Source organism: Manis javanica, chromosome 18 (genome assembly GCF_040802235.1).
Source record: "Manis javanica isolate MJ-LG chromosome 18, MJ_LKY, whole genome shotgun sequence".
Taxonomy (NCBI): domain Eukaryota; kingdom Metazoa; phylum Chordata; class Mammalia; order Pholidota; family Manidae; genus Manis; species Manis javanica.
The window spans coordinates 15,748,362-15,819,434 of record NC_133173.1 but is presented as its reverse complement, the minus strand read 5'-3'; the positions used below and the strand labels follow the sequence as shown (position 1 = coordinate 15,819,434).

At 44.4% G+C, this 71,073-nt stretch overlaps 2 protein-coding genes across 2 annotated transcripts; both read left to right on the top strand.

Moving 5' to 3' along the window:
* Positions 1 to 34,794: 34,794 nt before the first annotated feature.
* SNRPA1 (small nuclear ribonucleoprotein polypeptide A') lies at positions 34,795 to 47,317 on the top strand. The gene is made up of 9 exons (XM_073227254.1): positions 34,795 to 34,959; positions 36,553 to 36,700; positions 37,654 to 37,732; positions 41,670 to 41,716; positions 42,003 to 42,105; positions 42,696 to 42,775; positions 43,183 to 43,258; positions 43,920 to 44,013; positions 47,041 to 47,317. Exons 1-9 carry the CDS (start codon positions 34,878 to 34,880, stop codon positions 47,097 to 47,099), a joined length of 768 nt encoding a protein of 255 aa, XP_073083355.1. The 5' UTR covers positions 34,795 to 34,877; the 3' UTR covers positions 47,100 to 47,317.
* Positions 47,318 to 52,146: 4,829 nt separating this feature from the next.
* SELENOS (selenoprotein S) lies at positions 52,147 to 60,388 on the top strand. The gene is made up of 6 exons (XM_017640073.3): positions 52,147 to 52,304; positions 52,984 to 53,118; positions 55,095 to 55,201; positions 57,697 to 57,786; positions 57,888 to 57,966; positions 59,725 to 60,388. Exons 1-6 carry the CDS (start codon positions 52,229 to 52,231, stop codon positions 59,802 to 59,804), a joined length of 567 nt encoding a protein of 188 aa, XP_017495562.2. The 5' UTR covers positions 52,147 to 52,228; the 3' UTR covers positions 59,805 to 60,388.
* The last annotated feature ends 10,685 nt before the right edge of the window (positions 60,389 to 71,073 follow it).

Below are 71,073 nucleotides of genomic sequence, written 5' to 3'. Positions count from 1 at the left end.
GGCGCCTCCCAGCCAGAATGCAATAAAAAGCCTCCCGCCTAAAAGTTTGGGGCCTTTGTCCCCCTTGCCTCTGGCCCGCTCCTCCCTTGGAGTGCATTCAAATAAAACTTACGCTCTGCTTCGCTATTGTGTCTCTGCCTTTCATTTCTTCGTTGCAGGAAGGAGGGGAACCGAGAACAAACTCAGCCAGTAACAATCCCAAAGATGTGGTTACTATCTGTCAATCTACAAAGATATTACAACATTATTGAGTGATATTGCCTATGCTGTATTTACATCCCCGTGACTAGTTTATATTGTAGGTGGGATTTTGTGCCTCTTTATTCCCTTCACGTGTTCCACCCATCCTCCACCCAGTCTCCCATGGCAACCACCAGTCTCTTCTCTGCATCTATGCGTCTCAACCGTTCTGACACTACCAATCTGGAGACAGCATCAGATCCCACAGGACTGCCCTCACTTCAGGAGCCTATCCTAAATCTAGATTGTCAACTGTCCTTCTGACTCACTGGCTACAAATTGGAGTTCCAATCATCCCCTCCTTGGGTTTGATTAATTTGCTAGAACAGCTCACAGAACTCCTAGAAACATTTTACTTACTAGATGTTCAGTTTATTTAAAAAGGATATAACTCAGGAACAGCCATATGGGAGAGTTGCTGAGGAAGGGATGTCTTTAACAGTCACCCACTGTTCATGTACTTAGTAAACAGCTGCCAAGTGCTAGTTCTCACAAGAGTGCACAGTGGGAGGTCACTTTGCCCTGAAGGGCAAATCATTACCTGTGTATGAGTTGTATGTTATTAACTTTCCTATCATGGAAAGCAAAGAATTGCATAAAAACACTCAGAGCTGCTTGAAAATGCTGCTACACTTCCCACATTCTGGAACAGTGATTTTCCTGTGGGTTAAATTTCTGGACCTTCAGCAGGAGAAATTTCCTCGGGCGCGGGGGAAGGTCTGTCTCTTAGGAGCTGAACAGTTGCTTTGTTGCGCCACCTAATGGCTGAAGGTTCAACCTGCTTGTCTTAAGGTCCAGTGGAGCTAGAGGAGGGAAGGTGGGGCACTGGGAAGAGTGGAGCCAGAGAGAGGGGGAGGGACAGGAAAGTCGGTTTCCCGCTTTAGGGGCTTTAAAACCATATACACTGAATGCTAATACAATCCTAGGACCACTCCTTGTTCTTCCCCTGACCCGCCTTGGTGATAGCCATTTTATTATGCTCTGTGACATTGCTGGTGGAAATGCCAAGTAGAAATGCCCAGTGGAGATAACTGGCAGTATGTAGCAAAATCACATGTGCTTCTGACCTTTGACCTGTCGCTCTAGGGAATCGTGCCAAAAATACGTTGGCAAATAATACAAATGAGGGCTACACACTGCAGAATTACTTGTTACAGCAAAAGATGCATAATGACTGAAGTGTTTGTCACAGGGAGCTGATGCATACACTCTCATACATCCATGCAAAGAATTCCAGCTGGAGTGGTCCAGTCTGTGCAGCAGTAATAATGACACTTAGATCCCAGGCTGGGGCACGGCTGTTCGCTGGAAAGCAGGGGAACGAGAGGATGGTGAGCCCTAGGCTGGTTGCTAAGGAGTCTTCTATTCATACTTCATTCCTCACAGCCAGCTGTGTGTGCTGACTCTGCTTGCCCACCATTGTGTTCCCAGTGTCTATACCTGGCATGTGTTCCTTTTGTGTGTCCAACATGTATGCCTGTTATGTGTGCCTGGTGTGCTGTCTGACTATGTGTACCAGCATCACATGCCTGGTGGTGTTCGCTCAGCTCTGTATGCCTAGCAATGTGTGCTTGGTTCCGTGAGCCTGGAGTTGTATGCCCAGCACTGTGTGTCTGCCTTTGCAAGCCAGCACCATGCACTTAGCATTGTGCATCTGGGGTTGTATGTCTAATGTGTGTGCCTGGCGTGTATGCACAGCATTTTTTTTTCCTGACGTGATACCAGTACTGTCTGTTCAGTGTTGTGTGCTCTGCACTGTGTGCCCAGCATTATTCTCAGTATCTGTGCAGGGTATCTTGTGTAGTTTTGTGTGGCTAGTTTCACGGGCCTGTTGTGTGTGCCCACTGTGTTTCCAGTGTAACATGTCTCACAGTATGTGACTTGCATTGTGTCTGGAGTGTGTACCCAGCATTGTGTGCTGGAGTTTGTGTCCAGCATCACGTGCCTGGTTCTGTGTTCCCAGAACTTTGTTTCTGCAGTGTGTGGCATGTGTGTGTGGCTGGTGTGGACCTGGCATGTAACTCAGCCTTGTGAACTCAGTGTTATAGTCCCAGAGATTGGGCCAGGTCTGATGTGCTTCCCCGTGTCTGTGTGAGACTGTGTGTGTGTGTCTGGTGGTGTTTACCTAGGGTTTTGTGTATACTGATGTGTGTCAGACAGTGTGGGCCCACTATCGTGGGCACAGTGTTGTGCGCCTGGCATTTGACAACCACCAGTACACTGGCATTTGTGCCTGACAGAGTGTGCTTGGAGTTATGCTTCCTGCACAGGGGCCCATAGAAGTGCACCTGGTGTGTGTTCCCTGTATGTAGGCCTGGCACGTGTACCTGCTGTTGTGGGCAACAGCACTGTGTGCCTTGTGTTGTTGGTGTGTGCCTGGCATTCTCCCAGAGTGTGTGCCAGGCTTGTGTGCCCCCAATGTGTGCCTGGTACTGTGCATTGTTTTGGAGAGAGGGTGCTTAGTATTGTGTTTTGGCATGTGTGTCTGGTGTGTGTTGCTAGCATTGTGTGCAGTGTCTGGGCCTGGTGTGAGTGTGAGGCATGCCCCAGAACGTGTGTCAGCGTGTTGCTGGTGGGTGGGCCCAGCTTGTTTGGCTGCTGTGTGCCTGACTCTGCCCAGAGTGTGTGCCTGTGTTGGTTCCTACCGCTGTTTGTTCACCAGTGCATGCTTGGCATGTGTGTCCACACTTGTGTACCTGGAGTGTGGACCTACAGGTGTGTGGCAGTGTTCTGTGCACAGTGTGTATGCCTGACACGTGTCCCCAGCCTTTTGTTCTTGTTGTTGGCACCCTGTGATGTGCCCTGTGTTTGCCCATGTGTGCTCTCAGCCCGTGTGCTGGTGTCTGTGCCTGATGTGTGCCCAGTGGCCCCACTGTGTGGGTTTGTCCCAGGCACACCTGAACTGCTGGAGCTGCCCCTGGCTGCAGGCGTCAGCGTGCAGGAACCATGCCATCACCCATTGCTCAGGGCAGAGCAGGGCCACGTCCTGGCCTTGTTCCCATGAGGGCTCCAGGCAGCACCCCCACTGCAAGACCCCATGAGTTCACACTGCGGCTAACCAGCTTCTGCTGGGAGCTCCCCCAGCTCAGCCTCTTGGCAGGATCAGCCTCCTACCTCAAAGATGCTCCCTTTATTTGGGGAGTCCCAGCAGAGAAAGGCTTGGAGGGACTCCTCACTATTGGAGAAGCCCCCCAGTAGGTGCACCCCCAGGCCTTGTCTCCCGGGCCCAGCAAAGCTGCAGATAGCGCCCCTTTCCTGGGGAGGCCAACACCTGGTCCAAACACTGCCGTTCAGGCCAAGTGTGGAGAAGACCCCTCACCCCAGTTGTACGCTGTTCCCAAGGCAGCAAGACTTACACCTCACACCATAACTCTCCCTCCCAAACCACCCATTTATCTCTGCTGTTCCTTTCACATGGGGCACAGATAGAGTCCCCGAGCCTCCCTGGGGCTGGACCCCTACTCCCCTCTCAGCCCTGCTTTGTCTCACCCCTGCCCCCTCACGGGCTGCATCTTTCCATGCAGACCTCGGCTCGGACGGGCATTCTAGCTCCTGAGGGTGATGCGTGTCTTGGTAAAAGCCCCCAGTGAAGGGTACCTGCCCTGCCTAAGCCCACGGGCCCTGCGGGGCGCCACCACACACCCAGCCTGGGGTTTCCCTTCCCCCCAGAACAGTGCCGCTCACGCTGAGCCCAGTGTGGCATCTCCCGCTGCAGCCACAAGGTGGCAGAGCTCCCTCTGTCAGGGAAACCGGGGCTCTGTCACCCTCAGCAACAGCTGGCCAAGGGACAGTTCTCAGACCCCTTCTGTCTGGAGTGTAGGTGCACATACAAAAGTGACTCAATAACTGTGACCTCCAGACAAACAGGAGAGTTGATTTCATTAAAAGCAGGGAGAGCTAAAAAAAAAAAAAATGTGTAAAAAAGCACAAAACCAATTGTGTAATAAATATTTAGAAAATCGCTTTCTTGAGCTTTCAGTCTATCAAGAGAGCAAAGAAATTAAGTAGGGCTATTGGATGTTTTAATTTCAATGTAATGTTTTAGTATTAGGACTTCCCTTGCTTTCCTGCTGGCAGCTGGGGGTTGCTGCCTTCTGCCCTCCAGGGATCCACTCCCAATGAGGGGCTCCACGAGCTGCGGCTGACAGGACGCGCACCAGAGATCTGCTCCTGAATTCCCAGGACAGCCCCAGGCTGGAAAGGAAGCCTGGCACAGGTGCTGTCTTCCGGGAACTCAGACCCGCGGAGTACCCCTGCCCCATCCTGACCCCACAGCCCTTGCTGCCATCCCTGGAGGCTGTGCTGGTGCTGCCCTGTCTCCTTTCTGCCTTTGGAAGACTCCTTCAATTCCTGATACACTGATGTTATTCTTCCCTTCAGTGCCGTCATATATGTCTTTCCTTCTCATCTCTGAGAATACAGAGCCGAGAGGGAGTCAGACAGATGGCAGGACCATCGCCAACCTGTAAGGCCCACTTCAGTGCCCTCTCTTCCTGGGAGCTGCCTCTGCTCACCCAGGAGAGTCCAGCCACCCTTGGATCCCAGAGCCCAGGGAGTGAGCATCTCAGTGCAGAGCTTGAGGGGTGGCTTTGAAGAGCCCATGAGAGTGCCCCCCAGAGGGCCAGGACAGGGGCTCGCATGTCAGTGGACAACTAGCTTGGGCTTATGTGTCAAAGGAAACCTCATATCTGACGTATGACCACGTCTGCCTTATAGGCTTATCTTTAAAGACTCAAGTCCCCAAAGCCACTGCAGCCTCAGGGGGAATTCACTGTCTCACTGACCACCGGGAATGTGCATTTCAAAAACAGTCCTGTTAATTCTTATATTTGCACTTAAAAGTTGTGTCATGTTTGAACTTGCAAGTCAGGCTCTGAAACTGTGTATTCTAAGACAGGTTGAGTGGAAGGTGGTTGAACTGAGGGGGGGTGGACTAAGACAAGACAGCCGGCACTTGAGGAGGTCACTGCAGCCTGCTTCCAGTCCCTACGAGTATCTGAACTGAGACTCAGCATGTGTGAGCACAGAGACTTCATGCTATGTTGTGTCCTGAGGGTGACGTGTGTGAGGACAGAGACCTTCATGCTGCGACTTGTCTGTGGTACTAGTGAGTGTTGGGTCGGCCTTTGGAGAACTCCTTGTTAGTCTGAGGGCTCTCTTGGGTGGAGTTTTCTCTTTCATGTCCTGCTGTCCTTCTCTGGGCTATTCCTTCATCTTTACTTGTATTAACTAACAATTAGCTAGTTTATAATCCAGCATGTTCTCATGAATGCAAGTGAGGTGAACAACAACAATTGGTCTTTCTAGTTCCTACTATATGCCAGGCAGTGCTGTGGCCTTGGCGTTTGACAAATTATTTTAGAGCATGTGTGGTACTGGTGTCTGTGTTGTCTTCTGGGGAGACCAGCACGCAAACCTGCCATGATTCCCACGAGTCTAGGTAGTGTGGGTGGCAGAGGAGTCGGTGGGTTGGGTGCAAAGCAGTGTCTTGCTTCTCCTGGACAGTTCACAGAGGGGGTGCGCTTCATATGAATCTTGGATGCGGTCAGGGACTAACACATGGACAGGGAAGGCTTTTCTCTCCAGGAAACAGCAGGAGCACGTGCCAGGTATGCAGATGGGACCAGCCATAGGGTTTGCAGTTAGGATTCTTAGTCATGCTTGGGATGAGTGTAGGTAAGATTAGAACAGCCAGACAGGAGCCAGATCCTGAAGGTCCTGGAAGGAGTTGGGATCATGCCAGGTTTTTGGGAAGAATGATTGCTTTGTTTTGTTTTTTTGTCTCATGCACACCAACCTGTGTGCACATGGGGAAAGACTGTAGGATTGCCACCGTGGAAATGGAGACCCAGTGTTGACCACATGCCTTCTTACTGAAGACATCTTTTTCCCACGGGTGAGAGTCAATAAGACCTTTTCTCCAAATAAAAATAATTTGAATAATAACTTTTTCACAGGTTGTCCTAAAGGCTACTTAGGATGCAGTATGTCAGCCTAAGGTTCATCACAGTCACATCATCTTAGAAACACTGATTTGTGAACAGAATACAGTGTTAAGCCACTTTCAGAATTTCATAGTTTGACATTACCAAATGCATTTGGCAAACGTTTATTAGCACCATGACTGGGCCATATCACATAGGAGGGGGCAGCGGAGAGTCATGCTAGTGGGTATCAAGAATACAAACCAGTAGGGCAAAAAATTTGAAATCCTGTATATGTTTTGTTTGGGTTGGTCCCTTGCAAGCTGTGCTGTGTGGGTCATGATCGAGAGGAGAATAAAGATGGTCCAGAGTCAGGCCCGGCCTCCCTGAGTGTGGTAGAGGTAGCAGAAATGCCTTGGGCCTCCACAGGGCTGGGTGTCTGAGGTGACCACTATGGGCTGTTCCCTGCGGTTCCTATCAAGCCCAATTCCTGGTTAGCGAATGATCACCTCAGAGAAAGGCTGCATGCTCGGCGACGCCCTGAAGCTGGTTCATAATTAGGGAAGAAATTCTGACAAAAATCCCAAGTACAAATACATGCAGGGGATCTTGGCTGGCTCTGCCTTTTAGTGATCAGCAGAAGAGCCCCAGGAAAGTCATTAAGAAATTACAAGCTGAGGATTAGCTGAGAAAAAGCAGGAAATTGAATGAAATCAGTCTGAGGTCACAGTGAGGCATTTTCCTGCCTGTCTGCTCAGAAAAGTCTTTGAAAGGTGGGAAATCAGCAGATAGGAGATGAAACTGGACCCTGTGAGCCTCACCTGCAAACAGCCCATGAAAGGGGGGCAGCTTTCCAAGTGTGCAGTCTGCCCGGAAACCTTTCCTCTCCTCTGCATGTGTGCAGCTGGCTTGGAATCCAGGCACACGGATCCAGACAACTCGGAGTTCAGAAGAGATTGGCAAGAGTTCTTTTGGTCTGCCTGGCCTCTTGGGTGAAGTCAGGGGTGTAAGTTTGAAGACCTTGTGATCCTCTGTAACCCTCTGTTATTATCTTCACTGTCCTTCACTATCTTTAGCAGATCATGAAAAAAACAACCATAATACTGCCATGTGTCCCCATCCTGGTGCCCCATCCTGGTGCCCTGGTCCCCATCCTGGTGCCCTGCCCAGATGGAGGCCAGTCCCTGCACTGGCTTGCATGTGACCCACCCTACAGTGTGCAAACATGACTATTCCAGTCCAGGGGACTATACCCACATCTGCCATCAGAGGAAGTTCTCTGCCAGTACAGCAATGGGAACTGAAATTCTAGGTGAGCCTGGGGTTATAGAAAAGCAGGCAGATGACTTTGAGGTGGCATTTCCTAGGCCTTTGGTGAAAAGCCACGGAAATTTCTCTGTCCATCACTGGAAGCTGCGTCTCTAATGGCTGGACTGCTCCTGACCCCAGCTTGCTCTGCTTTATGTTCTATGCTTTGTTCTCTGTGCTCACAGCTTTTCTCTTTGACCAGAAGCACATATCACAGCTGTGTCAAAGCTACAGGCACAGTGCTGTCTGTGCCAAACCGGGAGAGTGACTGCCCTCTTCTCTCTGCAGTGAGCTGCTCTGCGGCCAGTGCAACAGTTCTGAAGGGCTTTGGTTGGCTACGTCTCGTGCCTCCACCCTCAATCCCTTCTCACTGAGCGCTCTGCCAACTGTGTTGCCAAAGGGTCAAGGACAGCCTGTGCAGATGCCAGCAAGTCCTCTGCCCGGGCCTGGCAAATCGCCCTAGGGAACAATCCCTCCCTGGGGAAGGTGTGTAAAGCAAAGATATTTTGTGCCAAACTTACTTAATAGCTGAGGAACTCTGCAGAGCTGCCTGGCGAAAGGCTATGTGTGCTCATGTGTGAGTATGTGGCTGCGTGTGCCATGTGTCTGGGGCTGAAGAGGCAGGATGGAAGCTTGAGACAGTGTTCCTTTGTTTTTTTCATGATCTGCTAAAGATAGTAAAGGACAGTGAAGATAATAACAGAGGATTACAGAGGATCACAAGGTCTTTAAACTTACACCTCTGACTTCACTCAAGAGGCCAGGCAGACCAAACATCTAGCTGAGGTGCAGCTGCCGTGAGCTGAGGAGGTGACAGGACTCAGTTTTAGCCTCTTGAATTCCACAGCACCAAAGGTGCCGCTGTGAGTCCTGGGGATGCAGATTCCGACAGGGCCATGAGCTGGCTTAGGGCAGTGCTTCCTCTGTGCCCGCTCCTGGATGAAATCTGCACGGTTTGCAGAGCAGGTTAGTGGGGTTGTCTGACACGCATATTCTTTGCAGCCTGCCCGTGTAAGCTGAACTGATTCCAGTTTTGTTAAGGAATCCTGAGATAACTTGATGGTCTATTGAACTGAGTCCTTTTCCGAAGTAAAGAACAGTAAAGAGGATTACAATTTGATATTTTTGGCCATTTTCTCTTGGCTGGTGAAGGGATTGGAGGCAGTGAACAGTAATCCCTTCATAGGCTAGAAAATGGCTTGTTTCTGGCTCATATGAAGTTTCATGGCTTTTGAGTACGATTAAGGAAGGTATAAATGAAGCATTGGTACATATTCAGTGCAACAACACCCCTTTGCAATTCTATTACACAGCAGGAACCTAGCTGTGTGCTTGGGATATAAAGAGGCAGGAGGCTTGGGCATCAAGACACCAGCAATCTCTTAGCATCACTACAAGGAAAGGGTGTGTCTGGTGTTGTGAGAACAGCGTGGAGAGCAATCACTACTTCCAGGAGGTGGGCAGATTTGAGGAGAGCTGTAGGGAAGCGGCAGCCTTTAATCCGTGTCTGAGGGGAACCAGCTGGGGCCTAGGACAGAAGGGCCAGCCAGCCATCAGTGTCAGGGCTTGTTTGGAGCACCAGAGGCCCGGTGCTCACCACTGGAAGACAGGTTGCCTGGTGGAAGTGGCTGGACATGAAGGTGGACAGGCAGGTGGGCCCCTAAGGGGTGCAGAGCTGTGAAGTAGGTAGAAAGAAAGGCTGTGGTCCAAGCTTAAGAAAGAACTTTGGCAGGAGGAGGGGGAGCAGGGCTGTTGTCATTGCAGGGGTGCCGGGATCTTGGGTAGATGATGCAAGACTGAGCCCGAGCCTGTGAAGAGAGGAGGGGCAGGAGTGATGGAAGATTCTGGGGAGGCAGTGAGGGAAGGATGCACCTCAGGTCCCCAGCTGGGAGGCTGCGAGAAGGATGGTGTCTCTTAGTGAAGCAGGGCACTTGACAGTGGCAGTAGGTTGGGGAAGAAAAGGATTATCGACATTCATTTTTTTCACTTTGTATTTTAGGAGAATTAGACTTACAAAAAAGTTGCCAAAGTAGTACACAGAATTCCCATAAACCCTTCAGTCAGCTTCCCCTAACTGATAATTATACAGTTATCAAAACCAGGAAATAGGCACTGACACAATCCTATTAACTAAACTACAGAGTTCATTCACAATTTACCAGTCAGTGTGCCTGGTTTTTAGTTCTAACAGGAAAATTTTGGGTCTCAGAGAAATAACTTCATGCCACCGAGCCAGGCCCCCAGCTCCACGAGGACAGAAGCTCCTTTATTTGGGACCTTGCCCTGTGTGCCTCTTCATCTGGCTGTGAGAAAGAACTTCCCTCACTGCCTCCTGAAGGACACCAACTCCAGGAAGCCACCAGGCAGCCTCAGGGTGCATGTGCCCGCCTTGCAGGGGCTGCGTTGACCAGGCCTGGGGCTGAGTGTGGTGGGGAGTTGGAAAGCTGTTCATGAAGTCCTCAGGAGTAAGCACTACCTCATTAAAAGGGACTGGCCACACAAAATGCCTGCTTGCAAATGGCCCAACCTTAGGTTATCTGGCCTGGGTGGGGCGGGACATGTTTGTGGGTTTTGTTTCTCATGATAGCTACGTAGCATCTCCTCTGCATCTGTTGTTCACAGACTGAACTCACAGAGGTGAAGTGACTTGCCTTGGGCCACATCCTGGCAGGTGTGCCCCATCCCCGTCCCCAGGGAGGGAGGCTGGCTCTCTGTAGGAGGAGGAGTCACTTCCGCAGCGGGCCAAACACAGCCATGGTGCAGTTGTTTGAAACTGATTTCATTTCCAGGGGTGACATTTTTCTGACCTTGTCCCCATATTCTTTGGCACCGCACAGTAGCCCCCGGGTGCATGTCCCCCTCCCTCCGTCCCAGGCCACCGCTCACTTTATACCTTGGAACTCTTCAAAGGGCTGGCAAGAATTACACTTTTTTAGAAGACACACCTATCATGTGAGGGAGGGTGGACAGAGCTTTGAGAAAACAAATGTGGCCAGCAGCGAAGCACCCTTGAGTTTGGGGAGACTGTCGTACATTGCACTGGATCAGTGATGATTTCGCTGGAGAGGGCCCTGAGCTGGAAGGCTTGGGGTGTGCTGAGGCCCCAGGGAGCAGGCAACAGGGAGGAATTCGGATCAGAGGATGAAAAGGGAAAGCTTGCAAAGAAGGCCGTTTTAATAACAACAGGCAGGGGTGAGGAAAACCAAGACCGTTCTCCACACCCTCAAGTTGCCCAGCCAGCTGGGAGCTCCTGGGGCACTAGCAGTCCTGAGAAAGGAGTTTGCATCCTCTCCCAGCCTCCTCTGATGCTTTCCTTCCTTGAACCCAGGACCTCATCCTTCCTCTGGTTGTCTAAGGCCTTTCCTGACACCCTGGGTTTGGTGGCTGGCCCATGTACAGAACAGCACCCCTAAGGGGGTGCAGCACTGAGTACCCACCTCCAGTCTTGGGGTTCAGTTCCCACCACCCAAAGCTTCCTGCCCCCAACACTACATATTGGCCACACTAGCGATGAGCGAGTGCATCCTAGGCTCCCTGTTGGGCAAGTAGGAACCAAAGTGCCCAGAGCAGAGAACATCTCATTGCCAAAAAACGGGTTTGGGAACTGCAAGGTGATTCTTGTTTGCCAGGGGACATGTGGTGCCATCTGGAGACATTTTTCGTTGTGATAATTGGAAGGATGTACTGACATCTAGTTAATAAAGCAGGGATGCTGCCAAACATCCTGAAATGCATAGAACAGCCTCTCAACAAAGAATTATCCAGCCCAAGAATGTCAACAGTGCTGAGGTTGAGAAACCCAAGCCAAAATAATTTAAAAGATAGTCTGTTCTTGACTTCACAGACACACCCGAAAATGAAAAACCTGCCCATAGTTTATGTCCCTGTTCATGTGCTGGACAGAGGAAACCCGGATAACTTTCCTTTATTAAAATAAAGAAAAAGCCCACCATATACACCCCCTGCTTTTGTTTAAATCCAGGAAGGGGGGGCGGGGCCAAGTAAAACAGCTCTCTGGCCTAAGGGCTCCACCTGGTGGTCCCCTCTGAAATTAAGTGGTTTGGATTGTTTGAACTTCCTTATTTTGAAACAATCACAAAGCCAAATTACAGAAAAGTTATGAGTACAAAGAAATGTTTTCCTGAATAATTTGAGAGCATGATACTGATATGATACTCCTTCACCCCCCCCCCCAAATACTTTAAAGGGTATTTCCTAAAAACAAGAACAACCTTCTATATAACCATCAGGATCAGGAAATGAACATTGATATATCACTACCGTCTAATCCTCTGACTGGATTCAAGCTTTCCAATTGTCCCAATAACGCCCTTACCAAAAATCCCCGTTTTAGATCACACTTTGCACCGAGTTGTCATGTCTCTGTAGTCTTCTTCAGTGTAGAACAATTCCTCAGTCTTCCCTTGATTTCCATCAACTTGAATCTTTGAAGACTATGGGCCAGTTACTTATAGGCTGTCCCTCACTGTGGGTTTGTCTGTGTTCCTCATACTGTGATTCAGGCCATGTACCTTTGACAGGAATCTCACAGAAGTAAGGCTATGCTGTGTTTGCTTTCTAAGTGGTACATGATTTTGATTTGTTCCATAATTGGTGATATTAACTTTGGTCACTTGATTAGGGTTTTTCCCCCCTTGGCTATGAAGTGATGCCTGCTAAAAGATGTTCATTAGCCACACAATCCAGAAGGTTCCAGCCAGTGCAACAGGCAAATAATAAAGAACTAGTATAAGAATTGGAAAGGAAGAAATAAAACTATCATTATTCCCAAATAGCATGGTTATGTATGGAGAAAACTGAAAAGAACGGTTACAGATGAACTATTGAAATTAATAAGTGAACTTAGCAATATGGTTGGATACAAGTATCAGTTATATTTTGACTGCAAATAAATTGTATTTCAATATACCAGAAACTAATGAGGATGTGAGGCAGGAAAATAAATATGAGTGGAGTGGAGAGAGAATAAGGCCAGTAAAGCCCACTACAAGGGGCTCAGAGTCAACCAGTTAAAACTAGAGAGCCAGAAAAGACTCACAGAGTTGGTGAGCTAATGAGTTAAAGCTCAAAAGGCCAGGAGCAACTTGGCTTGGAATGTTTTCAATGCTCCCTAGATAAAGAAAAGTATCTGAGCACAGCCTATGTCTTCATCGTGTCAATTACATCACGCCTTTGTAAGACTTACTTTAGCCTGCTAAAAGGCCCAGCTGTAAACTGCATAATAAGGACAGGAAGATTCCATCTTAAAGCTAAAATTGCATTTTAAAACCCAAGAAGTTAAGAAGTAAGATTCTTAACATACTCTTTAACACACAGACAATATAACTCAGCCCACCTTAGAGGCAGGGCAGGTGGTCCTGATTGATATGCTCCCAGGCCAATAAGCTGCTACCCTGGGAGGGAATCAGAGCAGTAAATTTCTTGCAGTAAGCTATTTGCGGTATTACCTGGAGGACTGATAAGAAATTTAATGTCTCAGCAAAGATAAACATTTTGAGACCACTTAACAAGTCCACACCCCTAGCCCTTTGTCACTTTCCTGAAAAATCTTTAAATGGGGGAACTGAAAGGAAAGGAGCACACACAACAGCAATTCACCGGAGAGTTCCGCTTTATTAGGGAAAGGTGCTGGGTTATATAGGAAGGGGCATAGGGTGATTCTGGTGTTACTTCTACGGGGCTGGTGGTTGTCGGCTAGGTGCTGGGATTGGGAGGGGGGCGAGAGGTGATTGGGCTTCAGGTGGCGCCGGCGGGAACCGAGGACCCCGAAAAGAAGCCGGAAGTTTGCCATCTTACTGGTGGGGACCCTTCATTCCCCCCTTTCTCCTCTATGGGTTTGTGGACGTTGCTTTCTCTCTGGCTGCTTCCTGCTGAACAGGGGCGGAGAAGGGAGTGAGGGTTTGAGGATTGGGAGGAAAGGGTTGATAGGACTCCCCACAGTAAGGACGAGTAGATGTGGACTTCTTCAGGTTGGAAATCAATGAAGGTTCCCTGTAACCATAGGTTGAGGACCTGTTGATTCCAATGGTGCCAAGAGGATATGGGTGTCAGGAGCCAGGCGTCTGCGGCCATTGTTTCCAGGAACAGTTTCCAGCGGAGAGAGGGGTCCATCTCAGCATGTGGTGAGGAGGTCACATGAGGGTGAGGGGTCTTCTGTGGCCAGAAGCTGGTAGTTCCTGAGTAAAAGCTGGTTGAAAGCTTGATTAGAGATTTTTCTTACTTGGGATTTGATGAACTTTATTATACAGGGTAAGAAGAGACAGACGAGAAGAATGACTATTATGGGGCCTGCAATGGGCCAGAGCCAGGTGAGGAGGGGGTTTGTTAGTATTGAAGAGAATGGGTTGGAATTGGAAGCAGAGTGGAGGCTGGAGGCAAGGTCAGTGAGTTTGGTGATGTCAGTTTCTACAATGCCGGATTCGTTGATGTAATAGCAGCACTCTTCTCGGAGGAAGACGCAGGTGCCGCCCTTCTCGGCTGTAAGCAGATCTAGGGCCCGCCGGTTTTGAAGGGTGACTTTAGCTACCGAAGTGACCTGTCTTTGGAGAGAGGCTAGGGAATCGGCAGTGGATGTCAGGGCTCCCTCAAGTTTGGCGTCGAGATCTCTAACTGCCCATAGAGAGTGACCCAAGGCTCCTCCCGAAAACCCCACCCCAATGGCTGAGGTGATTAAAGAGATACTGACCATGATGGGAAGGAAAGCAGCCCTTTTTGTGCGTGAGGGCAAGGGAGGTTGGAGCTCAAGGAATTCTGCCATACTGTAAAGTGTAAGCTGTGGGATTAGGGTGACGAGAATGCAGGGTGTATCGGAGTTGAGAGGTAGTGAGTTGAAAAGGCTGCCATTACACCAAAAGAAGTGTCCCAGTTGTGTAAAAGTCTTAGAGCTAGAGGTAGGGGTGTAGATAGAGAGGCAGTGAAGTGCGCTGGAGGGGGGTGGAGTTGGGCCTACACAGTGGTGGATGGTGAGATTATCTGGGTATTCTGGTTCCCATAGGGGTATGTCTGCCAGGGGACGGAGAGATTGTCCTTCTGCATGGAAGGAGTAGTTGGAAATATTAAGGGGCATGGCGGCCAGCAGTGGCCGCTGTAGTGATGCGCACAAGAAACAATTGGCGGTGTTGAGGGTGTGGTTGAGAAAGATGGTGGTGTCTTGAATGAGCTGTAACCAAGAGTAGGAGGAATAAGAAGATGAAGAGGCGCCGTCAGGAGTTTGGATAATGACTTTCTCAGAATGTCTGCTATCTGATGCAACTTGAGAGATCTGGGAGCGAGAGGGAACATACTCTCGAGAGATATGAAGGGTACCATGGGGGGTCGAGGACCCCTTGTAGTAAACTGAGGCTGTTACTCCAGCAGCCCATCGAGAGTCCCAGGGATCTGGGATTGATAAGGAGAATGAGCCGTTGGGATATTTCATGAAACGGTTGGAGGAGTAATACTGTGGGTACTGGAAGTCACCCATGTAGTGAATGGTGCAAGACCAGTAGGGGCATCCCCCGTAGGTGTCTTGCCATCGCCTGCAATAGGCTTGTCTTTGGTCATAGAGGAAGCAGAGGTAGGGAGAATAAAGGTAGCTGTAAATGAATACTTCGGTGGAGGGAGGAAAGTGGAGGTACAAAGGCTCAGAGCAGCCTTTCAGAGGGCAGTCTGATGTGGCAATGAGGGCAGTAACTTTTGTTTGATGCTGTGTGTAAGTCTGCTTGACTTTGAATCGCCATACAAAGGAGGGTGGGGTGGCAGGGAAGACAATAGGAATGAGGGAAAAAAGCGAGAGAGCAGTAAAGGAGGAAAAAGTCATGATTCGGGTATGGAGGGCAAAGAGGGTGCATGGGAGATGCGGAGCTTCAAGGGATCAGAGGGATGAGGCGTGGTAGAGTAGACAGCATCTTGGGCTGTATCCGAAGGACTCTGGATTGTGACTGATGGGTCTTGGGTGTCCAGAGAAGGTGGGTCTTGGGTATTTGGTTTCATCCTGGAGATATGAATCCAAGGGGTGACAGAGTTATCAGGCAGTGAGAGCTTGGTGGCCGAGGGGGTGCAGAGAATAACTGGGTGTGGACCTTCCCATTTTGGGGTGAGAGAGGGCTGATCCTCTGGTGGCTTATAAAACACCAGTTGGCCGGGCTGTAAGACAGGAGGATTTTGGGAGGCGGATGGATCAGGAAGGAGCCAATCCTGATATTTCCACAATTCAGTGCGGAGGAGAGAGAGTAGTGGAAGGGCTATATTGGGAGGAATTGGTCCTTTGTGGGAAGGTAGCCCCGGGGGTAGAATCGGGCTGCCGTACATGATCTCAAAGGGCGACAAGAAGGAAGGTTTCTTTGGGAGGGCTCGAATGCAGAGTAGAGCTAAGGGAAGTAAGCGAACCCAGTCAAGGTGTAGTTCTAGAGATAGTTTGGTCAGGATGTCTTTTAGAGTCCTATTGGCTCTTTCTACTTTTCCTGAAGCTTGTGGTCGATAAGGACAATGTAAATGCCAGGGGAGCGAGAGCGACTTGGAGAGGTTCTGGATAATTTGGGCAGTGAACTCAGGGCCATTATCTGATTGGAGGGAAGTGGGCATCCCGAACTTAGGAAAGATCTGGGTGAGGAGGATAGAGGCAACTACGGATGCTCGTTTGTTAGTGGTGGGGAAAGCTTCGACCCATCCTGAAAATGTATCTACTAGCACGAGTAGGTATCTGGTACGTCGTACAGGGGGCATGTTAGTGAAGTCTATTTGCCAATCTGCAGCGGGGACATTACCCCTTGCTTGATGAGCCGGGAAGGATCGGGCTTTGAGGGGGGTATTAGGGTTAGTGCATTGGCAGATGGTGCACTTGCAGGTGATTTGGTTAAGTAGGGTTTTGTCTTCAGGAGAGAGAGGAAAAAAAGATTGTAAAAAATGGATCAAGGATTGGGGGCTGGGATGGAACAGGTCATGTAAGAGGCGGAAGAGAGACTCTTTGTCCTGAGAGAAGAGGGCATCTTGTGATAAGGCTAAAACTGCAAGGGTAGACGGATTGTTGTCTGGTGCGTTTTCTGATAGGGCAACTGACCGGGCTACTCTGTCGGCCTTGTTGTTACCTCTTGCAATGGGGGAGTCATCTTTTTGATGTGATTTGCAGTGGACTATGCCTAGTCGGTGTGGGAGTTGTGAAGCCTCTAGAAGTTTAGTAATTAAGGCTGAATTAGTTATGGAATTCCCTTTTGTGGTGAGGAGGCCTTGTTCTTTCCATACTGCTGCGTGGGACAAGAGAATGTGGAATACGTACTTGGAGTCAGTGTACAATGTGAGAGACATGTCCCGGGCCAGAGTGCAAGCTCTGGTGGCTGCAATGAGTTCAGCCTGCTGATTGGTTGTACCAGGGGGTAGGGCTCGTGCTTCAATGACATCTTCGAGGGAAACTACTGCATATCCTGAGTAGTGGATGCCCTCATGTTTAAAGGAGGACCCATCAGTAAACCAGATGAGGTCGGAGTGTGAGAGGGCTCCTTCGGAGATCGTGGAGTGGCACAGAAGGAAGTTGTGAAGGGCTTCCAGGCAATCATGCGAGGGAGTATGAGGAGAGTAGGGTAGAGGAAGAAGAGTGACCGGATTCAGGGGCGGGCAGGGGAGGAAAGAAATGTTTGGATTTTGGAGGAAAGAGGACAGTAAGGTCAGGAGTCTGGAGGGAGGGAGAGTCTGTAAACTTTTGTAGGTTAAGAGATCTTTTAGGTGATGTGGGGACAAAATGGTAAGGGGCGCTCCGAATGTTAGTTTATGAGCTTCTTTCTGCAAGAGCTGTCCAGCAGCTAATGCCCGTAGGCAGGGGGCCCATCCCCGAACTGTGGGGTCTAATTGCTTGGAGAGATAAGCTACTGGGGCAAAGGATGGGCCATAATATTGGCCTAGGACTCCTAGAGCTTGACTGGATCTCTCATGAATGTATAATGAGAAGGGTTTTGACAAATCAGGGAGATGGAGAGCTGGAGCTTCTACAAGGGCTTGACGGAGCTTAATGAAGGAGTGTCGGGGTGAGGATGATAATGGTTCTTCAGGGGGGCCCTTGCTGAGGTCGTATAGGGGTCTTGCCAACAGGGAGAAGTTAGGGATCCACGGTCTAAAATACCCAGCCAAGCCTAGAAAGGAAAGGATTTCTGTCTTGGTTTTGGGAACGGGCAGGTCAGAGAGGAGTCGTTTTCTGTCTAAGGTAATGGACTTTCTTTGTTGAGACAGAAGGAATCCAAGGTAAGTGACAGAAGGGGAAGAGATTTGAGCTTTGATGGGGGATACTCGGTAACCTCTGGAAGCTAGAAGGTTAAGTAGAGACGCAGTGTCAAGTTGAGACTGTTCCCACGAGGGACTGCAGAGCAGAAGATCATCTACATATTGTAATAAAGTGGACTCGGGGTGATCGTGGTGAAACTGTTTGAGGTCTTGAGCTAGGACTTGTCCAAAAATATGGGGACTATCTCGGAAGCCTTGTGGTAAAACTGTCCAGGTAAGTTGTACCGAATGTCTGGTGTATGGGTCCGTCCAGGTGAAGGCAAAAAAATCTTGGGAGGAGGGGTCTAGAGGGATAGAAAAAAATGCGTCCTTGAGATCTAGGACTGAGAAGTGGGATGCGGAAGCAGGGATCTGCGATAAAAGGGTGTATGGATTTGGAACTAAGGGATGGATAGGGACAACGGCTATGTTGATGAGGTGAAGGTCTTGGACAAGGCAGAAAGATCCGTTGTTTTTTTTAACAGCTAATATGGGGGTATTAAATGGGGAGTGAGTGGGTCTGAGGTAGTTTTTGTTTAAGAGATCTTGAATGATGGGTTGGAGGCCTATGAAGGCTGAAGTGGTTAGGGGGTATTGGGCCTGACAGATATACTGAGAGGGGTCATGTAATTTGATAGAGACAGGGGGACATAGGGCCATGGAGGGGCTTGTAATGTCCCAAACTTTGGGATTTACAGGGTGTATAAGGGCAGAACCGGAGCTTTCATTGGGTAGAGGGGGGTTGTCGGCTATGAGGGCCATCAGAAAGGGAGTACTGGGGGCTGTGGGATTGGATATAGTTATGGAAATGTGGAGGAGGGAAAGGATGTCCCGTCCTAGTAAAGGGATGGGACACTGGGGCATAACTAGGAAGGAGTGGGAGAAAGGTATGGGACTGTCTAGGATTGTGCATTAAAGGGGGGGGGGTTTAATGGGAAAATCTGTTTACCTCCTACCCCGACTATAGGAGTAATGGCTGGCGTGGTAGGGCCCCGGTATTCTGGCAAGACTGAGAAGGTGGCTCCTGTATCTAGGAGGAAGGAGATGGGGCGACCATCTACTGTTAAAGTAACCCTGGGCTCCTGTTTGGTGATGGAAATGGTCGGGCGAGAAGCCCCCGGGCCCCATCAATCTTATTCTGCCAGCCCCACTACGGCGGGCTTAGGATGGGGTTGTTCGTCCAGCCTCCCCTTCGGGTGGTTGGGCAATCAGACCCCCAGTGGCCCTTTTTGTGGCATCTGGGGCATGGGGTGGTAGGAGATCTGGGGGAGGGGCACGCCCTTGACCAATGTCCCTCTTTTCCGCACTTGAAACAAGCTCCTGGGGGGGGCTTGTCTGTAGAGGGGCACCCAGGTTGTGGTTTTATCAGCTGGGCCAACATCTGGAAATTGGCCTGATCAGCTTTTTGTTTACGGCGTTCTTTCTCCTCCTCCCGGTTATGGAAGACTTTAAAGGCCACTGTTAGGATCTCAGTCTGTGGGGTAGCGGGGCCCTGTTCTAACTTTTTGAGTTTAGCTTTAATGTCTGGGTAGCTTTGAGCTAGGAAGTATGTCATAAGGACCTGTCTTCCTTCAGGTGTTTCTGGGTCCAGGCTGGTATACTGTAATAGGGCTTGAGTGAGTCTATCTAAGAACTCGGAGGGGGTTTCGTCTCTCTTTTGAATTATGTCTTGGAGCTTTTGAAAATTGACTACTTTACGAGCTGCCTTTTTTAGACCTGCTATTAAGCAGGAGGCAAAAATATCTCGAGAGTGGAGACCCACAGCGGTGTTATAATCCCAGTGTGGGTCTTGTTCGGGGACAGCAGTGGGACCAGGGGGACAGGTGGGGTCAGTCCTGTGGGTTTCGGTAGCATGCGTTTGGGCGAAGTCCCAAGCTCGTCTACGCTCCTCATGGAGGAGAGTATTGGCCAGGAGCATGAAAATGTCATGATGCGTGAGGCTGTAAGACTGGAGGGTCCATTGAAACTCCCTGATGTATGTCGTGGGATCAGTGGAAAAGGAACCTAGGCGTTTCTCTAGTTGGGCTAAATCTCCTAAGGAGAAAGGAATGTGAACGCGCACGATGCCTTCAGATCCTGCTACTTCCCGGAGCGGGGCGATAATTTTGGGAGGCCCTCGGGACCGAATCTGAGGGGGCAAAGACGGACGAGGCTCTTGGAACTTAGTTAGAGGGGGGCTGAAAGGCTCAGGCTCGATTTGCGGGAGGGGGGAAGGTGAGGGGGACGGAGGAGGAGGTGGTGAGGGGCAGGAGGAGATGGTGGAGGAGGGCGTAGGGAGAGGATGGGAGGCTTCTGCGGGGGTGGAGGTGGCGGCGGGGATAGAGGAAGGGGGAGGGGGTGTTGTGGGAGAAGAAGGGGAAGGGAGAGGATGGGAAGCTTCTGCCGCGGGGAAAGAGGCAGCGGTGGCGGCGGTAGAGGAAGGGGGAGGGGCTGTTGTAGGAGAAGAAGGGGAAGGGAGAGGACGGGAGGCTTCTGCCGTGGGGAAAGAGGCGGCAGTGGCGGCGGCGGGTGGAGGGGTTGTAGGAGGGGGAGGGGCCGAGGGGGGAAGTCTGTATGGTGGAGGCTCGTTGGCCGGGTCAAAGGTAATTGAAGAAGGACTGGGAGTGTGTGGAGGGGAGGGAGACGGCTTGCAGGCTAGGAGAACTTGGGGCGGGGAGCAGGTGGTGCAGAGGCTGGGATTTTGAGCTAGGAGGTGAAAAGCCTCGATATAGGGAATCTCCTTCCATTTTTTCAGGCGCTGGCAGTAGTTAAAGAGATTGCGAGTGATGTTAGGATCAAGAGTTCCCTCTGCGGGCCATTGGTTGTTATTGTCTAGGGGGTATGTCGGCCAATCTTGGGAGCAATATTTACGGAGAAGTTTTGGTTTTACATCAGGCGTCAGGGAGAGGGTAGCCAGATGCTTAAGCAGGCATTCAAGAGGTGAACTTTCAGGGAGGGATGAGGAGGCTCCCATGGCTAAAGGACAGAGAAGGAGACAAAGAGGGGAAGACAAACGGAGATCCTCGGACTAGAGGCAGACCACAAGGAGACAAAGGGCGTCCCCGATGATCCTTGGTGGTCTGCGGAAACTCGTATACGAGTCGGAATTTCTTGGGAAGTGTGGGTCATCACCCAGACTTCCCTAAGAAGGCAGAGTGCCGGAGTCTCGAGGTACCTAGCGCTAGGCATTTTCGGCAGACCGAACAGGTTTCAGCGGACAGAACAGAAGGAGGAGGGGGCGGGAAAGGGAGCGTTCTCATCCGCAAAGGAGTCACCTCGTTTATGGCTGTTGGAGGGGAGGGGGGGCTGAGAGTCTGCTGCAGCTGTGAAGGCCTGAGGCGGGGGTTTATGGCTTTTGGAGGAGGGGCCTGAGGGTCTGCTGCAGCCGTGAAGGCCTGAGGCGGGGAGAGTTCCCTCCTCGTCCCCGAGTGTCAGGGCCTTGCCGGACGATCAAGGTCAATGGCACTGCGATAGCTCGGAGAAGAGTGGCCCACCCCGGGGAGATTTTGCTTAAAAAGTTTCAGCTGAGGCGGGGGTTTATGGCTTTTGGAGGAGGGGCCTGAGGGTCCGCCGCAGCCGTGAAGGCCTGAGGCGGGGAGCATTCCCTCCTCGTCCCCAAGCGTCAGGGCCTTGCCGGACGATCACGGTCAAAGGCACTGCGATAGCTCGGGGAAGAGTGGCCCACCCCGGGGGGGAAAACTTACCTAAAGGCCAGAGAGGAGTGGTGAGTGTGATGAGCCAGCGCTGGAAAAAGAGGACGAGGGCAAGCTGCTGCTGGTGTTGGGGGAAGACGGGGCCCAGTTGGGGTGTCCCGTCTCCCTGGTTTCGGCACCAATGAAAGGAAAGGAGCGACACATAACAGCAATTCACCGGAGAGTTTCGCTTTATTAGGGAAAGGTGCTGGGTTATATAGGAAGGGGCATAGGGTGTTACTTCTACGGGGCTGGTGGCTGGTGGCTAGGTGCTGGGATTGGGAGGGGGGCGAGAGGTGATTGGGCATCAGGTGGTGCTGGCGGGAACCGAGGACCCCCGAAAAGAAGCCGGAAGTTTGCCATCTTACTGGTGGGGACCCTTCATTATAACTCAGCCCACCTTAGAGGCAGGGCAGGTGGTCCTGATTGATATGCTCCCAGGCCAATAAGCTGCTACCCTGGGAGGGAATCAGAGCAGTAAATTTCTTGCAGTAAGCTATTTGTGGTATTACCTGGAGGACTGATAAGAAATTTAATGTCTCAGCAAAGATAAACATCTTGAGACCACTTAACAAGTCCACACCCCTGGCCCTTTGTCACTTTCCTGAAAAATCTTTAAATGGGGGAACCCCCAACCTTTCAGTGTACACTTCTCTCTGAGGTCACCCACGCTCTAAAGTGCGTAGACATTTTCTCAGTCTTTCAGTGCACCTCTCTCTCTGAGGTCGCTCACACTCCGCTTTCTTTGAGTGTGCACTTTGTCTCTTTAAATAAACCTTAAACCTTTCAGGGCGCCTCTCCTCCCTGAGGTCGCCTGCACTTGTTCCCTTCTTATATTACTTTAAATAAAACTTCTACTCTGCTGCACTACTGTGTCTCTGCCCTTCAATTCTTTGTTGCGGCGGGGACAAGAATGGAGGAAAATCAACAAAGCACCCCTTAAAATGAGAAAATGGGGTCTCTTTTAGCAAAGGGTACTATTTACAAGAGCATCAAAAATTATCAAATACCTGGAGTAAATATAGTAAAAGATGTATAAGACCTCCACACAAAAACTATAAAACACTAAAATAAATTGAAGATCCACATCAACGTAAGGTTACTCCGTATTCATCGGCTGGGATACTCAGTATTGTAAAGCTGTTGCAGGAACCGTGGGAACCACGAACAGGGAGTCGGGACACGGAGATGTTTGGCGAGAAGCAGTATTTTAGTACCGGCACCGGCTCAGCGGATTCCTACCCAAAGGCTGAGCCCGTAGCGCAGCGGGCCATGCCCTTCACACATTCACTACAGGGTAAAGGGCAGTCAGCCCCCAGGCATGCTGCAGTGGGAGCTGTTAGTGTCCTATAGGGTCCACCAAGAAACACTGTCCCTTTTCTTCGCTTGGCTTCCTACCACAAATTCCCTCCATGTTTACCTACAGATCCAATACAGTATAAGTCAAATAATGGGTTCTTTTTAGACACAAGGTGCACTTAAAATTTATATTAAAATACAAAGGGCAAGACCATCTTGAAAAGAAATGGGAGCCCTTTCTTGAGGCAAATACCAAGTTTTTCAATAAATGGCAGTATTTTATTATGTAAGACTAGCCAACTAAATCCATGAACAGAATAGATACTCCAGGGGCAGAACTCCACATATTTGGACACTTGATTATTGAAAAGGTGGCAGTGCGGAGCAGTGCAGAAAGGATGGCCTTTTGAATGAATGGTACGGGGTAAACTGAATATCCATATGGGGGAAAATATATCTTGATCCCTACCTCTGACTGTACAAAGAAGTCCTCCAGGAAGATTGCAAATCTAAACATGGACGGACGGTGAAACAAAACTTTTACAAGAAAACATCCATGATTCAGGAGTAGGCAAAGATTTCTTAAAGAGGACTTAAATAAATATTAACCACATAAGGAAAAGTTAATACATCAGACTATATGAAAAGTGAGAGCTTCTGTTCATCAAAAAGCACGATGGAGAGAGTGGAAAGGCGAGCAACAAAGAGAGAAAATGCTATTCAACAGCAGGATGGATAAATTGTGGGATATTCACACAATGAAATTTTATATAGCAATGAGAAAAATGAACTACAGCTACAGTTAAACATAATGTGAAGCAAGATATACATAAGGTACAATTCATTTGCATAAATATAAAACTAGGCAAAACCAATGTGTGCAAGATGTTACCGGGGCAAGTGTGTGACGGGAAGAGGACAAAAGGGGGCCTCTGGAACATGGCACTGTCCTGTTCCTGACTGGTCTGGATGCCACTTGCTTGGGCGTGGTTAGTCTGCATTCTGCAGTATGTGTATGGTAAAACCACAAAGCTTCTAATGGATACTGAAAAACAAAATTCAATCGAGTAAATTTAAAGATCTAATTGGTTTTATTAAGCAATTCATGAATCTGACAGCATTCCATCTAGATTTCATCTAGCAGACAATGTGGACTGTAGCCGTCGGTGGGGCTTGCCTTTGACCTTTGAAGAAGTCAGCAGAGCCTGGGAGGAGTGCCTTGTGTGCTCTACAAGGGACTTACACCGAGTCCCACAGCAACATGGGACAAAGTAAAGGGGCCAATACCCCTTGTCAAGTGGCAGATAGACTATATAGAGCCTCTGCCCGTATCAGAAGGGTATCGATATGCCATGACTTGTGTGTACACAGCTATTGGACTGTTGGTTGCTTTTCCTACATGTCATACAGATCAGTAAACCACCAAGAGAGGCCTGGAGCATCTCTTTGCAGCCTATGGCCGGCTGCAGGTGATTGAGAGTGATCAAGGGGCCCTCTTTACTGGACATGCATTATAAGAATAGGTACAGCAACTAGGAATAAAGTGGAAGTGTTGTGTACAATATAACCCTACCACGGCAGGCCCGATAGAGAGGTACTGCATATTAAGAGGTATCTGAAAAATTCTTAAATCGAAGTGAGGTACATGCCAAATGCATAGAAAATTGTAGTACCTGAAGATGGTTCTGTGAAATAAGCAGAACTGGTAACTGAAGGTGTGTGTGGACTGCAGTTCCAAATAGGATAGGTGAATTCTTATTTTCTTGCTCCCTGAAGGTCCCACCTGAACATAAAACATTAAAATAGAACAAACAATTGAACTAGGTCATATTTAATTCTGCATGCTCATGTAAGTCAACAAAATATTCTATGTATCATTTAAGTTGTCACTTACTTTTTTTTTTTTGAGAGGGCATCTCTCATATTCATTGATCAAATGGATATTAACAACAATAAAATTCTGTATAGGGGAGTCAATGCTCAATGCACAATCATTAATCCACCCCCAGCCTAATTCTCATCAGTCTCTAATCTTCTGAAGCATAACGAACAAGTTCTTACATGGTGAACAAATTCTTACATAGTGAATAAGTTCTTACATGGTGAACAGTACAAGGGCAGTCATCACAGAAACTTTCGGTTTTGATCACTCATTATGAACTAAAAACAATCAGGTCAAATATGAATATTCGTTTGATTTTTATACTTGATTTATATGTGAACCCCACATTTCTCCCTTTATTATTATTATTTTTTTAAATAAAATGCTGAAGTGGTAGGTAGATGCAAGATAAAGGTAGAAAACATAGATTAGTGTTGTAAGAGAGCAAATGTAGATGATCAGGTGTGTGCCTGTAGACTATGTGTTAATCCAAGCTAGACAAGGGCAATAAAACATCCACGGATGCAGAAGATTTCTCTCAAAACAGGGGGGTGAGGTTCTAAGCCTCACCTCTGTTGATCCCCAATTTCTCATCTGATGGCCCCCCTACGACTGTGCCTGTCTTAGGTTGTTCCTCCCTTGAGGAATCTTACCCACTCTGGCTAACCAGTCATCTTCCGGAGCCATACAGGGAGATGTAAAGTTGGTAAGGGAGAGAGAAGCCATATTGTTTGAAAAGGTTAGCTTTTTACTTCTTTGCAGATTTATGCCCTGTGGCTTCTATGCCCAGCATTTGTCTTGAGATATCTCTACCACTTGGAGGAATTATGATACTCGGTGAATTCGATATGAGGCACAAATTCTATTTAAGGGTTGTAATTAGGAAGGAAGAAGAAAAGATATAGAGGTAGCAGAGAGAAGAAAACATGAGAAGATTGATTATTTCTTTGACATATCTTCTTGTAGAGTAACTTAAGCATGTATAGGTTTTAAACTACTAATTAAATTGCACATACACATTAACATAATAGGAATACAGTTACATAACCAAAGCAGATCTATAATTACCAGCCATCTCCAGTGAAGCCAAGAAAACCAGTTAGACACCCTAGGCATTTGTGAAAATTTGTCTATGATATAATGAATATTGTCCAACTGTACTTGAACAGTCTGGGAGAAATCAGACAAATTAAAACAACCCATTCCTGGGAACTGTTAACATCCCATTTGTTCTTTTAACAGTAGATAGTCTGTAGTTGTAAGATTGTGGAGCGCTACAACTTGCACTTCTCCTAATTCTTAGCTGAGTTCCAACAGTATAGATCCAGTCAAATTTGTTGTTTTACTGTATGCACAGGCCAGCTTAGATATCTCCTTCTTCATTCCAATGGCAAGTCCAGGAACCGGTGAGATGAATGCAGCCACAACTGCAGCATCGCCTGGATCTTTGTTGAGGTTTTTTGATGATCATCTTCTGGTATGACTCTTCCAGAGAGTGCTGATGTTGGAAATTATTCTTCATATCGTATCTTAGTTCATTTTCTGGGTAGCCAAATTAGGCTTCGATCCTCTGTATAAACACAAACAGACCCTTTGCCCACATTTTGATATGCCCTTTATACCATTGTGTAGAACTCATTGGAGGTCACCACACAGGAACTGCTCTTTTTTTTTTTTTTTACAGAGAAAGGAATATTATCAGAAAAGTGTACCTCCATAGCCGATCATCTGACACCCTTTAAGTGATCAAAATTTAAAGCATGCATTAATCATTGATTTACAGTTAATTTTATCCTATCAGGGAGTAATCCCCCTTCTCTTTCTTTCTTTTTTTTTTCATTATCTTTAATCTACACTTACATGAAGAATATTATGTTTACTAGGCTCTCCCCCATACCAGGTCCCCCCTATAAACCCCTTTACAGTCACTGTCCATCAGCATAGCAAAATGTTGTAGAATCACTACTTGTCTTCTCTGTGTTGTACAGCCCTCCCCTTTCTCCCAACCCCCATGCATGCTAAGCTTAATACCCCTCTTCTTCTCCTCCCCCTTATCCCTGCCTACCCACCCATCCTCCCCAGTCCCTTTCCCTTTGGTACCTGTTAGTCCATTCTTGGGTTCTGTGATTCCGCTGCTGTTTTGTTCCTTCAGTTTTTCCTTTGTTCTTATACTCCACAGATGACTGAAATCATTTGGTATTTCTCTTTCTCCACTTGGCTTATTTCACTGAGCATAATACCCTCCAGGTCCATCCATGTTGCTGCAAATGGTAGGATTTTTCCTCTTCTTATGGCTGAGTAGTATTCCATTGTGTATATGTACCACATCTTCTTTATCCATTCATCTACCGATGTACATTTAGGTTGCTTCCAATTCTTGGCTATTGTAAATCGTGCTGCGATAAACATAGGGGTGCATCTGTCTTTCTCAAACTTGATTGCTGGGTTCTTAGGGTAAATTCCTAGGAGTGGAATTCCTGGATCAAATGGTAAGTCTGTTTTGGGCATTTTGATGAACCTCCATACTGCTTTCCACAATGGTTGAACTAATTTACATTCCCACCAGCAGTGTAAGAGGGTTCCCCTTTCTCCACAGCCTCGCCAACATTTGTTGTTGTTTGTCTTTTGGATGGCAGCCATCCTTACTGGTGTGAGGTGATACCTCACTGTAGTTTTAATTTGCATTTCTCTGATAGTTAGAGATGTGGAGCATCTTTTCATGTGTCTGTTGGCCATCTGTATTTCTTCTTTGAAGAACTGTCTGTTCAGTTCCTCTGCCCATTTTTTATTTGGATTATTTGATTTTTGTTTGTTGAGGCGTGTGAGCTCTTTATGTATTTTGGATGTCAAGCCTTTATCGGATCTGTCATTTAGAAATATATTCTCCCATACTGTAGGGTTCCTTTTTGTTCTATTGATGGTGTCTTTTGCTGTACAGAAGCTTTTCAGCTTAATATAGTTCCACTTGTTCATTTTTGCTGTTGTTTTCCTTGCCCGGGGAGATATGTTCAAGAAGAGGTCACTCATGTTTATGTCTAAGAGGTCTTTGCCTATGTTTTTTTCCACTAGTTTAATGGTTTCATGACTTATATTCAGGTCTTTGATCCATTTTGAATTTACTTTTGTATATGGAGTTAGACAATGGTCCAGTTTCATTCTCCTACATGTAGCTGTCCAGTTTTGCCTGCACCATCTGTTGAAGAGACTGTCATTTCCCCATTGTATGTCCATGGCTCCTTTATCAAATATTAATTGACCATATATGTTTGGGTTAATGTCCGGAGTCTCTACTCTGTTCCACTGGTCTGTGGCTCTGTTCTTGTGCCAGTACCAAATTGTCTTGATTACTATGGCTTTATAGTAGAGCTTGAAGTTGGGGAGTGAGATCCCCCCTCCTTTATTCTTCTTTCTCAGGATTGCTTTGGCTATTTGGGGTCTTTGGTGTTTCCATATGAATTTTTGAATTATTTGTTCCAGTTCATTGAAGAACGTTGCTGGTAATTTGATAGGGATTGCATCAAATCTGTATATTGCTTTGGGCAGGATGGCCATTTTGATGATATTGATTCTTCCTAGCCACGAGCATGCGTTGTTTCCATTTGTTAGTGTCCCCTTTAATTTCTCTTAAGGGTGACTTGTAGTTTTCAGAGTATAGGTCATTCACTTCTTTGGTTAGATTTATTCCTAGGTATTTTATTCTTTTTGATGCAATTGTGAATGGAATTGTTTTCCTGATTTCTCTTTCTATTGGTTCATTGTTAGTGTATAGGAAAGCTACAGATTTCTGTGTGTTAATTTTGTATCCTGCAACTTTGCTGCGTTCTGATATCAGTTCTAGTAGTTTTGGAGTGGAGTCTTTAGGGTTTTTTATGTACAATATCATGTCATCTGCAAATAGTGACAGTTTAACTTCTTCTTTACCAATCTGGATTCCTTGTATTTCTTTGTTTTGTCTGATTGCCATGGCTAGGACCTCCAGTACTATGTTAAATAGCAGTGGGGAGAGTGGGCATCCCTGTCTAGTTCCCTATCTCAGAGGAAATGCTTTCAGCTTCTCGCTGTTCAGTATAATGCTGGCTGTGGGTTTATCATATATGGCCTTTATTATGTTAAGGTACTTGCCCTCTATTCCCATTTTGCTGAGAGTTTTATCATGAATGGATGTTGAATTTTGTCAAATGCTTTTTCAGCATCTATGGAGATGATAATGTGGTTTTTGTCTTACATTTTGTTGATGTGGTGGATGATGTTGATGGATTTTCGAATGTTGTACCATCCTTGCATCCCTGGGATGAATCCCACTTGGTCATGGTGTATGTTCCTTTTGATATACTTTTGAATTCGGTTTGCTAATATTTTATTAAGTATTTTTGCATATACATTCATCAGGGATATTGGTCTGTAATTTTCTTTTTTGGTGGGGTCTTTGCCTGGTTTTGGCATTAGGGTGATGTTGGCTTCATAGAATGAGTTTGGGAGTATTCCCTCCTCTTCTATTTTTTGGAAAACTTTAATGAGAATGGGTATTATATCTTCTCTGTGTGTCTGATAGAATTCCGAGGTAAATCCGTCTGGCCCGGGTGCTTTGTTCTTGGGTAGTTTTTTGATTACCATTTCAATTTCTTTGCTGGTAATTGGTTTGTTTAACTTTTGTGTTTCTTCTTTGGTCAGTCTTGGAAGGTTGTATTTTTCTAGGAAGTTGTCCATTTCTTCTAGGTTTTCCAGCTTGTTGGCATATAGGTTTTCATAGTAGTCTTTAATAATTCTTTGTATTTCTGTGGAGTCTGTTGTGATTTTTCCGTTCTCATTTCTGATTCTGTTGATTTGTCTTGATTCTCTTTTTCTCTTAATAAGTTTGGCTAGGGGCTTATCTATTTTGTTTATTTTCTCAAAGAACCAGCTCTTGGTTTCATTGATTTTTGCTATTGTTTTTTTCTTCTCAATTTTGTTTATTTCTTCTCTTATCTTTATTATGTCCCTCTTTCTGCTGACTTTAGGCCTCATTTGTTCTTCTTTTTCCAATTTCAATAATTGTGATGTTAGACTATTCATTTGGGATTGTTCTTCCTTCTTCAAGTGTGCCTGGATCGCTATATACTTTCCTCTTAGGACTGCTTTCATTGCGTCCCACAGAAGTTGGGGCTTTGTGTTGTTGTTGTCATTTGTTTCTATATATTCCTTGATCTCTATTTTAATTTGTTCGTTCATCCATTGATTATTTAGGAGCATGTTGTTAAGCCTCAATGTGTTTGTGAGCCTTTTTGTTTTCTTTGTAGAATTTATTTCTAGTTTTATACCTTTGTGGTCTGAAAAATTGGTTAGTAGAATTTCAATATTTTGGATTTTGCTGAGGCTCTTTTTGTGGGCTAGTATGTGGTCTATTCTGGAGAATGTTCCATGTACACTTGAGAAGAATGTATATCCTGTTGCTTTTGGATGTAGAGTTCTATAGATGTCTATTAGGTCCATAGGCTCTACTGTGTTGTTCAGTGCTTCTGTGTCCTTACTTATTTTCTGCCTGGTGGATCTATTCTTTGGGGTGAGTGGTGTGTTGAAGTCTCCTAAAATGAATGCATTGCCGTCTATTTCCCCCTTTAGTTCTGTTAGTATTTGTTTCACATATGCTGGTGCTCCTGTGTTGGGTGCATATATATTTAGAATGGTTATATCCTCTTGTTGGACTGAGCCCTTTATCATTATGTAGTGTCCTTCTTTATCTCTTGTTACTTTCTTTGTTTTGAAGTCTATTTTGTCTGATATTAGTACTGCAACCCCTGCTTTCTTCTCACTGTTGTTTGCCTAAAATATGTTTTTCCATCCCTTGACTTTTAGTCTGTACATGTCTTTGGGTTTGAGGTGAGTTTCTTGTAAGCAGCATATAGATGGGTCTTGCTTTTTTATCCATTTTATTACTCTGTGTCTTTTGATTGGTGCATTCAGTCCATTTACATTTAGGGTGACTATTGAAAGATATGTACTTATTGCCATTGCAGGCTTTAAATTCATGGTTGCCAAAGGTTCAAGGTTAGCCTCTTTAGTATCTTACTGCCTAACTTAGCTCACTTACTGAGCTGTTGTATACACTGTCTGGAAATTCTTTTCTTCTCTCCCTTCTTATTCCTCCTCCTCCATTCTTCATATGTTGGGTGTTTTGTTCTGTGTTCTTTCTAGGAGTGCTCCCATCTAGAGCAGTCTCTGTAAGATGTCTTGTAGAGGTGGTATGTGGGAAGCAAATTCCCTCAGCTTTTGCTTGTTTATGAATTGTTTAATCCTGCCATCATATTTAAATGATAGTCGTGCTGGATACAGTATCCTTGGTTCAATACCCTTCTGTTTCATTGCATTAAATATATCATGCCATTCTCTTCTGGCCTGTAGGGTTTCTGTCTGATGTTAGCCTGATGGGTTTTCCTTTATAGGTGACCTTTTTCTCTCTAGCTGCCTTTAAATCTCTTTCCTTGTCCTTGATCTTTGCCATTTTAATTATTATGTGTCTTGGTGTTGTCCTCCTTGTATCCTTTCTGTTGGGGGTTCCTTGTATTTCCATGGTCTGTTCGATTATTTCCTCCCCCAGTTTGGGGAAGTTTTCAGCAATTATTTCTTCCAAGATACTTTCTGTCCCTTTTCCTCTCTCTTCTTCTTCTGGTACCCCTATAATATGGATATTGTTCCTTTTGGATTGATCACACAGTTCTCTTAATATTGTTTCATTCCTGGAGATCCTTTTATCTCTCTCTATGTCAGCTTCTATGCATTCCTGTTCTCTGGTTTCAATTCCATCAATCGCCTCTTGCATCTTATCCATTCTGCTTATAAATCCTTCCAGAGTTTGTTTCATGTCTGTAATCTCCTTTCTGGCATCTGTGATCTCCCTCTAGACTTCATCTCATTTCTCTTGCGTATTTCTCTGCAGCTCTGTCAGCATGTTTATGATTTTTATTTTGAATTCTTTGTCAGGAAGACTGGTTAGGTCTTTGTCCTTCTCTGGTGTCTGTGATCTTCGTTTGCCTGTAATTTTGTCTTTTCATGGTGATAGGAATAGTTTGCAGAGCTGGGACTAGTGACAGCTGGAAAAACTTCCCTTCTTGTTGGTTTGTGACCTTCCTTTCCTGGGAGAATAGCGACCTCTAGTGGCTTGTGCTGGGTAGCTGCGCGTAGACAGGGCTTCTGCTTCCTGCTCGGCTGCTATGGAGTTTATCTCCGCTGTTGCTGTGGGCCTGGCCTGGCACGGGCTGCTGCTCCAAAGTGGTGAAGTTGCGTTGGAGGGGGAGTGGCGGGGAGGCTATTTATCTCCGTAAGGGGCCTCTGTGCTCCCTGCAGCCCAGGGGATTAGGGTGCCCAGAGATCCCCGGATTCCCTACCTCTGGACTAAGTGTCGGGCCCTGCCCCTTTAAGACTTCCAAAAAGCACTCACCACAACAAAACAACAACAACAACAACAACAAAAAAAAAAGATGGCCACTCGCTTTTCTTTTGTTCTCCGGCGCCAGTCTCCGATACCCGCTTGCTGGTCTTGCTAACCTGTTTCCCTAGTATTGGGGTCCCTGTCCCTTTAAGATTTCCAAAAAGCACTTACCACAACAAAACAACAACAACAACAACAACAAAAAGATGGCCGCTCACTTTTCTTTTGTCCTCCCGGTGCCGCCTCTGGTACCCACTCACCATTCTTGCTGCCCTGTTTCCCTAGTATCCAGGGCCCTGCACATGCACTGTGTCCGCGCTCTGGTCTGGATGGCTGGGGCTGGGTGTTCAGCAGTCCTGGGCTCCTTCTCCCTCCCGCTCTGACTCCTCTCCTTGTGCCGGGAGCTGAGGGGAGGGGTGCTTGGGACCCGCCGGGCAGGGGTTTGTATTTTACCCCCTTCACGAGGCGCTGGGTTCTTGCAGGTGTGGATGTGGTCTGGATGTTGTCCTGTGTCCTCTGGTCTTTATTCTAGGAAGCGTCTTTGTTATATTTTCGTAGGTATATGTGGTTTTGGGAGATTTCTGCTGCTCTACTCACGCCACCATCTTGGCTCCGCCCCTCATCCATTTACTTTTTATCTTGATTTTTAATTTCTAAAAGTCTTCCTAAACACAAAATAGAGATTGGATGACATTATATGAAAGGCTGCAGAGATGAAATGATCTCATTTCATCCACTGTGAAAATTAAGGTCCAAACAAGTCCTTCGTAGCTGAAAGTGTCCAAACCAGCTGTCTTCACTTTGTAGTCAAGAGCTTCTGGAAAAATCAGTGCTGCGGGACTCCTAATCACCCCAATATTCCCAATCTGTTTCAATAAATAGCATTACGTTTTATGGGAATTCCTCAGAGTAACAGAGAAAACCATGCTGACTGAATATGCACCTGCCCATAACCCAGATAGGATGGTCTCAAGCCACCTTGAAGGTGTTAGAGCCCACTTTTTCCATTAATATTAATGGAGGACAAACAAGATTCCCCTTGCTTTGTATCAATCACTTGTTCTCTCCATTAATATGGATAACCCATAAGTGAGTCTGTAGTGTGTGCGTCACCAGAAGCTGAATAGATATTTTTGGGTCTTATTAATGTCATGGGCTTCTGGGAAAGAACTGCTAAAAAAACTCTTGAGTTTAGTTTTACATTTACAATTAAATTATGATGTAAACTTGAATAAGTTAAGCTTCTCATGAAGGAAGGATGCTGATACTTGCTATCCCTACCTTGAGGCATTCTTGCAAAGCATCAAATAGAAGTGTATATGCTCCATATATTTTCAATGGAAGTGTATACACTTAAAAAGAACTTTATAGAATGCATGATAAAAATCTTGATGATTTGTGTCCTTAATCTAACTCCCAGCTCTGCCATTAAAACTACTTGAACAAAAACTCATATATTAAGATAGATATCTGAGAACTCCAAATAATGTCTCTTTCATACCCTGTACCAACCATGTGCCTTCCTCTTCTTATCAGTCCTCAATTCAGAACCCCTGAAGTTTTGTTTGCTAGTTCATGCACATATTTGTTTACTCAGTCAAAAATTGCATGGATTCCTTACCAAATTTCAAACACTGTTCTTCAGTATGTTTTATAGGTATGTTCAGGGAATACAGAGCAAACAACACAGATGAAAATACCCTCCATTTGGAGGGTGGGAGAGGCAAAACTAAGTGAAAGAATCTGGACCTGAGTACTGCCTTTCGAATAAGCCCACCTTCCATCTCAGAGAGACCTAGGTTTCATATTACTTAGGTTACAAGCATCCTCCAGAGAACACGTCAGCAAGCCACAAGCCCACCTTTCCCCTGACCCCCTCCCTCAAAGAGTCCGCCAAAGCCTTGGCCATAAAAAGCCTCTTGACCTGTTAGAGACCCTCTTTCCTTTGTTCTGCTTGTCAGGACAGGGGGGTCCCTCTCAGGTTCAGCAATAAACCTCCTTGGACTGTTGAGTTCGCATCCCCTCTCTTCTTTCAATAGTATTTTTAACCAATTCTTATAACTTCAATACTTCATCCTCTTGTTTCTGTTTATATCTTCTTTGTCTTAGCTTTTGAGCATTTAATTGTTTTCCTGATACGTTGTTTTTATTGAATACTGAGCTCAATTTATTACAGAAAACTATAGAGCTACCTTTACATTCTGGATGTTATCATTTTCTGCAGAAGACTGACTTTTGCTACGGCAAACAGGTGTTAACAGGGATTGATGACCTTAGTCCACTGTCAGTTTGAGCTCTTTCAAAGCTGGTCCTCAAAGTGGGTTTTTGTCAAGGCTGATCTGTATCTGATTGTCCGTCCTCTGAGGGTGTGCCCTTTGCTTACCATTTCAAAGTCTGGGTTCACCCTGCTCCAAAGTATCCTTTTACTCGTTGGGCTTTAAACTTAATTGTGTAACAGTCCCAGCCTGCGAGACTACCTAAAGGCTCCCTTAGCCTGTGCTTGTCTCAGTCGCTACTTCTCACTGGAGCTCTTACCGCTGGGCGTGGCTTTTCAGTCCTATGCTCTAAGTCTGAATCAGCAAATGTCCCAAGGAGAAAAAGTGTGCAAATGTCAAGCATGTATCTCAGTTTCCCTTCTCGCCAGCTGAGTCAAGTCTGTGCTTTTTACTAACACTCTGATGCCTTCAAAACACAAAATCTTAAATGCGCGCCTGGATTTAAGAAATTGAGGACAAGATGGGGGCGTGGCTCCTCGATTGCTTCGGCCTGGATGTCGCGCCGAGTGCGCACGCGCCCCCTGCGATTGGCGCTGCCTGGCAGCGGGGCGCGGGGCACGCTGGGACGTCCGGCTGGCGGGAGACTGCGGGCCGGCCGCGGGCACGGGAGCGAGAGGGGGCAGGATGGTGAAGCTGACGGCGGAGCTGATCGAGCAGGCGGCGCAGTACACCAACGCCGTGCGGGACCGCGAGCTGGACCTCCGCGGTGAGTCGGGGGAAGGAGCGGGGCGGCCCCGGGCCTCAGCGCGTCCGGCCGCGTGCGCTGAGGGCCGGAGCTTGGCCGCCGCTCTGGGCCCCGAGGCGGCTGCCGGGACCGCCCCGGCCCGCGTCTTGCCGTTGCTGCCAGAAGACTGTCCCTTAGGCCCTTCTGAGGCTTCGGTTACCGCTTATGCTCACACACACGGACGCCTTGCTTACTTCCTGGCCCATTAGGCCTTGCTTGGCGTGTTTCGCGGTGTAAACGGTTTGGGAGCCGGGAAAATATACTTACTAATGGCTCTAAGCCTCTTGCTGAGCGAATGGTGGTTGCTCAGTAAATACGTTAAAAGTGATTGTGTAAGGTATGGATAGGATACGTGTTAATTATCTCTAGTTTGTGAGGGAAGAAACGAAGTCCGGGAACAAAAGGGATTGCTTCTCCAGTATTTCCTTCTTGTTAGCTGCAATTGTCTGATATTTCCCTTTTTATCAAAACGTTTTAAAAAGCTAACTGTTGGAGGCTTGCACTAGCGCGTGCCCTGTGTGTGTTAGTGGTGGGGGCTCTATGAACTGTTCAGATGCACGCAGCTGTTCCGGCCGTAATACGGCGAGGTAAGGAATTGGGGCTGCAGTTACCTCCTCAGCATTTCAGACGTTGGGAAGGATGTGAAGAGCAACTTCCCCGGGGGTAAAATAATAGCTGTCAGGGCCTGAGATTCGCTCTCGCGGGAGCAGCAGCAGCAGCGCTGCTGTAAGGCTCTGCTTTCCGCTTGGTTCTTTGCTCAGTGCAAAGCCCGGTGCTTTTATTTTGTTGAAATGAAAATTTCTTAGATAAAGGTTAAAGAGTAACTGACCACTTTCGCTCTTTGACACAGGTTGATCTTTGCCATCTCTCTAAATCTCAAGTGCGTCAATTGTTGAGAATACTTTGATAGCCCTTACAGCCATGAATTGTGTACTTAACCTTAGCTAGGTTCATTTCTTTAATTCTCCGAGCACTTAGCACAATGATCATGACAATTTTAGACAAATCAGTGAGTATTTGAGTGAACTGTTCACAGGGTGATTTACTTATGACCTTCAACCCTGGATTGGAACTGGGGGAGGCAAAAATAAAGGGGAACTGTCATGAAATGACGAGGATATCCTGATTACGTTCTATGAATCTGGCCTGTAGAATGCAGAAGAGTCTTGAGAACTCTCATCCGCAATATATGAACAAGACTTAGACACCAACAATAAGCAGCTCACAGTGTAATTCCTGTTATGCCACCTAACCAGCTCTGGGGCCTTCCGTAGAACAGTGTTAGGCACCTTGTAAATACTCTTAAAGATGTTAGCTGTCAATTTACAGTTAGTAAGTATCCTCATCATTGCCCTTATCCTTGTTGTGACCACCACTGTCAGGTCCATGGCCAGACGGTAAGCTTCAGGTTCTTCTCATTTGCTGTGCCAGCACCTTGAGACTGCCCAGGTGCTAGGTAAATACTTTCTGAATAAATGAAAGCTTTGAGTCAAATTACCAAGAAATACTGCTCATGTTTTAAGGTACCTTTTAATTATATTAAAACTGTTGTCCCCTCCTCCCTCCATTTTACAGGATATAAAATTCCTGTCATTGAAAATCTGGGTGCCACCTTAGACCAGTTTGATTCAATTGATTTTTCTGACAATGAAATCAGGAAACTGGATGGTTTTCCTTTGTTGAGAAGACTGAAAACATTATTAGTGAACAACAATAGAATATGGTAAGTGTCAGCTCATGGGAATTAATTTTTTTTCCCTAGAGTGTTGCAGTAGTCCCTGAAGACATAGTACATGCTGCCAGTTAAACCTATGTATTTCTTTTTAAAATGAGAAATGAGCTGGAGATCCAGAGATTAATTTGGTATTGGTTTAGTCTTATTTGCATGAAATCTTGTATATTTATGTATTCATTATAAGTTTCTACTGTAAATTGAAAACATGCTTGTTGGTATACATATTGGCTTCTAAAACAATAATAATTATCAGAGGGAGCATATTAAAAAATGTTAAGTTCAACAGTTCAGTTTTTGACTGTACATCTCTTTCTACCTCAGGCACTTTGCCGTTTGTTTTTCTTTAACTACAGATGATTTTTAGAATGTTACTAATTGAAATGGAGATTTTTTTTGGGGGGGGGCCTCTTTCATCAACTGTTATTTTACAGGAGAAAAGTTATTGAGGGTCTATAGACAATGTGTGTAAGAAATACTAAATGGTGGATTGCTTTTTCTAGTTGGGCACATTTCTCATAAGTTAACCATTCCCTTATGGTGTAGTAATTTTATGTCTTGTACCTGGGCTGCAAATGCATAATCGCTTGTGTTTCTGTGCTACTTTGACAGAAGTCATGAAGTAAGCTGAGTAGTTTGTTCTCCATTGGAGTTTTTCCTTTTCTTAAGTTTTCCTAGATGGTGGTAGTGGGAAGGTTCCCCTGCACCTCTTGGGAGGTACGGGTTTCTGAAGTTATCCCACTTCTGTCACTAACCCCGTGACTTCACACAAGGTTTCTCTTTGTGCTTCATTTTCCCTCCATCAGATAGAGGGTTGGAAGAAAGATCTCTATAAGGTTCTTCCTACTTTAAGGTCTGAAATCGCCTGAGCAAGGACTTAGATACTAACTTGTTAGTTTACTTAATTTTCCCTTTTATTAAGAGTCTGTCTGTTTCTGTTTTAGCCGTGTAGGTGAGGGACTTGATCAGGCTCTGCCCTGTCTGACAGAACTCATTCTCACCAACAATAGTCTTGTGGAACTGGTAAGTTGAGCAGGGGAAAAATGTGTTTGGGAGTATGGGAGTTTGGGAGGAGGAGGTAAAGTATTACGTGCTTCTTATAGAAAATTTGGAAAAGCCAGAAAATTATGTCATCATCCTTTATCTTTTTCTTAATTTAGCATCTGGGCCTTTTTCGTATATATGTGTTGCAGGTATCTGTCCACTCCCTCTCTATAGCTTGATTCTTCTGTGACTCTCTTCGGGTGCCCCTGATGGAGACATTCCTAATCCAAGTTTAATCCACTGTATCAGCCTTTTGTTGCTGTTGCTAGTGCTTTTGATGTTCTGTCAAGCTTTCCCTACCCCAGGGTCAAAAACTCACCCATGTTATTTTCTAGGATTCGGTGTCCAGGATGGTAGCTGATAGCCACAAATGGTTACTTGGAATTCAGAGATAGTAGAACCACAGAATACGCACCAAATTTCAAAGTTGTAGTACCCCCTAGAAGAAATGTAAACTATCAGTAAGTTTTTTATATTGATGTTGAAATGGTAGTATTTTGAATAACAGGCCTAGTACGTTATTAGAATTCGTTTTTCCAGTTCTTTTTATTTTAAGGTGGCTATTAGAAAATGTTCAGTTACATACATGATGTGCATTAAATTTTGTTGGACAACTCAGTTCTAGAAACTGTTTTATTCTTCACATTTAGATCAATGATCCACTTGGGATTGCTTTTTCTGTTGAGATAAGGGGCAAGTTTCATTTTCTCTATTTGCATCTGATTATTTTGACCTATTTTTTTTTCTATACTTTTTTCAGTTTCTGCTCTGTACATATAATTTTTAACAAAATTGAACTCATACTATTGGTTGTTTGGCAACCTAAATTTTTCACTTAACCACTAGGTGTTTAAGTCCATATTATAAAACTTGATTTTGGGTTGCTACGACCTTACCTCCCTTCCCTGTTTCCTTGATTGCTCCTTTCCTAGTGGACTGGGTCCATAGTTTTATTCAGATTCTCAAAGGAGTACTTCAGAAGTAAGAAAGCACTAGTTTGAGGCCATGTCCTTTTTAAAATATAGAAGGTATTCAACCCAAGACATATATTCCTGGGGAATGTGTGGTGTGAAAGGCTGTTTGTGTTTTTATGTATGCTTTAATTGTATTTAAAGCTGTTTGCAAAGGTGAAAACTGAATTTGTCTTACCAGTTACTGAAGCAGATATGTTAAAAGCTCACATGATAGTGAATTTGATGATCTCCTTGAATTTCTGTCAGTTTTAGCTTTCTATGTTTGGAGGTTATTTTGTTTCATATATACAAATTTAAAATTTTTTAATCTTCCTGGTGAACCAAACATTTTTATTATGTTGTGACCAGATTTTGTCTCTTAGTGCTGTTTTACCTTCCTGTCTATTTTATCTGCTGTCATATCCCAAAACAGGCTTTCTTTCTGTTAGTGTTCCTGACAAAATTTTTCTGTCCAAAATTTACTTTCAGCTTTTCTGTACCTTATATTTTGGGTTTGTCTCTTGCAAACAGCATAGGAAAGAATTTTTTTTTAAATCCTGCTTGAAGTCTTTTAGATGCAGTATTCAGTCTGTTTATATTCAGTGTAACTACTGGTATATTTAAGTTTACCTTCTCTCTTTTGGAGCTTTTATCTGTCCTGTCCATTCTGCATTTTCTTTTTCTCTCTTTTATTGCTTTCACTCACTGTCACACACCCCCTCTCTCTCTGTCTTTTTGATCCAATTTTCTTTCTAGTAGTGTAGAAAGTATTCTAAGCATTCTAGGAATTAAAAATACTTACTAAAAAGTTTAAAATTAACCAATACCTTTCGCCTCTTAACAATTTAACAGCCCCCTAACTTCTTAAGTATTCTTTCTTTAAAAAACCCACCAAGACGTCATCATGTTTATATAGTTTGTGTGTAACTCGTTGCCATTCCTTGTTCCTTTCTGTTTTGTGTTTTGCCATTTTACTGAGGTATGATTGGCAAAAACTGTATATATTTAAGGTGTACAACGTGATTTTTGTTATATGTATGCACTGTGAAATGATTACCACAATCTGACATATCTGTCACCTTACATAGTTGGTTTTTGTTTGTATGGTAACAATACATGAAATCTATTTTCTTAATTTCAACTATATAGTGCATTATTATTAACTCACCATGTTGTGCTTTAGGTCTCCAGAGTTTATTTACCAAATAAACTGAAAGCTTGTATTCTGTGATCAATAGCTCATCTCCTCTTACCCCCACCCTCAGCCTCTGGTAACCACCATTCAACTCTCTTACTATATGAGTTGAACTCTGTGTTTTCTGATTCCACATATAAGTGAGATCATGTGATAGTGGTTTTCCTTTGTTGCTTTTTGGGTCATCCTGAAGATTTCTTTTAGTGACAGTATGCCAGCAGCAAGCTTGAGCTCTCCCTCTGATGTGTGTGGGTATTTTTAAAAGGCAGTTTAAACTGAATTTCTGGTTCTGTTGTATACCCTTACCCCACTTTCTTTTTTATATATATCATTGATATACACTCTAATGAAGGTTTCACAGGAAAAACAATGGGGTTATTACATTCACCCTTATTATTGAGTCCCCCCCACCCCCATATCCCATTGCAGTCGCTGTCCATCCGTGTAGAAAGATGCCAGAGTCACTGTTTGTCTTCTCTGAGCTACACTGTCTTCCCCATAACCCCACACACACTATGTGCAGCAATCATGATACTCCACAATCCCCTTCTCCCTCCCTCCCCATCTGCCCTTCCCCACACCTCCCCTTTGGTAACCACTAGTCCCTTCTTGGAATCTGTGAGTCTGCTGCTATTTTGTTCCTTGAGTTTTGCTTCATTGTTATACTCCACAAATGAGGGGAGTCATTTGATATTTGTCTTTCTCTGGTTGACTTATTTCACTGAGTATAATACCCTCTAGCTCCATCCATGTTGTTGCAGATGACCCCTACCCAACTTTTATCTGTACTTCTTTTCTCATTGTCCCTCTTGCCCCGTGTTACTCAGTTTTGATCTGTTCCTAACAGTTTCTCTTCAGTGTAGGGCTTTGCCTTGGAAGGGACACAATTTCTGGGTACTGTCAAGAGCAAGGGCCCAGACCACACTAGGCTCTTCAGGCCTCGCTGCAACCTCACTGAACTCAGTGCTGTGATGCGCTCCTTTGCCTTCCTCCTTCTGCTTTTTCCTGCACAAATGCTGTCACCTTGCAAGTCTGGTGGCTCTCAAAATAGTCTCTCCTGCTTGTTCCTGTTTTAAGGTTCCTGTTGGAGTACCTTTTCGTCTAGCTTAGTTGTACCTGTTGGCCATAGGTGTTTTGATTTTGCTATCCTTGTTGTACTGTTTTATATTACAATTTGGGGAGATTCAAAAACTGACCTGCCTTCGTTCATGATTTGGTCTTTTTTAAAAAATAACTATATTGGTGATCCAAATTAAAATAATAAATATATTATAGTTATTTAATAATTAAATAACAAATTATTTGAAGAGATTTGGGGGAGCCTAAAATAAAGATGCCTTCACTCAAAGATGGTATGCCTGTTATTCCCAGACACCTAAAGGTACTGTCAGGAAAAACCACCTACAAGATTACAGGATCCCGTCTTCAGGTTCCCCGTGTGCGCTTAGGTTATATCAACTTCCTTTTCTAAATCGTTGCTTTAAACTGTAGCTCTTTTGAGCTACAGGAAATCAATTTTTTGTCTCTTTTATTATTGGAACAGAAGCTGTATGTGTGGCCAAGGTTTTAAGTTTAAGAAGCTCAGAATTTTTTCACCAGTTTACTCAGTAGACATTTATTAAACTTCTCTGATGTCCTAGTATTGTGCTAGATACTAGATCAGTAAAAAAATAAAAAGATGAGTCCTTGCTCCAAAAGCATCCCCCATTTCAAAGTATCAGAATAGTGCGTGGTATTTGTGTTCTTATCTGTGCCCACTGTTTTACAGGGTGATCTGGATCCCTTGGCATCTCTCAAATCACTGACTTACCTAAGGTATGGAAATTATTTGTGGTGGTGACAATGAAGTCCTTTAAAATAATACTGTTACCAGAGTTGACCTTAAAGCAATCACTAAAAAGTACCTTTCAAAAATGAATATTGAAAATATTTCCCTTGGGCCCTGTTAAAATTTTCCAACTGTTACTTAAGTTATGACATGGAAATGTGAAAAGTGGTGAATTTTTCCTCAATTTATGAACTCATTAGATACTATTAAAATGAACCTCTTGAGTGCTGTGCTATGGACAAGATTGGCATTATACTGTTCCTTTTCTTGTAGTATTCTAAGAAATCCTGTAACAAATAAGAAGCATTACAGACTGTATGTAATTTATAAAGTTCCACAAGTCAGAGTACTGGATTTCCAGAAGGTGAAACTAAAAGTGAGTATTATTGTGTTGGTCGTAAGTCATTATAGATCTGTGTGTTTCCCTTTGTACTTATTGTTACTGATTTTTTTAATTGCCTAAAGTTTTACCATTGGTTTGTAATAAAAATGTGGGAAAGAAAATGTTATGTCAGGTTTTTTTCATAGTAGAGTTTATGATAGGACTTGGCATTAAAGCCGCCTTACGTGGTGTCAGTCACTGCAGGGGTAGCACCGTCTCAGTGCCACAGTGAGAGCTGTTAGCAGCAGACTGGGGACATACCTCTACAGGGAGCTTAATTTTGTCCGTTTGCCATTTTATTGTTAGAATGATTTTCCCTTCATTGGGAGTTCATTTTTTTTTTTTTTAACCTTCTTAATTCCTTGGGACCCCCCTCCTTGAAAGTAGGAGAGGGAACTTTCTTCATGGAGCTTCCTCAGAGAAGGCAAGACCATTGTGTCTCTTTTCAATTTGAAATTGGCTTTTTGGTATTTTTACCAGCCCAGACTATGTCAGGAGAGTTTTCTCCCATGTTTTCTGAGGAATGCATCTAAATGCATGTGGTATTCCTATTTCCATTAACTCTGTGTGTGGTGTTGCTGTAGGAGCGTCAGGAAGCAGAGAAAATGTTCAAGGGCAAACGGGGTGCACAGCTTGCAAAGGATATTGCCAGGAGAAGCAAAACGTAAGATACAGATATCCAATTCACTCCACTTCACCTTCAGAAACACTATCTGTCTGGCAGTTTGCCTCCTACAAAAGTAAACAAAGCACCTGCAACTAATGCAGTATTAAATTTGTGTGATGAGAATCAGTGACTGTCAATGGCCATATGTCACATGAGATTTCTACCAAGTTAGCAGAACAAATACTTCTGTATTCAGTCGTTATGTGACATTACATACATCCTGCTTTCTCTTTGGGAAGATGAACTGGGTGGTGTTTCTGAAGGAGAGAGTTTCTTGTATCAGTTTGTTAACAAAGATAAGATACTACACTGGTTGAATTACTTTCAAAAGCTTTTGAAAGTAAAAGAGAAGCAATTTCCGTTGGTCTGGATTTAACAGTTATGTTCTTCCCTCCCCTCCTAAGCTTTAATCCAGGTGCTGGTTTGCCAACTGACAAAAAGAAAGGCGGGCCATCTCCAGGGGATGTAGAAGCAATCAAGGTAATAATGTGTTAGGACTCTCAGACCAGAGAGAGCTGCCATGAGTTTAGGATACGAAACTATATAATATATTAAGTTCTGAATGTTGCAGGTTTCTTCCCCACAGTTGTTAGAATCTAGCTATATTTCTGCATAAGGAAAAACTACCTTAAAGTTTTTATTTGACCAGATTTGACTTGAATTACTTACATAAGCCAGTCAGAGTAGTGGTAGCTCTGGTCTCATTTCCTCAGGATGTGTTTATTTGAACAGTTAGTTACCTTTGTATGCCATCTTAGTATCTGCCTTAATTTTTACTTTCAAAGAATTGCTGTCTGAAAGATCCTGCTTGATGACCAGTGGGAAATCCTAATTTTATAATACTGCCTCCTGAATTATCCAGTAATGTAATTCCAAGTAGGTACTTTAGTTAGCTAATTTTAAGACCTGTACAATGACTATTTGTTTTCTTGTAAGAGGTTCTGCGTTTTCTATAAATTTTGGAAATTTATATGATTTGGTTTTGGGGCTGATTTCAGTGTGACAATATAATTCTTTCTCCAGCACAGGTATTTAATGTTCCAACTCAAAAAGTCAGTATTAATTTCTGTAGGTGTTCTCTGGTGGTTGATAACAGATGAAATCAATTGTCCATCTCCATTGTCTTTCTTGTGTCCTCCAGAATGCTATAGCAAATGCATCAACTCTGGCTGAAGTGGAGCGGCTGAAGGGCTTGCTACAGTCCGGTCAGATACCTGGCAGAGAACGCCGATCAGGTCAGGAAGTCACGTTCTGTCTTTGTACTTCCAAATTTATGTTATACTCAAGTAATTCCAAAACAGTTTAGATGCTGACCCAAGAATGTTAGAGTACTGCCTCTTTACCATCTAATGTACACAAAATTCTTTTAAATACTTTCTAAAGATAAATTATTTGAGGTGGATAGCATGTTATGTCATAGGACTGGAGATTTTTTTATATCAGACTTGAAGCAAACAGTATTTTGTAGCCATGGAGTGAAACTGAGCATTGGAGGCAACCACGTGGACCTCAGCCCGTGTATGTATAGGACAGCTTAGTGTTGGGAACACAGGCTCCAGAGCCAGACAGCCTGAAGCTCGGATCTGAGCCTTACCAGCTCTGCCCCTGGGTAAGTTTTTTAATCCCCATTTAATTTTAAATCTATTTTCTCATCTTTAAATCTGAGATAATAATAGTGCCAACCTCAGAAAGTTGTTGGGAGGACTCAGTAAGATACTTCATAGATGGCATTTAGTACGGGGTCTGACATTAGTAAGTTTTAGTAAGTATTAGCTATTCTAATATTTGTGTCAGGCAGCATGTTGGACACTGGGAGTATAAAGTAAAAATTCAAAATAATGCATATTCACAAACTTTGATGTGAATGTAACTGGTGTATTCTACCTAAACTGGCAACCCAGGGAAAGTTTCCCTGAGAAATAACGTTTGGACTGATGCTAAAAATGAGTAAGACATTATAAAGAGACCAGTGGCTCTCACTGTGGGGTCCTTGAACCTCTGAGGTCTGTGAGGTCAGAATTTTCTATAAACACCAAGGTGTTACTTGCTTTTTAATTGTATTGACATTTGTAGTGATCGTGCAAGAGCAATGGTGTGTGAAACTGTTGGCACTTTAGCACAAGGTCAGGATTCCCAAAGGAGCTATCAGAGTAGTTGTCATATTCTAAACTACTGTGCACCTCTCAGTAAAATACATGCCAGTGTCAACTTAAGAATGTCCTTCATGAAGCAATGAAAATTATTAATATATGAAATACCACCTGTCACGTGCACATATTTTCATACTCTGGATGACAGAAGGGGGTGGTGCATAAAGCACTTCTGCACACTTCCTGAGTTGGAAGGCTGTGTCTGTGTGCTAACAGAACCATTTCAGTTGAAAGCAGGCATCTTCTCAAACATGAAGTGAGCTTGTCACTTCCAGGAAAACAACTAATAGTGTTGGTTAGCATGATAACATCCACATTTTTAAGCAAAAACTAAAAGCTATAAAACTGAACCACAGTTACCCAGTACCTAGAGACTTATGAGGAAATTAGTGATATTAATGAATATGATTTTTTTATATTGTAAAATGAAATGGGTCAGTATTTGAAAGATCTGCATAACTGAGTGAACCATTATTTTCCAAATGATGCTACAAAATCATGCATGTGTAAATGATCCATAGTACAGGACAAAACATGGATTTTCAAGTAAGAGAGTTTGAAAAGGTCATTGATGAGTTTTCAAACTACACATTACAAACTAACCTTTAAGGAACTACTACTTTTGTCAAGTTTTGGCATAGTGTCAAATAAATATCCACAGCTGCCTGCAAAGGCTATTAAAATACTCTCCCTTTTCTACAGATACTGTGAGGGGCTGATTTTCTTCATGTCCTTCAGTCAAAACAACATATTGTGACAGTGGAATGGTGAAGTCCAGCTGACTGCTATTGGTCTGACATTATAGAGATAGGCAAAAATATATAATAAAGCCAGCCTTCTCACTAAATATTTTTTCTTATGGAAAATACCATTTTTTATAAAAATGTAAATATTAACTTCATAGATTTATTATTTTGATGAATTACTGGTTTTTTAAATACTCGGTTTTAATTTCTAATACAGTATTGATAACACATACTCTACATAAACAAAAGCTTTTTGGGTCCTAAAACTAAAATGTTTTGAGAACTGCTGAACTAGATAAAGGCAGAGTGGCATTCTGGGAGGAACTGCGCTGGCGAAAACCCTGTGGTAGAAGGAGGCCTTGTGCACTTGAACTGAAAGAGGCCGGTGTGAGTGGAGCTCACAGCACAAAGAATGTGGTGGGGTGACCAGGCAGTAAGCACATACGAGGACACTGGACTGCGAGGGATTATGTCTTTAGTCCTGAGAACAGATGTCTCTTGAAGGCTTTCAAGACTTGCTGGTGACAGGTTGGGGGATGATGTCATACCAGAATTGCTTATTGTGACTGTAATACACGGAATTGCTAAATTAATTTGCTTCCCCGTAGAATGTTTAATTTGGGCCTTAGGAGTTCTTGGGATTTTAAATGTAATATGAACAAACACTGGGGAGAGGAAAATAGAAATTGTTCATGGTACTCAAGATTTCAGTGGGCCTAGGCTTCCGAGTAACACTTCCCAATGACATTCTTTCTTGGTAGTTTTGTATCTAAAAATCTCATGTTTGGGTCTAACTAGAAAAATAGTAGGTTTAAACATTAATTTTCCCAAACACTGACAGGGTTAAAATCTTTTTTTTTCAGACATTGACCAAAATACCTGCCATAAATTGTTGAATAAATGTAACAAACTTTGGTGGTTGTTACCATGTTTTCCATAATTTAGAGACAATAAAGTCACTGACTATTCCCAATATCTGTCATATAGTAGATCTGCAAATGTTTTTTGAATATTCCCAGTTTCTTTGCCCGTGGTAGTGGAAAAAAACAAAACAAAGTGTAAGCTTTTTACCTTCAGAAAAAATGAATCATCTGTTCAACCAAAAGTGGTTAAGAATGGCAGACCAGTTTGACCTTCAGAAGACACCTTTGTGACCCTTCCCCTTAAGAATTAACCATCCCTTCCAATATTTGCCAAAGACAGATGGTCTCTGGACTCTAAGCCCCTTGAGGGTAGGAGTTGCTGTTGCCTTTTTGTACCTAGTCCAGGGCCTAGCATGCAATAGTCTGACAGAACAGGCACTCACATACTGAGCAAGCATGCTGTCTAAAATCAGTGTGGCTTCAGTCTTTGTGTTTTTCTTTAGGCCCCACAGATGATGGTGAAGAGGAGATGGAAGAAGACATAGTTACAAACGGGTCCTGAGCAATGTGGCCTGAGAGTCTACAGGATATACAGTATGCCCACTTGAGACTAGTTCTGCTTTTTGAACTTGAAATAGCCTTGTTTGTGTCAGCAAAGTGGAGTTCATAAGCATTGTTGAAATGCTTAAAACTGCTGCTGGTAACTTTGTAATACAGATTTTGAAATCAAAATGCCAGTTTTCTACAAATACTAAAAAATAAAAGACACTGTTCTGTCTAGTTATGTGTCATTGAGGTGTGTGCAGTAAAGTATATGGACATAAATTGGAAATGTGGTGGGCATGGTTTCTCAGTAAGCTTCCCAGTCCTCTGTGAAGTGTTTGGATTTTTAAATCCAAATAAAACAAGATTATCCGTATATTGCCAGTGATTGTCAGTAAGAATCTGCAATCTCTGGTGCATTTCTCCTGCACAAATACTGAGAGCTTTATTAAAGGCAGTCAGGCTTCAGGGTTTTACAGAAATCTTCCTCTCGAGCTTTTATTTAACCCTACGTACAAACATCATGCAGATACTAATTACTGATTTGAAAAACTAGAGGGGAATGTGACTTTGCTTGCCTGTTGATAGAACTCAAGCAGAGAAGTAGCATCTTCCAACATTTAGAATGTGGTAGAGGGACTCAATGGCTGCCCTGGCTGGCAGACTAAGGCACCATTTCCTCATGGTGCCTAGATGCTTTGTTACATTCCTCACACCCTGTTATGGCCAGTGTGAGCTAATCTAAAAAAAAAAACAAGATGGTGATGGTGAGCACCTTTGCCATCCATCTTTTTTTATCTGCTGGCCTTGGTTTGGGTTGTTTTTCAAAATTCCCTGGGAAGTTCTAAATGTGAGTAGGCCTCTACATATTTTTGGGTGATTGCTGATGGGCTGGTGTGCTCTTCTTGTAAAGCATATATAGAATGCCTAAGACATGAAGGAACTGTGCCTTCAAAGAGCTGAGAGTCTAGCTGGGAAGACAGAACCACAGCAGCCATGGAGGGAACCCTCAGTGCAGTAGCAACTGAAGGAAAGGAGTGTGGTACGGTCTTCAGAAGGCTTTGGAGAGGAGGGTGAACTTGGGCCTCAGAAGAACCTAGCATTTACATTTCCTCAGTGTGACCCTAACCCAATGGTTTCCCAACTCCAAGGTGAAATGAATCTCCAGAAGTTCTTGGTAAAATGTAGTTTGTGTTTGGGCCTGAGGCTCTGCCCTTCTGGCAGGCTCCTAGGCACTCTCCATCAGAAGACAACATTCTAGGGAAGATTTCTAGCCTTTCATTATCCTCAGACAGGTCAGCTAACTCTGTGAAGAGCACAAGAAACACTAGAGCCTTCTTAAAGGGTCTTAAACTCAAAACTTAAACACTTACCCCTATATACAAAAGTAAATTTGAAATGGATCAAAGACCTGAATGTAAGCCATGAAACCATAAAACTCTTAGAAAAAAACATAGGCAAAAATCTCTTGGACATAAACATGAGCGACTTCTTCATGAACAATCCCCCCGGTCAAGGGAAACAAAAGCAAAAATGAACAGGTGGGACTGTATCAAGCTGAAAAGCTTCTGTACATCAAAGGACACCATCAACAGAACAAAAAGGCATCCTATAGTATGGGAGAATATATTCATAAATGACAGATCCGATAAAGGGTTGACATCCAAAATATATAAACAGCTCATGCACCTCAACAAACAAAAAGCGAACAGTCCAATTAAAATATGGGCAGAGGAGCTGAACAGTTCTCCAAAGAAGAAATTCAGATGGGCAACAGACATGAAAAGATGCTCCACATCGCTAGTCATCAGAGAAATGCAAATTAAAATCACAATATATCACCTCACACCAGTAAGGTTCGCCGCCATCCAAAAGACAACAACAAATGTTGGCGAAGTTGTGGAGAAAGGGGACCCTTCCTACACTGCTGGTGGGAATGTAAATTAGTTCAACCATTGTGGAAAGCAGTATGGAGGTACCTCAAAAAACTTGAAATAGAAATACCATTTGACCCAGGAATCCCACTTCTAGGAATTTACCCTAAGAATGCAGGAGCCCAATTTGAAAAAGACAGATGCACCCCTATGTTTATCGCAGCACTATTTATAATAGCCAAGATATGGTAACAACCTAAGTGTCCATCAGTAGCTGAATGGATAAAGAAGATGTACATATACAGAATGGAATATTATTCAGCCATAAGAAGAAAACAAATCCTACCATTTGCAATAACATGGATGGAGCTAGAGGGTATTATGCTCAGTGAAATAAGCCAGGCAGAGAAAGACAAGTACCAAATGATTTCACTCATATGTGGAGTATAAGAACAAAGAAAAAACTGAAGGAACAAAACAGCAGAATCACAGAACCCAAGAACGGACTAACAGTTACCAAAGGCTAAGGGACTGGGGAGAATGGGTGGGAAGGGAGGGAGAAGGCAGGGGGAAGAAGAAAGGAGGCCTTAGGATTAACATGTATAATGGGGGCATGGGGAGGGCTGTGCAACACAGAGAAGACAAGTAGTGATTTTGCAGCATCTCAGTATGCTGATGGACAGTGACTAATGGGGCATGTGGAGGGGACTTGGTGAAGGGGGGAGTCTAGTAAACAAGGTTCCTCATGTAATTGTACATTAATGATACCAAAATAAAAATACAACAACAACAAAAACTTAAACACTTATTTCTGCCCACTTGCCATTAACCAAAGCAAGTCATCTGGCCAGGTCCAAAGTCAAAGGATGGGGAAATATACTCCTCCCACCTTGAGGTTATGACTTGGATATGGTTGTGAGGAGTGATGAATTAGGGCCATTCATTTAGTTACTGGTTTGGAAGTTTGGATACTACTTTGTCCTGGTTTAGCAAATAACACCTGAGCAGTTACATTGAGCAAAGTGTTTGCTGAAATAACTATGAGTCTAGACAAACAGAGATGCTACACTGATTAAAGGGACAAAGGTGACAATTAAGCCTGGCTAGGAAGAATGAGTCTCTTTTAATGGGGACTATAAGAACAACAACTTGCTAAGAACTGCAGTGAAAGCCCATTAGCTGTACACTCTAGTAATTCAAAATTAATAAATTTCAATTGAATGTACTAGTCATTATCCTGTGTGTACATGTGTATATACAAACACAGTAGTTCCCAATAGTATGCAAAGTTTTTTGTTCTTGTATATGTTTAAAACCTGCATTATTTTCATGAGTGCTGTGTTTCTGTTTTATATTGCAAAGTCCTGAGTGACAGGGATTGTTCACTATTTTTGTTTAAATGATCGAAACTAAATATTACAGTTTAGTCCTTCATGATTATAGACCATACAGAAAGTGGGGGTAAACAAGGCAAATATGGCAAGCTCTTTTTTTTCCCCTCATTTAACCAGATGCAGCATTTTGGCATTTTTATAACATAGTATTTTCACTTCAGTGACTAGTTTGAAAGCTGGCAATGACAAATCTTTGCAATGGAGGATCTCCCTCCACAGCTACTCCAAGTATCTTAATTCCTGAACCACACCATGAGGTCTGAAATTATGTTCACCTCAAGTTTTTTGAACTTCTCATGTCTTAATATGATATCTCTTGTTAAGGCATGGAACTATCTGTTAAAAACTGGCTCAGTAACCCAAGCCACTAGCAATCTTAATCACCAAGTTGCTATGTATCGATCAATCCCAAGCATTGATTGAAAGTGTTGTTCTGGATCCCTTTTCAGAGCCTTACCTCCCTAAGAGAAAAATGCCCTAACCAATGGCTTCCATGGACAGTGACACCAGTTAGTGTGCCTAATAATGTCCAAAGCACAACCAAAGAGGCCAGGCAACCCTGATCGTCTTGACTAGTTTATCATTGTTTGCATACAGGGTACATTTAAAGCTGATCCCAAACCAGATATCCCAACTGTCACTCCAAGAAATAGTTCTGGCACACAGAGTTCCTGCAAGATGCCAGAGCAAGTGAGAAACCACCTCAAAGCAAAGAGTGATGGTTCATCATCACATACAAGTGAGAGGAAAATAAAAAAAGATGGAGTAAAATTACTCCTTCCTAAACTTGTCGAATCATTGGCTGTCTTCACAGCCTTAGGTCCTCAAATTTCCCCATCCGAGAAGCCCGTCTACGAGGTGAAGAGCCCTCAGGCTTTTCTTTGCCATGGTCCGTGCTGCTGAACATGCTGCTGAAGAGGTCGGTGCTGTGGTACCCGGAGCTGACACCCTTGAGGAACTTCCAAGCAAACCAGTTAGCTAAGCAGTGGCGGTGTTGGAGCTTCGCGTCGGTGCATTTCTTTACCACGGTGGCGGCTGCAGGCACGGCGCGCTGATGTCATCACCTATTCACTGTTTGTTCACCGTTATATTCCTAATCCTCAACTCCTCTTTTGAGACACAGTTACGTTCAAAGTCTTCTCCAAAGACACCTCAAGGTCAAATTTCAGGTATTGTGGTTAAGGTAGGCCTTAGGGGGTGGTGGCAGGTGAGGCGCAGAAGAGGTTGGAGGAGGGCATCGCTGGCAGGGGGAACAGCCAGGAACTGTGTTAATGCTTTCGACACATAGGATTCAATATGTGTTGGAGCAGTTGCTATAATTCTTTTCCCAAGAGGTTTTGATTCTTGAGGAGAGGATAACCGTGAGTGTCGGCGGGGGCTTCTTTAGCCTGAGAGTAACACCGGCGGCAGGGGGAGGAGGCTTCGAGTATTTTTCTTTACACCTAGTGGGGCGGACCTTGGCTGCACATTCAGTGGCTGAGGGTCCCCACTCTGCTGAACTCTTTTGCCCAACCCGGGGCAAGAATGTGGGCGCAAATCCTGTTTCCAGGCGTCCCTAACCTCGGGGACCTCGTTGTCCAGTTAATACAAAAAGTATATCCTCGATAAACACTCGGCAAGGAGGTCAGTCGCTCGGCCTCGTGTAGACCATTAAAGAAGCCGCACCGCCACCCCGAGCGCGGCGGACCCGGGGCTCGCCCACCAACATCTCGCCCCGCCTGTCCCTGGCCACGCCTCCGCAGGGACAGTCCGAGCGTCAGGGGCGGGTCGCGCTGCGATTGGCCGGGGCGCCCCAGGCGCGCCGCGTGTACGTAAGGGTGCGCCCGCAGGAGGAGGCTCCAGCTGACGCTGACGTGGCCGGGCCGGCCAGAGCGGCGGCCATGGAGCGGGAAGGGGAGCAGCTGTCCGCGCGGCCGGCCCTGGAGACAGAGGGGTTGCATTTTCTGCATATTACCGGTGAGTCGCCGCGATTCTCGGGGCCGCGGGCTTGCCCTGCCGGCTCTTCGGCGCGCCGCCGTGTGCGGTGGGTCGGCCTCCGCTACGCGCTGGGCCGGGCCTAGAGAAGCTTGGCCGGCAGCCGGCTGCTGGCGCTGCTCGCAAGGCCGGGCGGCGGGCCCGGAGCGCGCCGAGGCTCTCGCGGAGCTGCACCTCCCTGGGCGGAGACTTAGGACCCTTTTTTGCACGAATTCTTTACTTTTAAGGAAGTAAGCCCTTCCGAGCTGCGGTTACTGGGGTCACTTGATCCTCGCCCCCCCCCCCACGTACCCTTCCAGGCACCCTAACACCCGGCACTTTACGGTCCCCCCACGGCGCGCCGTCCTGTGTGTTCCCTAGGTGTGAAAGGCCTTTGCCCTACTAAGTCGGATTAACATCCCTTCATTCATTCCCTCAAAACCTGGCTGCGGTGCCCTGCATCCTCCAGACTTGTTTCCCTGACTCCCCCAATGCTTGAGAACTTCTCGGTGATCCTCGAATTACTGCCCTACTTGCTCATACATTAAATGGCTACTTAGGAGGCCACTTCATCAGCTAGACTGAAGGTTTTGAGAGCATAAACTTCGTTTATTTTGTCTTTGTTACCTTTTATAGAAGAGTCCAGTGGTAGTATCAGTTTCTTGAAAACGTTTCTTTTCAGTGGGCTCTCTGCTGGCCACCTACGGCTGGTACATTGTCTTCAGCTGCATCCTTCTCTACGTGGTCTTCCAGAAGCTCTCCACCCGGCTGAGGGCCTTGCGGCAGAGGCAGCTGGACCGAGCTGCGGCAGCTGTGGGTTAGTGCCTGATAACAGAAATGAACGCGATGGCTTTACACTTATTTCTCTTAGTATTTAAAATTTAGTCTATTCTTAAGGGTAAGAAGTACATGATTTTAATCTCTGTGGGAGGAAAACCTGTCTCTGAAATTGATTTTGGTGAATATGGAGTAAATTTTTTTATTACAGAGATTTTAATGACTTTGGAAACCTTGGTGGTTTAAAGCACTCATTGCATATCTTGTTGAATGGTTTTTTTCATTTATGAGACGGATTAAAATGAAGACTTAACAGGCTTCTCCATATTTGTGGGTCTGCATACCGAGTTATCTCTAGAATCATTGTGAGCCCCAAGAAAATAAGCCTTAGTTCTTCACACGCCTGGTATCTTGATTTTCACATCTTAGTCATCAGAACTGATTTCACATTAACACTTGGCTGTTTCAAAAACGTGTTCCTTCTGAAATGTCACTAGGTAGAAAATATCATTTCTGAGGCTATATCCAAAAAAAGTTAAGTGTTTTGAGACTAGTAGCATAATTAAACAAATACAAATCATCATTCATCAGATATTTCTGAGGTTGGAGAGGAAAACAAACGTTATAGCACATAAGTAGTCATTAGTGGAAAGACTTAGAAAATTCCTTCACTCAAACATACCCTCTCCTCTCTCTCCCAAGAAGCCATGTGGTCCTGCCATTCTTCCAGTCTTTATGATTGTTTGTACATCCAGCAACGAACTACAAACTACAGTTGTAACTAGTGCATAAGCTGCAGGATTACCACAAGTGGTGACAATGGCGTTAGGAAATAGCCTCAGTGGCGTGTAAGGCTACCTCTGTGAGTGAAGTACTTGCCCTGTGAGACCAACTACCAACTGAAGAGTAGATTTGTAAGATGATGGTAGGATGGGCACTTGGAAGGAAGATTTTTTTATAAAGCACAGCAGAAAGTACATGTGCAGTGAAAGGGTGTGTGGTGCTGTTGCACCTTCTGTTAGAAAAATTAGATTTAAAAGATCCTCCCTTGATTGACTTTTATTCTAAGATTTACCCCCCGTGGTTACAAATGTTGCCAGAATTGACATCTGTACTAAGTTGAACTATAGTTTTGTTTTTGTTTTTTTTTTAAAAATAAAGTCTCAGTCATCGCTACTGCCACACACTGTCTCCTACTACCTCCAACACATCCACACCTCTGAGCTTCTTTGACGATGACATTTTGACCTGTTTAATGTAGATTAAATTAAGTGGCCCTTTCCCACTACTTTCTGTAGGTAATGATGATTGCTTTTTGGGGGTATGGTACCGATATGAACATAGAAGTTGTAGTTTGTTTTCTTGTTTAAAAAATTAGTCATACCATTGTGTGCTTGACAGTTAGTGGTCCTTAACATGGTAGTCTGAAGAAATAGAGAACTTTATGGCATATTTAAATTTTGTTTTATAAGCCAGATAAAAACATAAAACTTTATTTCTGTTAATGCCAACTGGAAGGATTTTTCTTTCTTTACTGTAGAAACAAAGGTAAAATATCTAAGAATCCTTAACTCTTTCTGGTATAGATCTGAGGTAATTAAGTGATGGCTAATGATCAGAAAACTACCTTTCCTTGGCTGTCTTCTAGAATTCTGGTCAACTCGGAGCCTGGGTGTTAGTGGGTATCCAGCTTGTGGAATAGAATTTTAGTGTGTGACCATCAGACCACTAATATTTCAGTCACGGGGCTTATCCCATCTTCTCTGGAGTTGCTGAGGGAGCCCAGAAATCTGCATTTCTAACAGAAGTTTCTGGTGCTGTGGATAGTTAATGAAAGAGAAGAACTATGGCAATAGGACAACCCCCTGCCCTTTTAAGCAGTAAAATACATGCAGAAGGGTAGAATTACCCATGTTAAAATAACTTATTTTTTGGTATTTTCTGACATCTGCAATACTTCTAATACTGTGGACCTTCAAGAGTTTCTTTCTTCTCAAACTTTTTCTGACATTTTAGAACCTGATGTTGTTGTTAAGCGACAGGAGGCTTTAGCAGCTGCTCGACTGAAAATGCAAGAAGAATTAAATACACAAGTTGAAAAGCATAAGGAAAAACTAAGAAAGGTATGAACTGGTTTCCATTTGAATACCCAGTCTTAAGTAGTTTGCGACTTAGTGGATAGAAATGGAGGGGGGGATAGGGGCAGCGCGGGTCGGACATACATACATGTATGCACTTACTGGAAACCCCTAACTGTGACAGAATCATTTCCACTTGGCTTAGTATTTCCTTGTGCAATTTCTTACTGTTTAGGGGGAAATACTCCTATAGGCATATTTGGTTATGTTATTGCTATTCAGTGTTTCCCTCACAGCAACATTTTATACAACAGAACTGTGCTGGTGTCATGCCACTAGACACACAGAGTATAAGCACTTTGCTTCTTGCTCTGTGTTCTGTTTCAGGCTGTGTGTCTCACACAACCTGGCTCGGTGAGGCCACTCTTTAGTGGACTGAAGGAGAGCCAGGGGAGGCTGGCAGTGGGCTTACCCCGGGCTTAAGGAATCTTTAAAGGCCCACGGTTTGGTTAGAGCGGTCGGGGGTGGGGGAGGGTAGGAGGGAAGGGAAAGGAAGAACCAAGGTGACTGTTGGAAGTGAGCCAAGCAGCCAGGTGACTCGTGCTGCCCTTCTCTGGGGTGAGATCACCCACCAGTCTGGCCCAGTCTGTGTAACCGAAATGACCAAGTGTAGACTCTTGTTTTCTGGGTTCAATCCAGTTGTTTCTGGGTGCCTCTTCATCTCCTCTGAAGGACCCCCTGCTGCTCTAAGGCAGCAGGGAACTTGGTCTTCCTGTTGGTCTTGCACGTGTCTGGTGTTCCAGGGCCATGTGCCTCTGCTGCTGCCTGTGGCTCTTGTTTCTGCACGGTCATCCCGTACATGGCTGTCTCCCCAGCTTGGCTTTGGCCCAGAAGGAAAGGATGGAACAAGACCACACCTACTGCACACACTCGCCCTCCTGGGTCACCCTGTCTCAGCAGCCTTTTTCAGTGATCAGTTCATTGCCCGTTTTCCACTTAAATATAGTCACTGACCTAAAATGTACTAGCACATTCTTACTAATTTTTTAAAGAACATGAAGTAAAAAATCCATGACACAAATATCTATACCAGGAAAATTAAGTTTCTGCCCTCCTTGCTCCCCTGCCCCCTGTTGCTCAAGCATTCCATAGTAGGTTTTTCACGTGTTTTCCAGAAATTTTTTATCTGTGTATAAATCACTCGCATAGATCTTTTTTCATGGAAACTGCAAAATAGTATACCCAGATGCCAGTTTTCAACAGTTCTGTTTTAGTTTTTTTCATTACTGATTTCTAACCGTTTACCATTTTTGTTTCTAGAACGTGGAATAAGTTGAATTCCTTCTACATGTCAGAATTAACTTTGGGGTCTGAACTTTTTGCATATGTTGGTAAAATAGCTTGATCATTTATTCATTTTGCTGATGTAGCTGGAAAAGATCTTTTTAAAAGGTCACTTTTAAAAATTGTCTCTTAGAATTAGAAAAGAGACAGAAGCCTATGTTCAGCTTTAAAATTGTTACAGCATATGTGGTTCTGTCTCATGTAGTTACAGAAATACTATAAGCTGATTGAGTCTGCCTGACTCACAGTTACATCAGCTCTTGTTTGTGGTCTCAGGGTTGGTCAGCTGTGTTCCAGTCTGGTGCTGTCCATGTTAGCTAGGAATGTAGAACAACCTTGGATCAAGAGGTTGACCTCACCTCCTTTCTTTCTTCCTTGACCTCCTGTACTTGCCAACAGTGCAAAACAAAGTGAGAAGACAGGTTGGTTTAACAGTGCTGGGCCCTGAAAGCCATGGAGAAATTTTCTGGAGATGTGCTTTCTAAGGTACATTCTTGCATATCCTTGTGACATCACAGCTTAATTGGAACCAGGATGAACTGCAGTTTGGGCCTGGATTCTATTAGAAATGTGGAATTTAGTGAGCTTTGTGTGCACATGAGCTGCAGAGCCCGGTTGCTGGCAGGAGTGCTGCTCTTTAACGAGTAGGAAGCAGAGGCAGAGACCCAGCACACCAAGTTTTCCTCCCACCGTGGGAACCTGCTTTCTCACTGCTCATTGTTGGGCATCATTTTCTGCTGAGGTTTGTTTTCCCTTAGGTTTCCAATGGTACTTGACTTTCAGAGAACTTTCAAATATGCTCTTATTGGATCCTCACAGCCTGCAAACAGAGGGGTAAAGTGACTTACCTCAGGTGACACAGCCAGGTAGCAACAAAGCAGGCCTGCCACGATGTTCATGTGTTACAAGTCAGATCTCTTCCATGTTGCCAGAAATGTCCTGCTTCAGGCGAGCTTTGGAAGAATTGAATCAGGGTTCTTTTTTTCCATAACCCTTCTGCTTTCTTTAATAGTGTACTAAACAAAAGGTTCCATTTGCAAGTTAAAGTTACACTACTAGATGATAGTAGTTTCATTAACTGAAGAAAATGCAGGTGGTTTGTTTTGAAGGACATTTAAATTAAAAGTTGTCAACATTAGCATTTTCTTTGAGAAAGCTGGCAGCTTATGAATGTACAATGTGCAATTCTTTCTCAGCTTGAAGAAGAGAAAAGGAGACAGAAGATTGAAATGTGGGACAGCATGCAAGAAGGAAAAAGTTACAAAGGAAATGCAAGAAGGCCTCAGGTGAGTGTACACTTTGGCATAGTTGATGTCTTTCAAAGTAGATGCATGTTTGTTGAATAGACTGTTTGTAAATAGTCTTAAGTCTGTGTGTGTTCCAACAGGAAGAAGAGAGTCCTGGGCCTTCTACTTCATCAGCCATCCCGAAACGAAAATCTGACAGAAAGCCTTTGCGGGGAGGTGGTAAGTACCAAACATGAAAGCATTATCAACAATTAGAGGCTATCCTTACCATGTGAAAACAAGTTTCTTTGTTTCATTGTCTGTAAATTGAGACTAATTCCGAAGTTTAGAATTATGAAGATAAAATAAAAGAAAGAGAAGGTGGAGAACACCCCCTCAGTGGCTGGGAGTCGCCAGTCTGCTGAGCCCAGTTGCCCAGTGGGCCTGGGGCAAGGATGTGGGCACAAGTCCTGTTTCCCGGCAGCTTGTAACCTCCTTGGCTCCAGTGTCCAATGAGTACAAAAGTAAATATTCAATAAGAAATTGGAAAGGGAGGTTAGTGCAGGCACTCCGCACGTAGTTGGAATGATTGCACCTGTGTTGTAGTGTTCTCCCTTGGTCCCACACAGACCTGAAAGGGAAAGGTGACTAGGACGAGGAATCGTTTGCCCATCTTGCCGATGAGCGTCGAAGGCCTATAACACAGTGGTTTTGGTCTTTCCAGCCAGGACTGCCTTGTTTCTTGCAATAACTTTGTCAAGGAGACATGGACAGATGTTCACCCAGAGCTTTTTTCTTGTGTGCAAACACCCCTCTCCACCTTGCACTCTCGGTGATACTGGTGTCTATATCTAGAGGACTTTAACATCATTTTGGGAAGATGGAACTATACACAAAGGAAAATAATCCTTTGTAATATGCTAGGAGGTCCCCCTCAATCCTCAGAGAGGAGAGGGCAAAGGTGCTGGAACACTTTGCTTAGGAAGCAGTTCTGGGCTGAAGACTTCATTCTCCCTGGGAGGAGAAGGGATTTCTGGAGGGAGGTACAGCGGAGGCAGAGGTGTTGTGGATGAGTATGGGGAGATGGGACCAGCCCCAGACAAGCTGGGCTGCCCTTAGAGGCTGAGCTCTTGATCTCCTTTGTGGCAGGAACCCAAAGCTGGCTTGCTGTATGGGAGCGAGATTTCTGAAAAGGATATGCTGTGTTCAAATGTTCTCTTGCTGGAAGACTATTTTTCAGAGCAAAAAAACAAGTGGTAATATTTAGTATAGGAGTGGAAAGTGTAGAAAATGTAATGCATAGTTTGCATATGTCCATGACCTCTTTCAGTGTTCCCAACAGTCCTGAGCGGAGTGCTTTGTCCAGCCTGGTTATACAGATCATGAATCTGAGGCACAGGGAGTTAACTGCCCAAGGGTCCCACAGCAAGTAGACAGCAAAACCACCTCCAGGTCTCCGTGGCTGTAGAGCCTGAGCACCCAACCCTGCCACCAGAGGTCCATTAACTTTGGGAAGCTAATGAGTGGATGGGACAGGGGCCAAAGCACACAGCTTATCCATTCCTCACTGGTAGAAGTGGCAAGTTCCATTCAGTTTTGGTTTCTTAAGTTTATTTTCTGTAGCTTGAACAATCCTTACTTAAATGTATATGTTATATTAAGCACATGCAGGGACCTCCTAGCATATTACAAAGGATTATATATTAAGCACTTCACATACTTAAATCCAGCCATCTTGAGAGGTTTTGAGGGGGCAGTTATTTTTTATGTTTTGGGGAGTTAAGACCAAGAAGCTGAATGGCTTCTTTTATTCCCACGAGAAAGTCAATTCAAACTGCAATCACAGTGTAAAGCATTTTTTTCATTTGGTAGCTGTAAGTTTTACGAAAATGTCCATGAGAACAGACATAACTTTGCACTGCTTTGCATATATTAGGCTCACAATTTCATGTTTGATGTAGAATCTCCCTAGTAACTTGTGCTTTTCTCTCATCCCAGGTTACAACCCTCTCTCTGGGGAAGGAGGTGGAGCCTGCTCCTGGAGACCTGGGCGCAGAGGCCCGACATCTGGTGGATGAGGCTAAGAATCTTGTTAGTGTTACTTTGACATTAGCAAGATGAATCCTTAACCCTCAATTCAATTGCCTTACACACTTTTCACAGTGACTAGCCAAGGGGAGGTGGGGCTTATTTCTGTTCTTATTTCACCTGTGTCTTTAAGGGTTGAAATCAGCGTAGGGTATAGACGTTGCCACTAGGCAGTAGTGGCAGTTGGTCACACTTCATTAAAGCCAGTCACTGCTTTCGTGGATTCCATGGGTGGTTGCTAATTGGTAGGTGAAGGCCTCCAGGTGATTAACGATCTTGATCAAGGACCTAGTAATGATCCTTCAAGTCAGAGTCCTTGCTCGTAGGACAGTCTCTGTGACAGGTTGTGTTGAATGATGTCTTCCTTGTAAATGGTGAACCCACCAGCAAGGATTACTGATGCAGGCAGTTGATGGGATTGTTTCTGTATATTTATTTTTATGTACAGAACTTTGTAAAAAAGAAACTAAATATTAAAAAATTGCAAGGAACATTTTTTTAGCATCTTTATTAATTCAAGGAAATTTCTTTATGAACTTGAACTGTTGAACATTAAACAACTTTTTATCATTCACAGCTTCCTACTATTATTACTTATTTTCCCTGTTCATTATTCCTCGTCTGCACTGAGTATACAGCAATAGCAGACAACTGCGGTGAGTCCCAAAGTTGGTAGTTTCTTTGGGATTTATCCACAGATCAGGTGCTTGGAGTTGAGTTGCTGAATTAATAGGACAAAGAAACATCTTGTCTAGAGAGGCCTGCAGGCCAACCAGATTTCTAAGATCCCTGTTGGTCATTCCCCTTTAGCCACGACTTATGTTACATTCTTATCCAGAGACTTTGTCAAAGGTATGCTATAGAGGCCAGGGTAGTAACCATTTTCGCTGCAGAGTTTCCGTTTCTACATTTTTTAAGGAACCAGCTCATGGGCTGGCTGCATTTGGCCTGCATGTTATAGTTTGCTGATCCTCACTGTCAAGTCTAGATTGTGAGAAGGAACAAAATTAACTTGTGGAATAGTGTTAATTAGCTGCAAAAGTGTTCTGCAGTTGTCTCATATATAAATTAGTCAATATTTATTGAGTATCTGATATGTGAAATATTCTGTGGTTGTCTATTTTGATATGTGTAAAGGAAAAAAATACAGCCTGATCTTATGGGGCAGGGCTGGAAGGAGTGAAAACAGGGCCCTTGAACAAGAGGACAGTTGCAAACAGGTTACTATAGTTGAGACTTAAGTATTTGAGTACAGAGACATTTGAGTTAAATTTTGACAAGGACCTTGGGGGTTCCCGGCGGAAGAGAGGGTCACTGAACACAAGGCTGGGCCTTGGGAGGTTTAAGAGATCCCTTGAACCTTGATCTCACCTTCCAGTTTTAAATTAGATTGGCTTTCCACCAGCATAGATGTACAAACATGGGAGGTTTTAGACTTGGATTAAAAGTTTTCATCCAGATTTATTGTTTATATCTGAACAGATTCCTTTATAAGGGTATAAAGGAACTTTTTAATAATTCTTCCATCAGTACATTTTCTGTAGCTGAAAATTTGCATTAAGCAGCTCTCAACTATACATATTAGAAGAAGGGCCTGTTTTAGTATAGTATTAGATGAGGTTTTCCTCAAACCTTATTTTTCCCATACATTGCCAAGTCATAAGCACATTGGAGGAACTCGTGCTTAAATTCTCAAGTATCTGTACTCTGAGTGCCTGCCTTGCATCTAGCACTTTTGGGGGCAGTACCGTGTGGATGATTGATTAGGAGGTAATGAAGGAGAGAGGGAAATGTTTTCATCTGCACAATAGCATTTGAGGAGCATTTGCCTTGTGCCAGGCACATACATCAGTACTTACTCTGCACTACAGTCCTGTGAGGTAGGTGCCTTGGTTTGCAGAAACTGAAGCTTAGAGGGGTGACTTGTCCCAGACCCTGATCACTGTGGTCTGCTTCATCCTTGTGCTCCTAGCAGCCAGAGACCATGCATAACCAAGGTAGGGCTTGATGTAGTAAATGAAACAGAGAAGAGTGGATACTTGGCCAAAGGTTGCCTGCTCTATAAAGTCTAATAAGGCCGTAAGCATCTCAGAAGTGTGGGCTGAGGTAGCCAGGGCAGGTAGGCCTTGTCCCGCTTTGGAAAGCATAAGGAAGTGGAGCCAGGTCCTGAGTTCTGTGGGGAGTAACGGTGTGGGCGAAGGCCAAGAGAGCCGCGTGTGGTGTGCTGAGCCACGGGGGCCACCACCTTGTGCCTCAGAGGGGTTGCGGCTGCAGTCACCAGGCACCTACTCTGGGCTGCCAGCAGCTTGGATCTGATGCAGTAGACAGGAGCTATTTGGTTTTTAAGTAAATGTGAGGATCAGGGAGCAACATTAGTAAATTTGGGGTAAAATATCCATCAATCTTCAGTTGAAATTGGTAGCTGGAGTTGTATCCTTTGCCAAGACTGGAGTGATCACGCCAGGATGCCAGGCTCTCTGCTGCGCCTCATCCGCTGCTTAACTATGCTGTCTTTCTCATCATGTGAGAACATGGCCACATGAGATAACCCGAGCCCCGCCTGCCTCTGGTGCTCTCCCTGTAGCACAAGCTTTGAGTGGTCTCCCTTCCTGGTCTCCTCCCTGCTGCTCCTTCATACACGCTTACTGGGTCATCAGATCTCAAACTCCAGGAGAGCCTGAGGCCTCATCTTGCTCTGCCTGGTGGCACTTGACCTCAAGTTGCAGTCCTCCCAGGGCTCGCCTTCCAAAGCAGCACACACGCCAGGTTTTGCCCCCCTGACTGCCCACATCTCTGCTTTACCAACTCTGCCAGTGCCTCTCTTCTCCTTGAACAAGTTTTCTTTATTCTTTCCAATTTCTCCTCCTCCACTTGCTGTCCCATCCATTCCACCAAAGCTGTTACGGTCGTCTGTGGTACATCCTCAGTACTCCTCCTCCCTCAGCATCATTTGCAATAATTGAGCATTCCTTGAAAGACACTATTCTTTTGACTTCCACAACCCTGCACTTGTCTGGTTTTCTCCTGCCTTTCTGGCCACTTGCTGCTTTTTTCCTCACCCACCTGAACTAAACAACAGAGTTTAAAAGAACTTGGAAAAAAGGAGTTAGAAACTCAGGAAGGTAACCGTCACTCTAATGACAGATCCTCTGGTTAAAAAAAAATGACTGTGCTGAGGGCTGCAGATGGAAAATACAAGTTGCAATAAGAAATGATCTGACTTAGGGGGACCCAACTTATCTTTACCCTGTAGCTAGATTCCACTTTTGTGGAATGTGGGGGTTGGAAACATTAGGGAGTAATTTACAGATGAAATAATTTCACCACAAGCCAAGTCTTGTGTCTTCAGTGTTAGTTCTAGTTCCTGGCATATCCTCACTAGTATGTCCTGTCCACTTGGTAATGTGAAAACAGGCTTAGCGAGTGTCTTTGGGAACTTAACTGGCCACTGTTGTCTTTTTAGCATCATGGGAGGAGGTGGTAAAATGCTACAGGACAGCTTTAGGAGCAAATTTCTACAAATGTTGATCTAGGGTAGTCCAAGAGAAGTGAGCTTGTCAATGCAACCTCTGATGTGGAGGGTGTATCCCTTAGCTACTCCAGTGTCCCCAGCCACCATGAACTTAGTGACTCAAAGCAGCCATTTACCCCTAAGATTCTGCTGGGCTCAGTTCAGTTGATGTCGCCTGTACTCCCCCATGTGTCTGTGGTCAGCTGATGGGTCGGCTAGAGGCTAATTGGGTCCAAATGGCCTCACTGGCGGTTGCCCACATATCAGACTAGGTCATGTGTTTCTCAGTCTTCAGCAGGCTAGCTGGGCCTGTTCATTTGGTGGTTCAATTCCAAAGCCTGAAAAGGTCTGTGTTCTCCACATTTTGCTAAATCCCATCTAAGCTAAAGTAATTCATAAGATTAGGCCCTTTGCAAAGGACAGAAAAAGCTGTCTTTCAAGGGGAGGAACTATAAAACCTCAGGCAAGGGTGTAGGTGCAGCCAGCGGAAGAAGCTGGCCACTTACAGTGGAAGTACACATCCTCATGGGTCTTCTAATACCCATCTTTTCAGCCTATGAGGGCTCTCCAGTCTGGATCAAGGCTGCTCCTACTTGATCCTTGAGGACTATACCTCAAGATTTATAATCCAGAGAATTGTCCAGCCAACATGAAGAATCCTGCTCTGACAATACACTATACCCCCAAAATAAGCATCGAAAATGGCCTGTATTGGGGTCCTGCAGGAAACATGGTGCACTCAAATTTTTTATGGAGGAGTGGTCAATAAGGAGCCATTTGCAAAGGTATTGATGGGGTTTAGGTAAACCACCAAGGAACAGTACGATACTGGGGGACTATCGATGCCCACTCCCCATCCCAAAAGCCTGAAGATATGCAAAGAGAACTGTTCCCAGAACCCATAGAGAGGACCTGTTGGAGATGGCTGCCTGGCAGAGATGGGCCTGCAACAGAGACAACCAACAGAGTTAACCCCATGAGAAGGAACCAGAATAAATCCTCTGACCCCACTCTCCCACCCACCAGTCGCTGCCAATGCCTCTCATTGGCTGAACCCAGCTGAAAGCTGGAGTCCCTGGGGATAACAATATTGGCTAAGCTGGGTAACTAACTGATGCCCCTCCTCAAAGTGGCTGTTAGGGGCTAAAATATGTCCCCCCAGAAGACAGGTTGAGGTCCTAAGACCTACTACCGATGAATGTGACCTCATTTAGAAATAGGTCTCTGCAGACGCAGTCACATTCAGATGAGGTCCTAGGAGGTAACTGAATCAGGGTAGGGCCTAATCCAATGCTACCAGTACGTAGTCTGCTAAGGCCGCCATAACAAAGGGCCGTACACTGGGAGGCCTGAATGCCAGAAACGTCTTCTCTCTGTTTTGGAGGCTGGAAGCCAAAGGGTGTCAGCAGGTTTGCTTTTCTCTGAGGCCACTCCTTCACTTGGAGATGGCCACCCTCTTGCTGCGTCCTCATATGGTCTTTTCTCTGTGGCTGTGCATCCTTCCTTTATCTTTGTGCCCTAAATCTCCTCCTCTTACAAGACCACCAGTCAGATTGGGTTAGCGCCCATCCCAAGGGCCTCATTTTATCAGAATTACCTCTTTGAAGACTCTATCTCCCAATGCAGTCACATTCCCAGGTACTGGAGGTTAATGCTTCAACATGGGAATTTGGGGGGAATACAATCAGCTCATAACAATTGGTATCCTTATAAGAGGAGAAGAGACACAGAGAAGAGAAAAGCCAGGTGAAGATGGCAGACCCACAAACCAAGGAGCGCCGGGGCTGCCAGAGGCTGAAAAGGGCAGGAGGCATCCTCCTTGGAGGCACCAGAGGTACTTTTCCGTTTGGGATCTATTGTGATCAGCTCTTCCTTTGGGCTTGGAGGCAATGAGGAGTGATGGGTTGGGTCCTGAGGTTGGAACCACAACAGCAGGAAAGGCAGCTACCCCAGGTGTGTTCACTGGGTGTTTATATATGCGGAGGCTGGCTGGGGCTGAAGTAGAGGGATTTAGAGATTCAAAGCTCTCAGACTTCTCTATGTCAACACATATCTTAGGATCCCGCTTCTTTCCCAGTACCTTTAGCATGAGTGACCAAACAGGACTGAGCATTTAATTGACAGTGCAACTTGGCAATCCTTCTTGCAGGCCCTGGACTGGGCTTCAGCTACTTCTCCCCTGCAGCCAGAGGATGCAGAAATGGCTCCAGGACTTTCTGATCTTTCCCTCGGGTTCTGCATTGACCATAACTACCTTCACTTTTTCCTTCTTCCTGTGTGTGCACTCAAGGGCCATCAGAACCATCCAGCTCACCCCACACTTTCTAATCCCTCTTGTTATACTGTGACTGTTTCACAGCCCTTGATCTCCCATGGCTGTGCTCCTCTCTCTGACACCATTACCAGTGACATTTTGCCTGTGATGTCACTGCATGCCATGGCTCACCAGTGTCCCATTACTCACTCCTTCAGTATGTGGGCAACCCAGTCCCCAAATCCCAGTTTGAGGGTCTGGGCACATTCACTGTATGTATCAGGTAGTGTCCTGGGTAGAAACAGATGGGATACATGAACTGGGTCATTAAGAGGAGCCTAATAAAGGGACTGCTTAAAAAGGTGTGAGCAGGGTTTGGAGAGATGAAGAAGGGAAGGGGCAGTACCCCAGACTTGGCAACACTTGGAGGTCATTACCAGTACTAGGCTTGGGACAGCAAGGGAGAGTATAGAGCTGGAGCCATCCATGGAGGTATACGGCCACCCCATGGTTCCTTGGCAGGGGCCCAGGTAGTGAGAGCTATGCCACGTGCTGCAAATGCTCTGGCTCTGAGGTGGCTTACAGTAAGGTTGTTGTACAGTGAGGTTAATAAAAGTAATATAAGATGAGGACAAAGCAAGGGAAAAAACAACCTCATACAGTTCCTTGGGCATTTAATTCTGTTCTGGGCTTCTTAGCAGCCAAGGTAAAAAGGGAACCACAAATTGTTTCTCATTAATAGAAAAAAGAAAGATGTGAGACATTTTGAGGGGACAAAGTTTGTCTTGACAACAAAGTTTAAGGTAAATTTCAGACAGAGAACATTAACAGAAGAGAAACATGCCAAAGGGCATAATAAATGTCCCTAAGAACAGGTTAATGGCAAATTCAAATGTGGTTTTCAAATATAAACAAAACAGGAATGCTGGTCTTTCTTGTAAAAGTTAAGGACATAACATTAACGCATAGTTCAGTGATGACAATATCTGTAGTGGGCCAAGCCTAGAATTCTGGTTAGACTTCACTTGTTAATGGTGGGTAGTAGCTTCCTGTAGTTGTGTGCTGAGAATCTGGCTGATAGCTGCTACTGAGTGCAGGGTTATGGGGATGGAGGTATGGGTAGAGGAAATCAGCCTTGGGCTGAGCTAATAGGGGTGATCAAATTCAATCTCAGAAAAGAATCTACAATACCAGCAGCGTGGATGGAGAGTTTATGCTTTTACACCACAGATTTGCAATCTTTCTTATACCTATGAGTGTTCCCAGGGTTATCCACAGGTCCCACCAGAGTGGCTATGTCTACACATTCTTCCCTTATCTCAGAAACTGTAAGTGAGTAGAAATGATGTCACAGTAGGAATGACCTTATATTCTAATTTACATTTTTACAAGTTAACTTATAAATTCTGGGTCTTATGTCATGTTTAGAAAGAATCTTGGGAGTATAGAAAGCCTGTCATTGTACAAGTACTTTTTTGCTTAAACTTTTCATCCATCTGGGATTTACTTTCATATAAAGAAAGAGAGAGAAATCTTAACTTTTTCCCCCTCAATTTGTTACACAGTTGTTATCGTTCCCGCGTCGCAATCGAGTCACGCGATCACAGGAGACCTGAGTCACGCGATCACAGGAGACCTGGTTCGGTTTCAATCAGCTTTAATTTCTTCTCACAGGCGGTGTTACAGAAAGATTGCAGCTTGCACGTAGGCAAGTATGAGTTAGAGCTCTTTTAGTTTCTCTCTAGCTTATTCCTCTCGGCTCTGCAGGCTGGCTCGCTACCTTCTATTTCTGCTGGCTTCTCTTTGTTTCTACTAACTGCTGTATATATGTTTCTTAGACCAATCAAAGGGGAGAGCATGCGTGACCTTTAACTCTATTGGCGACAGGGCGGAAATCATGCAGTGTGCACGAGCACGGAACTACTTATTAGGTCTGGGAGGGGGATTCTCCTACTCGGCAGAGCGGATGCGTGGGATGTGCCATTACCGGATGTGAGCGCCATCTTAGAAGGGCTGGGGACCTCTACAGTTGTTCCATGTTTCCTTCACTTTTCCAATGTACCAAATCTCAAAATATATTTAGGTTTATTTTGGTCTACTCTGTTCTAATGACATCTATCTATACATCATTTTATGGGAACACTCACAGGTACAATTTTGGATTATGTTGCTTCACCTTCAAAGATATGTTGGAGTGTAACCCCCCAGTACCTCAGAATATGACCTTATTTGGAAGTAAGGTTATTACAGATGTCATTAGTTAAGATAAAATCATACTGGAGTAAGGTAAGCCCCCAACCCAATATGACAGGTGTCCTCATAAGAAGAGGGAAATCTGGATACGACATGAGACACACGCAAGGAGAGTGCCATATGATGTCAAGGGCAGAGAGCGGATGGATGCAGCTGCAGGCCAAGCAACTCCAAGGATTGATGGCCACCAGCAGAAGCTGGGAAGAGGCCAGGAAAGAGCTATGCAGAATCTTAGAGGGAGTATGGCCACCTGACACCTTGCTTTTCAGACTTCTAGACTCCAGGACTAAGGGAATAAATAATGTTGGGTTGTTTGAAGCCACCCAATTTGTGGCACTTTGTTACAACAGCCCTAGGAAACTAACACAATGTGTCAACACCACACTGCTTTAATTAATGTATCTTTATAATATTCTTTAAAGTATAATGTCATCCCTCATCACTCTTTCTTGGAGTTTTTCTCACTATTGGTGAATTTTAAATTTTTCAATGTAAAACTTAGTGACAGCTTGTCTAGTTTTCCCCAAAGAAATCCCACTGGTATTTTTAGTGTTTTTTTAGTCATCATTTTAAAGTAATTTTGTGAGAATCAGCATCTCCATACTGTGAATCTCTGTGTTTAAGGACAAACTTGATAAATATGACTACATAAGAATAAAAGATTTCTGCCTGGCTAAAACAACCTCAAAAGTTAAACAACAAGCTAGCAAAGAATATATGCAAACCACAAACCAATAAAAAAATACCGATACATCAATAGAAAAAAATATTAAGAACACAAGTAGTAAGTTTCATCGAAAGGAAAATTCAAATGGTGTCTAGGCATATGAAAAGATGTTCAACTTCACCCATATAAAAGGGATACAAGGAGATACCTTTGTTTTCCTTTTTTTCCTATCAAATTAACAAATGTAAATAAGCTTAATAACATGTATTGGCAAAGGTTTGGGGACCAGATACTCTCAAATCTCATACATTGTTGATTGGAGTGAATGTTAGTATAACCTCTACAGCAAGCAATTTGGATAGATCTTAAAGACACACACTCTTTTAACTCAGCATTTCTTTTTCTGAAATGTATCCTAAAATATCCCCTCACAAAAGTGTGTAATATAATATTCTTGTTTATATAAATCAAAAGATTGGTATATCTAATATTATTACACAAATATAGCCTATCCATACAGCAAAATACTAAGTAGCTGTAACTGTCAATGAGAACAGAATGATTTATATTAAGTGAAAAAAGTGGGTTGCAGTACAGTGTTATAGGATACTGACATGGAATTTAAAAGGGGGGATGATGAACATATGTACATCCACATACACACAGGGGCTGGGATATATATACAATAATCTCTGGGCAATACAAAAACAACCATGTATTTGCTGTTGGGGAGGGGGTGGTCCTGAAAGGTTGAAGAGCAGAAAGAGAGGAAAGACTAAACTGCCATGCCTCTCTACCTTTTTAATTTTATCCCATATGCATACATTACCCATTCAAATAAGAAATATAAGTCTTTGATTTTTAAACATTTTATTTTAATATAAAAACATCTACAGAAAAGTACATTATACAGCACAAGCTGATCACATCCAAGTAACTAAAACCTAAAACAATATTTTAAAAAATAGATTGAACCCATTCACACACTTCAAAAGTTTGATCATTCTTAGTAAACATTTTATTTATTTAAAAAATATATTTCAACTACATACGAACTTCTAGAGCTTGGCTATTAAATGTAAAAACAAAAAATCACATTTAGAAAAATGGCAAAATAATAATAGTAGGATAATAATAATAGACCTTCGCATTTCTCAGGTGCTTCATAGGTTTCAAAGCACTTGGTGGCCTTTAATTTACTGGTCCTGAGAGAGAGAGAGACAGGGCCAGAGCTACTACATCCATTAGACAAATGAAGAAACTGGTTCTAGAAAGAAAGGGAACTTGCCCAGAGTGAGCAGAATGCTCAATTACTGACAGACTTCCACGAACCTTGCTGCCTCGAGGAATGCTGGGACAGAACCACGAGATGAGAGAAAAAAGGGGCCTAGGAATACCCTTGGTACTTTTGTCCTTTCTGCACCAGTAAGTGAAAGTTAACATCTAGTAGCTCACAGTTCACAAAGCAATTCCACACCCATCATTGGTTTAACCCTATGAAATAGATTATTCCCCCAATTGTTTAGTCCATGAGGAAGCTGAAATTCAAAAAGCAAAATGGCTTGCTAGTAAGTGGTAGAGCCAAGTTACATTTTGCAATCACATCGAATGCCTCACCACTGACATTGTCTACTAGTATTACCCTCGAGTGGAGAATAGGTGCCTTAGATGGGAGTCTTGCCAAGGTACTTCTCCTGGTCACCCTCTCCCTTCTCTTACATGTATTCCTGAAATGCTAGACTGGGTAATTCAGGCCAGCCTTCCTTCTAAAACTAACTTTTAAAAGCCATACAGGATAGTTTTAATGTCTTTTTAAAAATCATGCAATTGTTAGAAGAGGGTATGGGAACATGGGAAGAAGGTGTGCAAAGCACTAGTGGCCACTCTTGTCCCGGGACATTTGTCAGCCTCTACAAGGTATCTGAGAGGCTGAGTTTCATTTTTCTGGCCTCTCAAGGCTAGAGAAGATTGTCTGAATTTATGGAACCTTGGTAAATCCCCCACCCTGACTTTAAAGGCCTTAGCAGTGTTCTCAGCCTAATTTCCTATCATCTTGGTGATTCAGAGAAATCTCAACCTGCCATTGGAGTTAAGGTAGTCGTGAATTGTAACTGTTCCCCAATGCCAGACAGAAGCAATCCCACTTTTCTCTGAATTAGAGTTCAAATTATTTCCACACATGATTTTTAAAGTACTGTCCAGCACACAAAGATGATTAGGTACATGAGGAGACAGGACCACATAAGAAAGACCTGGAAGAAACAATATGCAATGGACTCTAAAGGATTCTAGTAAAACCACCATAAAATAGACTATAAACAACTATATTTACCTTGTACAAGGAGAAAAAAAAGAAGATTCAAGTCTTTGGCAAACAAGTGGAAACCATTAAAAAGTGACCTAAGATATTTTTAAAGAACCAAATATAAGTTTTTGGATTGAAAACAATTTGTTAACTGAAAATAATAGTTCATGGTCAGGTTTAATAGGTGTTAGACAAAACTGAAGAAAATAGTCAATTGGAAGACAGAGCAAAATAAATTATCTGGAATGAAGCAAAAAGAAATAAATGCT

Excerpts from the sequence above, each read along its gene's own strand:
- SNRPA1 (XM_073227254.1), top strand. The coding sequence starts at position 34,878 with ATGGTGAAGCTGACGGCGGAGCTGATCGAGCAGGCGGCGCAGTACACC. Across the intron at positions 41,717-42,002 it reads AAATCACTGACTTACCTAAG|TATTCTAAGAAATCCTGTAA; the intron begins GTATGGAAATTA and ends CTTTTCTTGTAG. Across the intron at positions 43,259-43,919 it reads GGGATGTAGAAGCAATCAAG|AATGCTATAGCAAATGCATC; the intron begins GTAATAATGTGT and ends TGTGTCCTCCAG.
- SELENOS (XM_017640073.3), top strand. The coding sequence starts at position 52,229 with ATGGAGCGGGAAGGGGAGCAGCTGTCCGCGCGGCCGGCCCTGGAGACA. Across the intron at positions 53,119-55,094 it reads CCGAGCTGCGGCAGCTGTGG|AACCTGATGTTGTTGTTAAG; the intron begins GTTAGTGCCTGA and ends CTGACATTTTAG. Across the intron at positions 57,787-57,887 it reads GAAATGCAAGAAGGCCTCAG|GAAGAAGAGAGTCCTGGGCC; the intron begins GTGAGTGTACAC and ends GTGTTCCAACAG.